Source organism: Ovis canadensis, chromosome 19, assembly GCF_042477335.2.
Source record: "Ovis canadensis isolate MfBH-ARS-UI-01 breed Bighorn chromosome 19, ARS-UI_OviCan_v2, whole genome shotgun sequence".
Lineage (NCBI taxonomy): Eukaryota > Metazoa > Chordata > Mammalia > Artiodactyla > Bovidae > Ovis > Ovis canadensis.
The window spans coordinates 37,795,294-37,853,937 of NC_091263.1; the positions used below are offsets into that span (position 1 = coordinate 37,795,294).

General features: G+C 42.5%; 1 protein-coding gene across 6 annotated transcripts; it reads left to right on the forward strand.

Annotated features, from left to right (window-relative positions):
* The first annotated feature begins 13,924 nt into the window (after window positions 1-13,924).
* On the forward strand, window positions 13,925-54,182 carry IL5RA (interleukin 5 receptor subunit alpha). 6 transcript variants are annotated; one of them, XM_069562554.1, is made up of 12 exons: window positions 13,925-14,208; window positions 15,488-15,631; window positions 19,583-19,667; window positions 21,527-21,672; window positions 22,638-22,776; window positions 26,655-26,808; window positions 26,883-27,070; window positions 29,519-29,664; window positions 33,354-33,492; window positions 46,494-46,590; window positions 47,923-48,007; window positions 52,391-54,182. In XM_069562554.1, exons 2-12 carry the CDS (start codon window positions 15,593-15,595, stop codon window positions 52,469-52,471), a joined length of 1,299 nt encoding a protein of 432 aa, XP_069418655.1. In that variant the 5' UTR covers window positions 13,925-14,208; window positions 15,488-15,592; the 3' UTR covers window positions 52,472-54,182. The 6 variants fall into 6 exon arrangements, with proteins under 6 accessions (XP_069418655.1, XP_069418658.1, XP_069418656.1 ...); XM_069562555.1 differs by having other exon boundaries at window positions 13,954-14,208; window positions 15,484-15,631; XM_069562556.1 differs by having other exon boundaries at window positions 14,144-14,241.
* Window positions 54,183-58,644: the final 4,462 nt, after the last annotated feature.

The following is a 58,644-nucleotide window of genomic DNA, read 5'->3' on the forward strand; positions in this document are numbered from 1 at the left end:
CAGCCGTAAAAAGGAATAAAACTGGGTCATTTGTAGAGACGTGATTGAACCGGGAGACTGTCATACAGAGTGAAATAAGTCAGAAAGAAGATGACAAATATCATATAGTAATGCAAATGAGTGGAATCTAGCATAACAGCATAGATAATCTTACTTGCAAAGCAGAGGGAGAGAGACAAGGACATCGAGAACAAATGTATGGACACCAAGGCAGGAGGGTACTGGGAATAACGGGAAGACTGGGATTGACAAATACACAGTACTGATACTATGTATAAAACAGGTAACTAATAAGAACCTTCTGTTTAGCTCAGGGAGCTTTACTCAATGCTCTGTGGTGACTTAAATGGAGCGGAAATTTTAAAAAAGAGGGGATATATGTATACATACAACTGATTCACTTTGTTATATAGCAGAAACTAACACAACATTATAAAGCAACTATACTCCAATACAAATTAATTTAAAACATTAAAAAGTTGTATTTGAGAAGGAAGCAAAACTGTTTTCAGGTCACATAGTAGTTCACACAGATATCTTAGGAACTGACAAAACTATTAGAACCAGTAAGTGAATCTGACAAGGTCTTAGGAGTCTAGGTTAATATATTACAATTATTTGCATTTTTATACAGAAGCACATAGTTATAGATTTGAATTTATATAATAATAAACAATAAATTCAAATATAATAGTAGCTAAAGTATATGCAAACAGACAATACAATGCAGAAATAAATGGAATGATGGAAGCTACATGGCTGGTAACCAAGCATATGCAAACGAATTGAACATCAGCAGACATTAGGAAAACGCAAAGCAAAACCACAATGAGATGTCATTACATACTCAGGGAACATTTTAATTAAAAAAGAAAAAACAGTAATATCAAGTGCAGGTGAGGATGCAGACCAGCTGGAACTCTCATACACTGCTGGTGAAAATACAAACTGATGCTGCCACTCTGGAAAACAACTTGATGGTTTCTGAGTTCTGTATATACCCACCATACAAGGAAATCCCATTCCTAGATATTTACTTGAGAGAAGTAAAAACTTACGTTCATACTTTTAAAAAAAATGTATTGAATTGTTATAGTAGCTTTACTGATAATCCTTCAGGTCTGGAAATAAGTCAACTTTACTTCAAAAATAAATGGATTCGTAAATGGTGGTCTGTCCATACAAAGAACTATTACTCAGCAATATAAAAGAATTAACTGCTGACCCAAACAATACATCCAAAACCCCAGTCAAGAAAGCCAGACTCAGGAGGCCATGTGCAGACTGATTCTACTTATGGGACTCCCTGGAGGGAGCAGTATAGTGACAGACACAGAAGACTCCAAATAGCCAAGACCATGTTGAAAAATAAAAACGGAACTGGAGCAATCACGCTGCATGACTTCAGACTGTACTACAGAACGGTATGGTACTGGCACAAAAGCAGAAATACAGATCAATGGAAAAGGGATATAAAGTCAAGAGATAAATCCACATATGTATGGTGACCTAATCTAAGACAAAGAAGGGAAGGATATACAATGGAGAAAAGATAATCTATTTAATAACTGGTGCTGGGAACACTGAACAGCTACATGTAAATTAATGAGATTAGAACACTCCCTAATACCACTACTCAAAACTGAACTCTAAATAGATTAAAGACCTAAACATAAGACCAGATACTATAAAACTTAGAGGAAAACAGGAAAAATACTCCTTGACATAAACAGCAGCAATATCTTTTTTGATCCACCTCCTAGAGTAATGAAAATAAAAACAAAAGTAAACAAATGAGACCTAATTAAACTTAAAAGCTTTCGCACAGCAAAGTAAACCATCAGGGGAAAAAAAAAAACCCCACATAAAACAAAAAGAAAACCCACAGAATGAGAGAAAATATTTGCAAATGAAACAGACAAGGGACTAGTCTCCAAGATATACAAACAATTCACACAGCTCAAGATCAAAGAACACCACCACCAACAAAATACAATCAAGCGGGTGGAAGATCTTAATAGATCTTTCTCCAAAAAAGACATACAGACAGCCAAGAGGCACAAGAAAGGGAGCTCAGTATCACTAACTACTAGAGAAATGCAAATGAGAAGTACTATGAGATGCCACCTCACACTGGTTAGAATGGCCACCATCAAAAACACCTGCAAACAATAAATGCTGGAGGGGATGCAGAGAAAAGGGAGCCCTCCTACACTGTCGGCGGGAATGTATTAATAAGTTGGTACAGCCACTATGGTGAATAGTATAGAGGTTCCTTAAAACACAAAAAACAGAATTACCATTTGATCCAGCAATCCCACTCCTGGGTATAAATCCAGAGAAAATCACAGTTCAGAAGGATACGTGCACCCCAATATTCACTGCAGCACTATTTACAACAGCCAAGACATGGAAGCAACCTAAACGTCCACGGATGGAGGGATGGATAATGAAGATGTGGTACGTATAGACAATGGAATACCACTCATCCATAAAAAGGAGTGAAATAATGCCAGATGCAGCACACAGATGGGCCTAGAGATTGTCATACTGAGTAAAGTAAGTCAGACACAGAGAGACAAATATCATACGACATCACTTACATGAGAAATGTAAAAAAAAACAATGGTACAAATGAACCTATTTACACAGCAGAAATTGAGTCACTGATGTAGATAACAAACTTAAGGTTACCAAGGGAAAAGGGGGCTGGGATAAACTGGGAAACTGGGATGAACATATATACACTATTGTATTTAGAATAGATAACTAATAGGAACCTACTTTATAGCATAGGGAACTCTACTCAATACTCTTTAATAATCTATTATGAGCAGAATCTTTAAAAGAGTGGATATATATATATATATATACAACTATATATATATATATATATACACAACTGATTCACTTCACTGTACAGTAAAAATGAAAAGAACACTGTAACTCAACTATACTTCAATTTTAAAAAATAAACAGAAAAACTAAAACAGGAGAGAAAACTATTGAGATAAAAAACAGGTCAGCTGTTGACTGGGGGTGGAGGGAGGGGTTTACTACAAAGGAGCATGAGAGAATTTGGGAGGCAGGTTACGGGACGGTTCTGTTTCTTGATGACGATGGCAATCGCATGCCCGTGTCTCCCTCAAAAGTCAGCACAGCACACTCAGAAGGGTAAACTTTGCTGCATGTACGTTATACCTTAATAAACTCAACCAAAATATTCTCTTCCTACAAATTAGCAAAAAAACAGCTAGACCGTGAAGTTTTTTAAGTATATATTTTAAAAGACTCTCAAGGAATGCTTATTCAATTATTAAAGCATTTACATGTAAAGGTAGAAGAAAGAACTTTGAGGCTATTAAACTAGAAGGGGAAGAACTTTATACATAAAACGGCCCTCCTCGGTATAGTGAAGATGACCACCGCCTTACAGAATTCCCTCCTCTTCCACACAGTATGTTTACTATTATCTCTTAATATAGCTGGTCCTAAGGGACGTCGAAGTCCACCTGCCGAGGAACTGGCATTTACCACAGTGCAATCCTGTGGGAAATTTTCTCTTTGTATAGTATATCGTGCAGCGTGTGTGCTCAGTCATGTCCTACTCTTTGCGACCCTATGGACTGCAGCCTGCCAGGCTCCTCTCTGCATGAGATTTCACAGCCAGAATACTGGAGTGGGTTGCCATTTCCTTCTCCAAGGGATCCTCCCGACCCAGGGATCAAACTCACATCTCCCATATTGCCTGCACTGCAGCCAGATTCTTTACCACTGAGCCACCAGAGAGGCCACAATATAACCGAAATCAAATATTATGAACAGAGACTATTGTTAGAGGAGAGCAGGTTTCTATCATATTTCTAAAAGCATCACATTCATGAGTAGGCAACATATTAAAAAGAAATGTTAAGAATATGAGATAAGAATCAATAAGTATCAGTACTTATCATATGTACCAACATTAGGTCTTAACAGTTATCAATTCTCATCTGAAAACTCACTAATGCTGGTTAGAATATAAGTTTTACTGTTGCTTACAGATTCCCTCAAAAGTAGACAGCTTCTATCTTTCTTCACAAGAAATCACATCTTTGATCCAGTTTATATATTTCAGTGCCAAAATCTGGCTCCCAAGGGTGTAGCTGTCTCTTCACTCATCTAAGTTATGATTGTGTTCTCTTCTGAAACTAGAGATTCATTTCTGCAAACTAGAGAAAGAAGCAATCACATATGTATAGCAGGTGATGGAATTCCAACTGAGTTATTTCAAATCCTGAAAGATGATGTTGTTAAAGTGCTGCACTCAATATGCCAGCAAATTTGGAGAACTCAGCAGTGGCCATAGGACTGGAAAAGGTCAGTATTCATTCCAATCCCAAAGAAAGGCAATGCCAAAGAATGTTCAAACTACTGCATAATTGCACACACTAGTTTGCATTCCGCTAGTAAATCTCACATGCTAGTAAAGTAATGCTCAAAATTCTCCAAGCCAGGCTTCCCCAATACATGAACCATGAATTTCCAGATGTTCAAGATGGTTTTAGAAAAGTCAGAGGAACTAGAGATCAAACTGCCAACATCCACTGGATCACAGAAAAAGCAAGAGAATTTGTTGGGAAAGGAGTATGTCAAGGCTGTATATTGTCACCCTGCTATTTAACTTATATGCAGAGTACATCATGAGAAATGCTGGGCTGGATGAAGCTCAAGCTGCAATCAAGATTGCAGGGAGAAATATCAATAACCTCAGATATGCAGATGACACCACACTTATGGCACAAAGTGAAGAGGAACTAAAGAGTCTCTTGATGACGGTAAAAGAGGAGAGTGAAAAAGCTGGCTTAAAACTCAACAGTCAAAAAACAAAGATCATGGCATCTGGTACCATCACTTCATGGCAAATAGATGGGGAAACAATGGCAACAGTGCCAGAATTTATTTTCTTGGGCTCCGAAATCACTGCAGATGGTGACTGCAGCAATGAAATTAAAAGACACCTGGCTCCTTGGAAGAAAAGCTATGATGAACCTAGACAGTGTATTAAAAAGCAGAGACATTACTTTGCTGACAAAGGCCCATATAGTCAAAGCTATGGTTTTTCCAGTAGTCATGTATGGATGTGAGAGTTGGACTATAAAGAAAGCTGAGCACCGAAGAATTGATGCTTTTGAACTGCAGTGTTGGAGAAGACTCTTGAGAGTCCCTTGGACAGCAAGGAGATCCAACCAGTCCACCTTAAAGGATACCAGTCCTGAATAGTCATTGGAAGGACTGATACTTAAGTTGAAGCTCCAACAGTTTGGCCACCTGATGCCAAAAGCTGACTCACTGGAGAAGATCCTGATGCTGGGAAAGGCTGAGGCAGGAAGAGAAGAGGATGACAGAGGAACAGATGGTTGGATGGCATCACCAACTCAATGGGCATGAGTTTGAGCAAGCTCTGGAGATGGTGAAGGACAGGGAAGCCTGACGTGCTGCAGTCCACGGGGTGGCAGAGTTGGACACAACTGAGCAACTGAACAACAATAAACAGCAGTTGTGAATGTAATACTATTTTCTTTCCTTCATTCGTCCATCCATCCAACCCAATGTTTGTTTAGTGTCTTCTATGAGCCAATGACATTTGTGAATACTCACAATAATAAGTTCATCTAACGATTTATATTGTGCTTAGACAGTGTCAGGCATTGTATTAATAAATCAACCTTTACAAACAGCCAGTGAGGACACTGAAGCACAGAGAGGTTAATTTGGCCAAGGTCACACAGGTGGTAAGTGGCACAAGCGGAAGGCAAACCCAGACATCTGACTTGGAAACTGCCCTTGTCTTCCAATAACCCTGGAGAAACAGACAGGGACCAGGTCCAGCACAAGGCTGGGCACTTCACAGGACGTTTGGGTTTCTTTTTAAAGATAATAAAAGAAATTAAGGGTTTTCTCCATTGGGCTTTTTATAGCCCCATTTGTGTTTCCACGTGGTGGGTCTTGCAGCAACATGGAGAATGGCAGGAAGGGCCTGATGCATAAATTTATTATCTCATGGTTCTAGAGGTCGGAAGTATAAAATGGGTGCACAGGGCTAAATTCCTTCTGGAGACACCTGGAATAATAATAATTCCAACTGCTAGCAGTGCCCTCCCTCCATCTTTACAGCACACCAGCATAATATAGTCTTTCCTCTCTCAGCCTCCTGCCACTGTACAAAAGCCCTGTGATGACACTGGGCCCCCTGGATATCCCAGGATCATTTTCCTATCAAAATACCCTCACCCTACTCTTATCTGCCATGTAAGGTGGTGCACTGATGGGCTCTGGGAGGTAGGCTTGGGACATCTTCAGGGGACCATGTATCAGCCTACTGCAAGCCCACATGTGTGCAAGCCCACATCTTCAGGGGACCATGTATCAGCCTACTGCAAGCCCACATGGGAAGACACAGGAAACCCAGGGATTATTACGTTAGGAAACAACTGACTGGTCAACATGTGACATTCGTTGCACGGACCTCAATGTTGAATATATTCCCCGCCCCCCTTTTTTCTTCCTTTTCTGGATTTTAGGCAGGTGGTTTGATTTCAAGTAAAAACACAAGGTTGAACGGAGGCAGAACTATTAAATGGCACCATGAGGCCCTTCAGATCACGGTTCTGTTATTTCCCCTGCCAGGACCTTTTAGCAAAAGCCTTCCTAAACAGATCACAGCTCCCAGGAGCATTTGCATTTTATATTAGAACAGAGAAGGGAGACTAAGAATTCACATAAAAATATGAATTTATAATGATAGCAGACTAGACCTCCTTGGGGAGATATCTGAAGCAATATTTAGACAAAGTCAGATAATGATGACAAAGTTTTAATATTCTGCTACTTTGGGGTGGTAGTGATTATCTTACCCAAACCTCTCCCTCATATTTTTACTTTTTTGTTTTTGAGTAATTTGTTTAAAAGAACACTTTCTGTTTCAAGTATGCGTTCTTTCTTTGAAACAACAAAAAGTACCTGTTTGAAGAAAAAGTCATTCACTCATTTTGTTCTCATAAAAGTTTAATAGAAGCCAGCTAAAGTTTAAGATCTCCCGGAGGACAAATAAAGATATTTCTCAGCAAATGTAGAATTGCGATTTTCATTGGTGCTGGGGGATTTTACACACAAACACAATTTTATTTTACATTTAAAAGAGGTGAGTAAATAGACAAATCAATTTTAGCTGTTCTGAAATTTCATACTGGGTCATTCATTTTAAAAGATGGGACTTTGGTAATAGTTAAAAGAACAGAGGCCCAAGGGTAAAGACTGAGAATGTGAAGTGAAAGTCAGTCGTGTCTGACTCTTTGCCACCCCATGGACTATACAGTCCATGGAATTCTCTAGGCCAGAATACTGGAGTGGGTAGCCTTTCCCTTCTCCAGGGGATGTTCCCAACCCAGGGATCAAACCCAGGTCTTCCGCATTGCAGGTGGATTCTTTACCAACTGAGCTATCAGTTCAGTTCAGTTGCTCAGTCGTGTCCAGCTCTTTGCAACCCCATAAATTGCAGCACGCCAGGCCTCCCTGTCCGTTACCAACTCCCGGAGTTCACTCAAACTCATGTCCATCGAGTTGGTGATGCCATCCAGCCATCTCATCCTCTGTCGTCCCCTTCTCCTCCTGTCCCCAATCCCTCCCAGCATCAGAGTCTTTTCCAATGAGTCAACTCTTCGCATGAGGTGGCCAAAGTACTGGAGTTTCAGCTTTAGCGTCATTCCTTCCAAAGAACTAAGCTATCAGGGAAGCCCGAAAGACTGAGAATAATCACCTTCAAAATTCCAACTTATCAATAGCCTCGGATGAGAACCAAGAGGGATCTAAACCAGGTTCCTTCTGATATTCTACACTGTATTTCTTATCTTCATAGGAATTCATCTGGAATTCCCTGCTGTAATAACACCAACCACCTCTTCTTCTTCCCTTAACACTGCTTACCCTAATGGATTCTGATAAAACCAAGCCAGATAAAATAAAGACCTGTCCTCGCATCTAGTTGTAGAAACACAGATGTAATACTCTACAAAAATAAAATTGGCACGTAAATGCAGCACTTAAACACACACTTAGAAGAGAGGAGAGTCAGAGACAGGTTTTCCCATAGGAGTTCAGACAACCTCAAATAATTAAAAGTTTCTCAAGGGGAATCTTCCCTTCGGACCTTCCCCGCCTGCCAACATTCAATAAAATATTTACCCCCAGTTAAGTATGTATTTTACTGTTTCTTTTAAGATAACTATCAATTATAAATTTCTGCCATCCTGGGAAAAATGGCTTTGGAAAACATTATAAAGAAGCTCTGCTAAGTAAGGTCTTTAAGCCTCAGTTTACTCACATATAAAATAAGTTTATGGGTTATTGTATGACAGTGTATATAAAGCAATTGACAGTCTTAAGCACAAAGGAGGTTCCGTCTAGGCTAAAATGGAACGCTGATTTACATTAACGAAGTAAGTTTAACTTTTAGTTAGTTTTTTTACACTCTAGTTAATTTCCTGTATCTGGCTTTGAGAGCAAAGAACTGGTCCCTGCAAAATCTTTTTGCACTATATACTTACACTTAATGATTGCGTTGTTTACTTTCAACTTATACTGTTATATGTCAATTATATCTCAGTAAAACTGGAAACAATAAATTAGTAAAATAAAACTGATCACTGAGTAAAGAAATGAAAAAGCTTAAGTTATTCAGACTCCTTGCTGAATAAACACATGCTTTTAATTTTAGCTATAGACAGTAAGGGGCTTCCCTGCTGGCTCAGCTGGTAAAGAATTTGCCTGCAATACGGGAAACCTGGGTTCAAACCCTGGGTTGGGAAGATCCTAAGTGGCAACCCACTCTAGTATTTTTGCCTGGAGAATCCTCACAGACAGAGGTGCCTGGCAGAGGTGCAGTTCGTGGGATCGTGAAGAGTCGGACACAACTGAGCAACTAAGCACAGCGGCATAGACTGTAAACTGACTGATCTTATACTGGGATTGTTCAATTAATACCTGGGATACTATTTAAATTGTTGGTTCATTTATTTTTTTTTAAATAGCAGCTTTACTGAGACATAATTCACATGTCATAAAATATACCTACTGCTTTTAGTATAGTCACTGAATTGGCAATCATCAATATAATCAATATTGGAACATTTCATCACGTTCATTACCTCAAAAGAACCCTCAAACAGCAGGAGAGAACAGTTACAGGGGAAAGTGGAAGCAGGTGGGAGGAACTGAGAGAGTGGGATTGACATTTATACACTGCTGAAACTATGGAGAAAATAGACAATTAATGAGAACATAGTGTATAGCTCAGGGAACCCTACGAAATTATCTATGGTGACATGCATGAATGGGAAGGCGATCCAAAAGGAGAGGATATGTATATACATATGACTGATTCATCTTGCTGCACGGTAGAAACTAACACAACAGTGTAATACAACTATACTCCAATCAAAAATAATGTTAAATAAAACAGAAAACTCAAACCCATTAGCAATCACTTACCATTTTGCCCAAATTCTCACCATCCAGCCCTAGGAAGCCACTAACCCACTTTCTATTCCCATAGATTTGCCTATTCTAAATGTTTAATATAAGTGGAACTATACAAAGTCAGTTTTGCGGACTGGTTTTTTTCACTTAGCTTTATGTTATCACGACTCATCCATGTTGTACCATGGCTAAGAACGTTATTCCTTTTTAAGGTTTCATAACATTCCATTCGGAGAAGGCAATGGCACCCCACTCCAGTGTTCTTGCTTGGAGAATCCCAGGGATGGGGGAGCCTGGTGGGCTGCTGTCTATGGGGTAGCACAAAGTCGGACACGACTGAAGCGACGCAGCAGCAGCAGCAGCAGCAGCAACATTCCATTCCAGAGATTCTCAATCCATTCATCCACTGATGGATATCTTCTGTTGTTTCACTTTTTGGCTGTGATGAATAATACTGCTATGAACAGTCATGTAGACACTTCTGTGTGTCTGTTTTCAGTTCTCTTGGGTATTTGCCAAAGACTGGAATTGCTGGGTCATACAGGAACTCTGTGTTTAACATTTTTGAGAAACCACTAGACTCTTTTTCAAAGTGATTGCACCATTTTACATTCCCACCGACAGTCTCTGAGGGTTCCAACTTCTCCACATCCTCACCAATACTACTGCCTTTCTTTTTCATTTTAGCCATCCCAGTGGGTGTGAAGAGGTATTTCACTGTGGTTTTCATTTGCGATAATGATGTCAGGCAGTCGTTCACGTGCATATTGGCTTTTGGTATCTGCTTTGATTTGGGTATGTGTACGTACATATATGTGTGTGTGTGTAGGTAAATATATGTATTACATATATATATATGTGTGTGTGTATGTTAGTTTCTGCTATACAGCAAAGTAAGCATATACATTACTTCTCAGATTCTTTTCCATTATAGGTTATTACAAGATACTGAATATAGTTCCCTGTGCTACATAGTAGGACCTTCCTATTTATCTCTTTATCCTAAACTCTTAATTTATCCCTCCTTCCCTTCCTCTTTGGTAGCCATAAGTTTGTTTTCTATGTCTTTAAGTTTATTTCTGTTTTGTAATTACGATCATTTGTATTTTTTTTTAGATTCCATACACAAGTGATATCATATGACATTGTCTTTCTCTGTCTGACATAGTATGTCATAGTATGTCATTAATTTAGTGCAATAATCTCTACATCCATCCATGTGGAGTTAATTTTTGTATATGCTGTGAGGTATAAGGGTTGAATACAATTCTTTTGCATATGTTTCTGCATTATTTATTGAACAGTGAATTTTTTTTTTTTCCTCCACTGAATTATCTTGCCTCCTGTGTCAAAAAATCAGTTGACCATAAATGTGAGGGCTTATTTCTGGACTCTCAATTCTATTCCATTGATCTCTATTTCTCTAAAAAAAAAAAAAAAACAAAACTATTCCATTTGTGTAATCTGTGTAAACATTTGCATAAATAGAAACATAAGAAGAAATTAAAGGACCTCCTTGGTGGTCCAGTGGCTAAGACTCCAAGCTCCCAATGCAGGAGGCCTGTGTTCGATCCCTGGTCAAGGAACTAGATCCTACATGTCAAAACTAAGAACTTGTATACCCCAAGTAAAGATCCCACTGGCTTCAACTAAAAGATTCTGCATGCCACAACTAAAGACTGAAGATTCCAAGTTGCACAGCAAAGATCCAGCACAGCCAAATAAATTAAACCGACAACAAATATTTTAGAAAAAGAAATGCAAAGGAAAGATCAGTCCCACTTCAGTAGAAGAAGCTACTGGTTCCAATTCTCACTCCTCTCTTGTGGTTATAAACGTGCACACCCTGGTCTTACCAAGGTGGGGGAGTGTTCTCTGGGTGTGGGCCGTTTGACTCAGGGCCTGGCCACGCAGTTTGGCCTGACTCTTGGGATGTCAGTGAGCGTGACACAGGCGGACACTTTAGGTGCTCGTGTCCAGTTCGTCTTACTTTCTTGCACTTTTGGGATCACATGAGAAGAATACACCTTGTGTATCCACTGGTTTCAAGTGAACAACAGATGCTTGGAATAAACCTGAACCCACTCCGTGATCTGGAATCCAGCCAAGTTTAGCCAGACCCTGGACAAAACTCCGAAGCTTGGGCAAGAAATAAATGGTCATCACTGTTTCCCACTATGGTGTTTATGGTTGGCTGCTCTACAGCAATAGCTAACTAAAACACCTACCACTTAGAGATAACCATGCCTCTCATTTTGGTCTTTTATAGAATATGAGATTATGAAAAAAAAAGTATGTATACATACATACACACACATATGTGTGTGTATATATATGTTTGCACTCCTGTTGTTTTAATTTAGCATTTTTCCATAGTACCCTGTGTTTAACAGTTCTTGATAAACACTCCTTTTATTATCAACCTATTTCAACCTTGCAAAAATTATAAATTTCTCTTAACCACTTCCACACTACTTTTACTATTTGAAGTCAAAGTATAATGCACTGTGTTTACCTCCCCTCTCTCATATGAATCTTGGTCTGTATTTCACATTTTCCACAGAACGGATTCCTACAGGCAAAATCTTTAGCAAGTGCCTTTAAGAAGGGTTCAAGGAAGAACCACATAATCCTAATTTCCATGGCATTACTATTCACATTTTCAACTATACTCTGGCTAAGCCTGGATTATTTTGCTTCTTAAGAAATGCAGGTCAAGAAGGAAGGGACATAGGCACATCTATGGCTGATTCATGTTGTTGTATGGCAGAAACCAACACAACACTGTAAAGCAATTATCCTCCAATTAAAACTAAACAGCAACAAATAAATAAATAAACACAGGCCAATTTTTGTTTCACTTTTTGAAAAACCATTTATGTGAATTCTTCCAAAGTGTTCCGTTATACTATCTTTGGACATTCTCAGTTTATTCTAAAGAAGACTGTTCTTGCCACAAAAAATACACTGTGCAAAGCTGTGCCTCTTATTTTCCTTGGGTTTATTTGGAAATAGGGCATGGGAACAAAATGCAAGCTTATTTCTTTGGGTTTTTAATATTGATAAAGTGTCATATACCTAGAAAGATGGTATCCAGGGTAAGAGCCAGGTCTGATGTTCTCTGTATCTGTAACAGCTTTTGGCATGTTGCATAGATGAATTTAATAAATATTTCTTGAATAAATGCATGTAAGAAACATAGAAAATGTTAAAACAGCCTTTCTGGCCAGAAATTATTGTCCTCACAATGGTTAGTAACTAGTTTTAAGGTTTCGAGGATGACAAACATGCTGCAACTAAAATTAGACGCAGGACTCTGAAAAGTAGGTCAGACAGCTGATACTGTAGCTAAACTTCTCTGGGTCCATCTTAGCAAATAAATGGATCTCTCTCAGTTCCCAGTTCAACTTTTCCTTTCCCCAGGGAAAATCATGTTTTTTCAGATCATCTAATAACAACTGATCTGGTTCTTTCTTGGCAACTGCTAAAATGATTACTTTGGGAGCCCCAGTGGCTGTCCTTGCAGAAGACATTCACTGACTTGCAGGAAGTCTCACTGGGGTGCCTGTCATTTTTCATCTTGTAAACTGAACCTCTCATCTCACCTGGCCATTGCCTCTCTCACATCAGTTATGTGGGAACCCGGGCCCCTCTGTTCCCACTTCTCAGGGGCTGCTTGTCACTCACCGCCATGGGCTAAGCCTGGAGATATCCTTTCAAAGGGAAAGACCTCCACTTGCCTCAGGCACTTAATAACGTTAAGTGGCATTTTCATCTATTCAAACCCTGGGAAACATATTTTTAACAGTCGGTTTTGCAAGCCACTCGCCTGGAAATTCCCTAGACAGAAATGGAACAAAGGACAGGAGAACCCAACTAGGTTTACTTAAATTGAAGGTACTGAGGAGAGACCAGCTAGGTACTGTACTGGGAACCGGAAGATCAGAGACAGCAGGTCTTGGGTGTGCACAGAAAAACACGGCCACTGTCCCCATGTGCAGGGAGGTCCAGACTTGCCAAGGCCAGCAACTCGTGACACCAGAAACTGCATCTCCCTCCTCTGCCCCGCCCCAGCACATACCCATCTATCTGAGGGCACAGGCCCTGCTAACACAGCAGAGAAGGGTTAAGGAACCTCTGAAAACTGAAAACTGCTGCTCAGCTTGTAGGGAGCGGTAGATTCCCCATTTTTCTGTTAAATCACGTGTCTGGTACTGTGTGACAATGGCACAAAAAATCCTCCAGCTGAACGAAGCACATGAAGAAAACAGACATTCTGGGAAGTGCCCAGGAAAAATTTATTCCCTTGCTACCCAGGAGCCAGTGTTCACTGAAACTCCTGAATAGAGCAAAGCATCTAGAAAGATAGTGAGAATGCAGATGAGACAGTTATCAGATAGTGGCTATCAGGAAAAGAGAGGGCCTTCACTCAGCAGCAGTCTAGTCCTCAGGAGTTTCGTTACAGGGTTAAGGCTCGTCCAGAACTACCTGCTCACAAATGCTCCTTGGTAGTCGCTTAGAGGAGCCCTGCTGCCCTCCCATCGTCAAGGGAACTGGCTGTGAGTTTGTAACCATTACAGCTGCGATGATGAAACAGTGAAGATCTGCCTCTAAGTCAAAAGTGTTCAGAGATAAGGTTCATTTTCAGTGCCCTGCAAGCAGCTTCTGATGGCCAGGCCACTGCACTTCTCTGTAAGTGGGGATCCAGAACTGATTCATCTCTGAGTGAGCAGATGCCTCTTTTTTCTCTCTAATACCACCCTGGGCTCCACCTCCTAATAATTTCATTACATGGCAGGGGTGGGGGCAGCTGGGGAATAGAAAAAGTGAGAAAATGACTTGTAAATATATGGCAAACTTTTACATGAAGAAATGGGGAAAACAAAACCCCGTAGAACTCTATTATTAGCAGGAATGGAACTAATAACGTTACTATAGACATGCTATCAGGCCAGTCACATCCACTCTGGGTGTAATATTCTATTCCTTTGTGTTGGGCTAAGTAACTGAGGTGTGTAGTCCGTGTGAAGGTGAGTCACACTGGACTAAAAGCTACGTTTTTTGCTGATTCTTGTTTAAGACGCTTGTTACCCGCTGTTGCAGATACTTCCGAGATTAAAATGAGAACACAGACTCTGCTAAGTTTTCTGGGGAAATATATGAGTTTAAAAAATAGGGTACAGGATAAAATAACTTGATGAGGAAGTCTGAATTAATAAGAAAGTTACAAATGCAGAAACAAAAGGAGGAGATGGCTGCCCTGGCTTTAACTGAAGGCATTCTGCTTTCTGTTTCTTTTGAGGGTTCTGGGATTTTGAAAAAAAAAAAATTGTTTGATTGTATATAAAATCTCCAAAAATTTGCTGAAATATCTCACCCGGTTTCAGGTTCATTATTTTATTAAATATTCACCCCAATCAGTGTAAACATGTTTCCATATATACAGAAGAAATGGATGGAATGAAAAAAAAAAGAGAGAAAGGAAGACGTGGAAAGAAAAATCAGGTTCTCTTAATACTCTATGAGCCTACAACTCATTAACACATGAAAAGTGACTTTTTATAGCCATATTGATTAATGTATTTGATACCCAATTTAATGAATCATCAGGTCAAAAATTGAATTACCCAGTACAATTTCTAATATTTCTTGTGAAAGGGTATGCCTTCTTTCACAGTTCCTGAAAAACATGTTAATGTATGTAGCTGTTTGTGAACTGTTTGCATTTCAAACATAATAAAGTTTGGGATATCAAATCACCTCATTTGTTTCCATTACTTGAAATGCTGCTTGGGGAAATTTTTAGGCAAGGTACCAAGAGTATCACATCTCCCCTAGACAGCCCAGGTTTGCTACGTGCTCCCTGCCTGCCGTGCTCTAGTCTAACTTGTCCCTCTGCTAGGTTTTTCCCTGCAGAGCTCGACTTGCTAAGGGCTGTGCATTAATTTGCCTTTATTTTGTGTGGAGCCAGGCATATGCAGCATCTGCCCGGGCCTGAAGCTGAGCTGGGTGTGCGGCTGCAGCCACGGGTACTGACAGCATGGAGGCGGCCCTGGCTGTTGGCTACTGAGCGTGGATGGTCATCAGAAACGAGAGGAGTGGCCAAAGGAGACAGGTATGCCTGGGATGGGGAAGTGTGGACGTGGGATGGCATGGCGCCAAGTGCAATTAGCTGAAAGACACTGAACCATTAGGAGATTTGGGCAGCAAACTCTTTCTGCCAGCATTTCCCAAATACTCAGGGTGGCAGCACCATTTCCACCTTGGCTAACAAGGCTTTATGACTGTGGCAACAGTTTGAATCGCTGAGTTGTATTTAAGGACTATTTCAGAAAATTAATCAGAAGTCCTGTAGTAAAGCAGAAAAAAGTTTGCATGCCTTATATATGCTCCTAATGACTCATACTTTTAGGACTATGCACAATTTTTCACTCCAGGGCAATGTAACGTACCTAACTAAACATGTCATTTGCATTTCACACCTTGGTTTATTTATTTATTCTTCATCTCCCAAGAGATACGTTTTATTGCTGATTACACTGTACAGGAAAAAAAAAAGGAAGTAAAAAGTAAACTCTACTTTTAAGGGTTTAACGGACCATGAATCCTCTCAGTTGCTTTTCAATTTCTGTGCACTGAAGTTGAGTTTTAATTAGTTGTCACCACAGCTGACTCAAAAAGTTTCTTTAAAAAGGGTAAATACAACTTTGGTTATAAAACAAACATCCTGGGCAGCAAAATAATCTGGAAAGAGAGTGGGGAAAACGTAAGTCTGAACTTCAGTAGAATTTGACCAATTCTCAGGAACACTGGGGAAATTCATCTATAATTGTCAGGACTTTACCCTGCTTTCTAGAAACTTCTGTACTGTGAGTGATGGTGCTCCTGTTTACTCCCAAATTTCAAAGAATATAACACCTACCAGACGCCAGATTCTCAGACAGCACTCGAGGAATTTTAGATCAACCCAATGAAATATGACAGGAACAGGTAGCCCGTGGTCTTTCTAAGAGACTGGGCATGCGTTTCTGATAATGGTATTAATAGGTAGGCAACCCATGTTTGCTTCATTCTGAATTTGAATCTACTTTAAAAATTTAATGGTTTTCTGCTGGATTTTAATTAGTATCCATGAGAAGAATGGATAACAAGTTATTCCAAACAAGTTATTTCTATAAATTTTAATGCAGTGAAACTACTGTACAACAAAATATTACCCAGCTGACATCTATGCAACAGTATATCACTGAATTAAAGAGATGACCCCAAAAGATTCAAGTTCGTTTTCCAGTAGGAGTGACTGCTCTGCCACGGACCAGAAATATTAAGAAGACATGAGCAAAGGCTGAAGGTGCTTTCAGGGAATGAGCAGGGCAAACAGAATTATAGAAAAATACAGGGTCACCTGCTGAACCTTCAGTAATACCGAGGCTTTTATTGAATTTATCTGGCTCACAAAAAAAAATGGTTATTCTTGGTAATATTTGGACTCCTAGTTGAGTATTTTGTGTTGTCTATAGGACAACTTCTTTTATTCAAAGTTATCATCCTTTTAAACACAGAATATCAAAGTAAAATGTGAAAAAAAAAAGTGCATGGTGGTTTTATGGCCAATAAATTGATCATCACAAATTTTTGGTCAAATTTGAAAAACAATTCTGTTTTCATCACCTATAAAATCAGAACACATAAAAAATTCTAGGGCAGACTGCTTGGTTATGTGATATATTCAATTATCTCCACATTGAGGCATGTGATAGTTTATCACTTCAATAATTTAATTGCAATTTATTATTTTTACAAGTACTGTTCTAACATACCACTTACTTTGCCAGTCAGTAAAACTCACTTGGGGAAAATCAATTTTGCACTTTTTTCTGACTGAGAATTCCTCCTAGTAATAATGATTAGTGAAAACTTAGAACACGTGTGATATAATTTCCGGAAATACTGAAATTTCAAAGACATTGCCTTCTAAACTTGAAGAGGAAGCTATTTTTGCTGTTGTCTGTTACGGATTTTTTTTCACTTTTTTCTTTTTTTTGGCCATACTGCATAGCACATGAGATCTTAATTTCCAGCCAGGGATCAAACCGATGCCCGCCCCTGCAGTGGAAGCACGGCATCTTAACCATTGTACCACAAGGGACGTCTCTAAGGAGTTCCTATCTTTGCTTCTTAGGCTTAGTTAATTACCAAGGCATGCCTTTAAATCCTTAACATTCTCACTTACTGAAACCTTTAAAAACTTTAGAACAGCTGTTTTTATCGTTCCTGTTGTTTTAAAAATTCTTTTTCTACATGGTGTAAAATCAGAGAAAGGAACAGGATGATTCTTATCAAAAGGGGCGTAACTCTGGACGCAAAGAGGAATGTTGTATGACATCTCTTATATGTGGAACTAAAAAGTAATGATACAAATGAACTTACAAAATAAAAAGCGACTCACAGACTTAACAGAACCAACTTATGGTTACAGGAGGATGGTGGGAAGGGTGGGGGAAAGAGACAGGGAGTTTGGGATGGACATGTACACACTGCTATACCCAAAATGGAAAACCAACAAGGACCTGCAGAGAGAACTCTGCTCAATGTTATGTGGTAGCTTGGATAGGAGGGGAGTTTGGGAGAGAATGGGCACATGTATACGTATGTCTGAGTCCCTTCACTGCGCACCGGAAACTATCACAACACTGGTAATCAGCTATATCTCAATACAAAATAAAACATTTTTTAAAAGTGGCATAACTCTGATTAGCAGTACTTGAGTTTATCTGAAAAAGAAATTAATTGATTTGTATGCTGTTAATGTCTTCCTGCTGTGACATTTTACTAATTTCATTAGTAAGTAGTAAAAGTGAAGAAAGTGTGGTTTTTGGTTCTTCCTGAATGCATCCATGTAGCCAACGCCTACCCTCTGTGGTTCTACCAGAATTATGTTTGAAAAATATCACATCACTTAAATAAAATTTTAAATTAAAAATTGTGTCACTTAAGTAAGTGCAGAATGTGCGTTTTACAGTTGGAGGGAGATCTGAGACTGGGTCTATGTTTTTTAGCCATCTTTTCACCATTGTAAATTGGATAACTACACACCCTCATCATCTGGTGTGGGGGAGGACAAAACTTAGCAGGCGGAATGTTATTTTTGTCAAGTTCATATGAAAAATGTCTTCCGAAATTTTCAAAGGAAACATTCAAGATGTCTAATCTACAATTCTCAACAAGAGATCTTTTCTTTCACATGTGAAAAAAAATTTTCCTGAAACAATCTAACCACTTTTCTCAGACAGCCACACTTGAGTTATGCTAATATGTCTACTTTAGATTTATTGTGTTTATTTTTTTTACTTAAACAGAAATATCAGTTTTATTTTCTTCAGGCCTATAACTATGTTTTCATTCCCTTTAATGGCCTATTTCTTCCTGGGTTCATCAAAAAATTCTGCCTCCCTGAAATCTGAAGTACTAAACACTTATTCCAGGTTTGTGATACAAAGCGTCTTCTTCCCACGTAAACGTTATTTTAGATTTAAGTTCCTTGTCATGCTGGACATGTCATGCTCATATGTAAATTCTTATTAGTGAAACTGGTAATGATATTTATATTAAATTTGATTAACTGTCTTCTACTGTGCAACCGTCTGCTGTGATCTCTCACGGAGTATCAACCTTCTTCTACTTTCTTTCCTCTCTTCTGGCTTCGCTTGGCTCCATGTGCCACCGTGGACGCCTTTCCTCACTTGCGTGTGTGTAAGAACTCTAGTATACCCTTTAGGACTCCATTCAGAAGTCTCTTTGCTCCTTACACACGTCTTTACTAGAGCAGTCTTGAAGCTGTAGTTGCAATGATTGATTTATACTTGATTCTGTCTCTCAGATTATGGATCCACGTTGGCAAGGCAAAATCCAAGATTTGTTCATATTTGTATTTCTAACACATAAAGTTCATAAATGTCTGTTAAATGGCCAAATGACTATACTTTTCTTTAGAAAGGAGCTACCAGCTTTTCTGAGAAATGGCAACAGGCGGCCATCTGGATTTTTGTCTTTCTGTTTTCCGCAGGATGTGCTCATCATGGCACCTGAACTACTGATTCTTTTGGGGGCGGCGGTAATACTGCAGGCAGACTTCCTTCCTGGTAAAAAATGTAAGCACCACCTATTAAATCCAATAATTCAAAAAATAAGTACATTACAAAAAAGCATAGTATTACTTTCTCCTAAATAAGACTCAATTAGGAAATCATGATTTTTTAAAAAAGGGATGGAACATTTATTCTTATCAGAATATCGGTTCTTGAAACATAACTATATTTTAAGAAAGCAAAGTTGGCTGAAGTGGATATTTTATGTTGCAGTGGGAAATCGTATTCCAAGTGTGGGTAAGCGGGCACTCAGAATAAAGCTGCAGCTGGTGGACATATCTGGACACCTTCCCAGACAAGCATATAGTTCAAAGTCCTCTCAAAGTTCTCAGAACCAAAGAATAAGAAGCTTCCACTATGTTTGGTTCAGGAACTTGTTATCAGTGGGTTTAAGGAAAAAAAAACAACCCATCACATGAGTCCCCCACTAGCACTAAGAGAACCTACTGCAATAATGACTATGTTCTCGTATCTGCACTGTCCGCTGATACTTGACTATCGAGCACTGGGTATATGGCTCATGTAACTAAGACAGTGAACTCTGATTTTATTTAAATAGCCACATGTGGCCAGTGGCCACCATAATGGTCGGTGAAGTACAGACAGAGCCCCAGAAGTCTGTATGCAGCAGGTGTGGAGGCAGAGTCGTGGAAAGCTATTCAATCTTAAATGTCAGTGGAAATGTGCTGACGAGTAAATTCATCAAAGGTTTCATAATTGTACAATACTATAAGCGAAAGGGGTAAACTCACTCAGTCATGTCCGACTTTTTGCGACCCCATGGACTGCAGCTGACCAGGTTCCTCTGTCCATGGGATTTTCCACACAAGATAGGAAACCCATACAGGAGCGGGTTGCCATTGCCTTCTCCAGGGGATCTTCCAGATCCAGGGATTGAACCCGGGTCTTCTGCACAGCCAGAGAAGGCAATGGCAAGCCACTCCAGTGTTCTTGCCTGGAGAATCCCAGGGACGGGGGAGCCTGGTGGGCTGCCGTCTATGGGGTCGCACAGAGTCAGACACGACTGAAGCAACTTAGCAGCAGTAGCAGCTGCTGAACTGCAGGCAGACTCTCTACCATCTGAGACACCAGGGAAGCCCAACTTTAGCAAAAATTTTAAAAGCTGTATAAATGTATGCTCAAGAAAAAAAGACAATAAATGTATTACATGTTAATGCCACTCAGTGATAAAACTGTGGCTGTATTTTCTTCTTTTTTTTTTTTTTTGTCATCTGTGCTTCCCAAGATTTCTAAGAACAGGCATTGATTTTGTAATTTAAACGAAAGCTTTGATTTTGAAGACACTGTTATAGAGTGGTTCATGAGGGTGGAAAAAACATTTTCTTTTTATAAATGCTGAGTAATTTTGCTTACAAGTTTTTTGACCTTGAATCATAGTAAGAAACAAATCTTTACATCCTGAACCAGTATACAAATATGTGACTATACTTATGGAACAGAAATAAGTTGTTCATGAAATAGGACTCCTTATGTTTGACGCACCTGATATTTTCTATTCAATTTTATTAGATGTCATTAAACACATTGCTACCTACAAAGTGACATATTATTTTAGTCCATTAATAGATAATGACTCTTTGAAAATTATTATACTGAATAATAATGTAGTAGAATATTCATATTTCAATAAAACACCTGTAGGTGTTATAGGTAAATACCTGGGCAAAGTAAAAAAAGATAATGAGCTAAAAACAGTTCTAAAGAACCTTTTCCTAAGATTATTTCAGTGTTATACATTCTGATAGCATAATAAAATACTATACTACACAATAAAACATTTAATGGTTTAAAAATGTTCCATATAATTAAACACTGCGTGGCTTTTTTCTTTTGATCAACAGTTTTACTTCTACCACCAGTCAATTTCACCATTAAAGCTGTCAATTTAGCTCAAGTTCTTTTACGTTGGGAACCAAATCCTGATCAAGAACAAAGCAATGTCCAGCTAGGATATCATGTGAAAATAAATGCTCCACAAGAAGAGGAGGTAAGTGTTTATTCTGACAGCAATGCTTACCTAGACTGAATTTTCCTTATTAAAGGAAATTTTAACTAAAAAGAGAGAAAACCACTACAGAGCTTTCTGTTATACTCCTAGGAGGGCAATGCCTCCGCTGAAATGGCTGAGAACTAGTGCCACACCAGCACTAAAACAGTGGCTCGGAACATTTTAACTGTGGGACCAATGCTTCCACTTAACAACAAAGTTTAGTAACTTCTGAGTTACAATGGTTTAGATATTGATTTTATGTTGCCTCTAAAATATTCAAAAGAACAGAAGAGAATAACCAAGCAAAAGAGGAGAGGGGCCATTGTACCTAATGGAAAAGGTCAAATTCGAATCCCAGTTCAGCCACTTCCTGCCTTTACTACCTTCCATCAGTCACTTAAGATCCCAGAGCCCTAAATTCACTGCAGGGATAGATTAAAGCACCAGGTACCGAGCTGATGTGCAATAAATCAAACGAAGGGAGAAGCAATACTATGTCAGTCAATATGGAATTCTAGAGAATTCTCCATCAAAAATTTACCTCTGGGGAGGAGATTGGAGCCAGAGATGGTGGCCACAGGAAACTGGAGTCTGAACTGTAGCATTGTTTGCTTTTATAAGAAGCAGTTATTCAGGTATCCTTGAATAGTTATTTTCTATATTTCATTATGTATTTTTAAAACATGTACCAATCTAGAACTAGGCAATTTGTTTATTCATTTTTAAAACCACTTTACTTTTGGTAAAAAGCTGCACCTATTTAATGTGTACAACTTGATTGATGAGTTTAGGGATAAGAACATAACCTTGAAACGCTGGGTTTGATTTTTTCTAGCAGAATGATTGCATTGCGTTGTGTTCACATGCCATTTAAAAAGTGGAAGCAAACTCCTATTTGATTAAATAGTTCTCTGAAGGTCATTTCCCCTTTACATATCATAACTTGTGGGTTTTATTTTTAGTATGAAACCAGGAACACTGAGAGAAGCCTCATAACCATCCTTCACAAAGGCTTTTCAGCAAGTGTGCAGACAGTGCCGTGGAGCGACCACTCCCTACAAGCCAGCAGCTGGGTTTCTGCAGAACTTAAGGCCCCACCAGGTAAGGCAGGTCTCTGAGAGCCTGGTTTTAAATTCCAGACTTTTGTAAACACGGGGAAGTCAGGAGAGGAACACGCCTCGCTTTTATCTTGAAGTTGGTCACTCATCCCTACAGTATTCTTTTACCTCATCCAGGTCCTCTCCGAGACCCAGATCTCCGAGACTGAGATCACTGGTTAGTGTGCGTAACCCAGTCAATCCCATCCAGCAGCTCCCTGCAAACACTGAGAATTCTTCTCCCTCCCCGGCTCAGAAGACAGGGAGTCGTAAACAAAAGCTGAGCTCTCTCATAATTGGGTTCTAGGACATCTTTCCACTCGCTCCCCACATGAACCCTCTGCTCTTCTCAGATGACTTCCAACCATGACCCCTCCACACCAGCCCAGTCCTGCCTCTGAGCCCTCACTGCCCTGAGCTCACCTCTTCGGCCTGATTTTCTGAATTCTTCCTATCCTTCAAAGCCCAAATCAAATCGTACCTGCTCTGGGAAGCCTCCTTTTTTCCATCTGATGCACAGAGCGTTGCTGTTCCTTTCAGAACTCATTCAGGGATGCTGTGCTACTCACCTGGCACAACACACTGCTTCCTCCTTTATCTCTCACAGTAAATAGATGCTAACCCTGCCCTCCTGGGCTGTATCGCCCCGGGCGCAGGGTGGAGTCTCCCGCTTCCCTGCACCAGCATACAAGCAGCACGTGCTTCAGGCTTCAGACACAGTGTTCCCTGTTACACTAGTGGATGCTTACAATTCTATGACCTCTCAAACGAAACTGAAGAAAACTGTGCTGACAGTCCACAGAAGCCATGAGACTGGATAGCCCGAGTGCCACAAGCAAAGAGATTAACACCTATGATGTCGAGATGGTCCTTCTGTGGAAAGCTGGGGTTTCTAATACTTAGAACCAGTGACACTTATGATTCAAACCTTGAAAACAAACAGACACACACACACACAGAACAGAGAAAGAAAAAAGGAGAACAGGCCACCAAGTCTTGAGACGTGTGTGTGCCCGCATAACAACAATGGCCTGGGCCAGTCTGGCTGTGGCTAACAGCCAAACTATCCTCTCATCACATCACTGATGAAAAGGCCACGCCTCCCGCATCACGTGTGTGACCGAGTGCAGCATCATGACCTTCCCATTCACTCGGCAGAACATGATGTCTGGACCGCGCAGCGGCCAGTTCACAGTAGGCTTGATGTCACAGACAGAGACAGAATCTAAGGTAGACAGAAGACCACAAACACAAGTCGTCTGCTGTACACGGAAGCACGTGTCCACCTCCCTGCAGTGAGTAACTGGAGTGTGCCTATAACAAGCCTTTCAGAATCACACTTCTGCAACCTCGACTGCTCTGAGCACCCTGATGTGGGGTGACAATAGCGAAAAAGTCATTATTTCTGCCTTGAATCAGACTGAATTCACACCACATCATTCCTTGGAAGGAAACTGGGAGAGAAGCAGACCTCAGAAACTCTAAACTAACTTGGCATAGCTTATCTGGTCATTTAGTGCCAGAGGAGTATACACACACACACACACATACACATACATATATATCTGTGTATATATATGAAAATGTGTGCATACGTGTGTGTATGTGTGTGCATATGTATACATATATAAAGGCTTCCCAGGGGCTCAGTGGTAAAGAATCTGCCTGCCAATGCAGGAGCCACAGGAGACTCGGATTTGATCACTGGGTCTGGAAGATTCCCTTGGGGAAGGCATGGCAATCCACTCCAGTATTCTTGCCCGACAAATTCCATGGACAGAGGAGTCTGGCAGGCTACAGTCCATGGGGGTCACAAAGAGTCAGACATGATTGAGCAACCAAGCATGCACGCACCCGTGTGCATGTGTATATGCACACATATCATATATATATACACACACATATTCACACACACACACACACATATATCCTTGCATACATATACACTGCTGTATCGCAGAAACACACTATTGTACGGCAAAGAGAATCAGCCACACATATACATATAGCCCCAAAATAAATTCAAAGTGGATTAAAGACCTAAATGTAAAGTCAGACACTAAAAAGTTCTTAGACCAGAACACAGGCAGAACACTCTTTGACATAAACTGCAGCAAGGTCTTTTTTGACCCATCTCCTAGAGTAATGAAAATAAAAACAAAAGTAAACAAATGGGATCCAGTGAAACTTCAAAGCTTTTGCACAGCAAAGGAAACTGTAAACAAGTCAAAAAGACAATCCTCAGAACGGGGAGAATATCTGCCCACACAGCAAGTGACAGGGATTAATCTCCAAAATATACAAACAGCTCATGAGGCTCAATTTCAAAAAGACAAACAACCCAATAAAAAAATGAGCAGAAGACATCAATAGAAATTTCTCCAAAGACCTACAGATGGCCAACAAACATATGAAAAGATGCTCAACATCACTAATTTATTAAGAGAAATGCAAATCAAAACTACAATGAGGTATCATCTCACACTGGCCATAACAGTCATCATCAAAAAATATATACATAAATGCTGGAGAGAATATGGAAAAAAGGGAACCCTCCTACTCTACTGGTGGGAATATAAATTAATACAACCACTATGGAGAACAGTATGGAGGTTCCTCAAAAACACTAAAAATAGAGTTACCATATGACCCAGCAATTCTATTTCTGAACATAAACTTGGAAAAAACCATATTTCAAAAAGATACATGAAACCCAATGTTCACTGCAACACTATTTACAATAGCCAGGGCATGGATGCCACCTAAATGTCCATCAATAGAGAAACGGATAAAGAAGTTGTGATACATATATATAATGGAATATTACTCAGCCATAAAAGGAGCCAAACTGTGCCATCTGCAGTGATGTGGATGGACCTACTGTCAGAGTGAAATAAGTCAGAAGAGAAAAACAAGTATCACATATTAAGAAGGAAATGGCAATTCATTTCAGTATTCTTGCCTGGAGAATTCCATGGACAAAGGATCGTGGAGGGCTAAAGTCCATGGGGTTGCAAAGAGTTGGACAAAACTGAGCGACTAAGCACCGCACATGTGGAATCTACAAAGATGGTACGATGAACTTACCTGCAAAGCAGAACAGAGACACAGATGCTGAGAACAAACATACCGAAGGGGAAGAGGGAGTAGGGTGAATCGGGAGGCTGGGATTGACATATGTCCGCCACTTCGTATAAAACAGACAACTAATGAGAACAGAGTCTATAGCCCAGGGAGCTCTACTCAGTGCTCTACGGTGACCTACAGTAGACTTTAACACTCTCGGCTGAGTCTCTAAAGAGGCAGTGTTCTTTTGTGATGTTGCCAAAACTACTTTCCTTTTGGGCGGCAATCTCTGTTACTCATGAAGCATTTGGATACTACCTAATGAATCCCTTCATTCTCTGATGCAAAGTGGCGTTGGAGACCTTCCTCAATTAGCTCTCTCAGTCATACCTAGTTATTGACAATGGAGCATCAGAACCCTGAGGCTGCTGTATACCAAGCTCTCAATGACAATCTATCACACTGCTCTTGAACTCTGATATCTATCACATATAAACCCTCCCTGCAAAGAAGCTGCAAAACTTTTGAAGTCAGAAAGTAGGGCTTAGTCATTTTAGTTCATCCTCCAGAAAGCTGACCTTTTGCAAACAGCTTTCTATAACTGTGTGGTGACAATTACTTTTTGATGTCCCCAATCCCTATGGGTTTAAAAGAAACTATCAAAAACTATTGTGGCAATGCTTTGTTCTTAAAGCAGAATTTTTTTTTGTTGGAAGAGAATTAACTTACAATGTTGTGTTACTTTCCACTGTATAGCAAAATGTGAAACAATTCATGTATATCTGCTATTTTTTTTCTAATTTTTTGACCACCTAGGGTCTCCTGGAACTGAGATTGTGAATTTAACTTGCACCACAAACACGAAGGCAGATAATTACACACACTTCCGACCATACCAAGTTTCTCTTCACTGCACCTGGCTTGTTGGCAAGGATGCCCCTGATGATACACAGTATTTCCTCTACTATAGGTTAGTACCGATTTTCACTTATGCGGATGGGTTGTTTCCTCCAGCCTTAAAAACTTATGAGTGTTCCAATATAGGTATCGCTCTTGGATTGAAGAATGTCAGGAATACAGCAAAGATGCCCTGCAGAGAAATGTTGCCTGTTGGTTTCCCAGGACTTTCATCAACAGCAAAGGGCGAGATTCCCTTGCAGTGTATGTTAACGGCTCGAGCAAGGAAGCTGCGATCAAGCCTTTCGATCAGCTCTTTGCCCTTCATGCCATTGGTAAGACAGGCTTGACACAAAACCAGAATAATTGAATTGCAGAATCTCAGCACTGGGAGGGCTTATAAATATCACCTAGTTTGGCTACTTATCTAATACTGAATGACCACATGGCTCCTGCTTAAAAACCACAGGGTCAAGGTTTCTCAGCCTCGGCAGTACTCATATTATCTGGCCAAACAAGTCTCTGGGGCTGTCCTGTGCTTTACAAGGTATTCAGGAGCAGCCCTGGTCTCCAACAGCTAGACGCCAATAGCACTCCACCCCATTCTCAAGGTGTGACAATAAAAATGTCCCCAGACTTTTTTTTAACCTCAATATCTAATGATCTTTACTGTTTTTAGTTTTATTGGGGTAAGAGAGGTAAGAGGTAACATGAGATTTATCCTCCAAATCTTTGGTGCACAATACAGTATTGGTGACTATAGGGACAATGTTGAACAGCAGATCTCTAAAACTTAGTCCTTTTTTTTTTTTTTACTTTTGATTTTATATTGGAATATAGCCAATTAACAATGCTGTGATAATTTCAGGGCACGACAGTGACTCAGCCATTCGTATACCTCTATCTGTTCCCCAAACTCCTCCCCACGCAGGCAGCCACATAACACTGAGCAGAGTCTGTGTGCTATACAGTAGGTCCTTGTTGGTCCTAGTAATTCCCCAGACATTTCTAAATGTCCCCTAGGGGATAAAATCTCCCCTGGTTGAGAACCCACGGAAAGTGAGCTCCCTGCTGAAAGAAGCCCAGACCACCACTCAGCAGCTCTGGCTGGGCTTGTGAAATGTCTGCCCACAGATCCTGTGACGGGCTGGCATCACCCCCAAACAAGTCTGATTCCTTCCCCACCAGAAGGTCCCTCAGCTACCCAAAGGCAGCCAGGTGTCTCATCCTGAGCTCTCTCTGTCCCCAGCTTCTCGTGCATGCCTCTCACAGTCCTCTGCCCTCTGGACTCTCCCCTCTGGGCGTTCTTGAGTTAGTAGGTCTCCCTCACCATGTGATTCTCTGACTGAAGTGTATGAGCTAAGCTTTCGCTTGTTCAGTTTGCAAAACTGAAGACCTTCTCCCTCATCCTAAATACATGTATTAATGAAACTCATCGGGAGCCCTTCACATAGCATTTCTGGTGCTTCGTGTTCAAGGTTTCCATGATGGCGTGGTTAATAGTGTGGACTGTGGGGCCAGGCTGCCTGGCCACAGACGCTGGCTCCCCTACTCACTCGCTGAGTGACCTTAGACAGGCTGGCCATTTCTCTGTGCCTCAGGCTTTTCACCTGAAATATGGGGGGAAATCAGTTCTTCCTACAAGGTCTGTGTGACAATTAAGTACATTAATTAAGTGCTTAGAACGGTGCCTGGCCCAAGTATGCAATAAATATGCAAAATGTTATTATTTAAAGGATGTGGTTTGTGACATATGTATCTGTTTCTACTTTTCTATCATCCATATGTGTATTGAGTGGAGTATAACTTTGTTTAAACAATCAGAGTACTTGCTAAAGAGGTTATACAATTCTCTTCAATAGCATATTTTAGGTCATATTAAATGACTGAAAAATGTCACTTTCATGAAAACAGGTAATAAAAAATACTGAGAGAGACCTATGAAACAATAATGTTAATATGAAAATGGACACAGCCTGGGACAGACTACGGGCATTTATTTTCTTGTAGGATTTTCATTTTATTGAGACCAATTCCTCATATTACTACAAGAAATGAATGTTCTCTTGGTGAAAAACGTTTTGGCTTAGGGGATGGCAGGCTCTGGAGAGAGTGGGCCCCATTTTTAGCTTGTCCCTATGATTCAGAAATTGTGAGATCCAAGTCACATAACTTAAGACAAGTTCACTCAATTAGAAATAATTTCCACCCCTACCAAGTGACCATAAAATGATTAATCAAGTGAGATTTCAGGGTAAAGAACTATGGAGTTATAAGCAAAGACAGATTTAGCCCAACCCGTTCTTTTTCTGTAAGAAAAAACAAAATCCACACAACAAACGAAAACAAGATACACAAACCAAAATGAAATAAAAACTGAGGCCCAGAAAGAGGAAGTGATCAGCCCAGCCACACCTGTTCCATAGCACAGGGCTTAGCTGGGTTTCTAGGACACCGTCTCTCCAGGAACGGGTTTACCTTCAGGTTGGCCCAACTTGGCAAGTAAAAATGGATGGTGGGGTGGGCCTTAACAAGCTGAAGGAAAGGGCATTCAACCATTCGAGACTGCTTAAGTAGGAATTTTTGAGGTTTACTGAAGAGATCGCTCCTGTAGCTGTAAGACGGGAGTCAGATGCGAGCTGCCAGAGTTCTGCGGCTTGCAGATTTGTTGGTTAAATGCTGGAGGAAAATACTTGAGACCACGTAGCTTAGAAATACCTTGAGAAATGTGGGCGGACTGCACTTATCAACCATGCTCACCAAGCCCTTGTTCTCTAACACAGATCGAGTAAATCCTCCAGCGAACGTCACGGCAGAGCTCAAAGGAACCTGTCTCTCTATCCACTGGGAAAAACCAGTTTCTGCTTTTCCAAGCCACTGCTTTGATTATGAGGTGAAAATTTACAATGCAAAGAAAGGATATTTTCAGGTAATAATTCCAATCATTCCATTATTTGATGACAGATTTCTTAAAAAAAAATAATAATTCTTGTCCATTTGACAGCTCTGGTTATAGCCTGGAACTAACAAAGTCCAACTATCCCAGTTTGTAAAAATAAATCAACCCTTACTGGTTTTTCTGTCTTGAAAGGACCTATTTTGGGTTGAAAATAATGTGAAGGATCAGATAAAAGTTCATTAGCACTGTTGGGGAAATGGTGCAGCTGCTATGGAAAACAGTACGGGGATTTCTCAAAAATTAAAAATAGAATTATCATATGACCCACCAATTCTACTTCTGGGTACATATCCAAAAGAATTGAAAGCAGGGTCTCAGAGACGTTTGAGTAAACATGTTCACAGCAGCATCATTCACAACAGATAAAAGCAGGAGATGGGGTGCACAGTGTGAATGTACTTTTCCCGCTGAACCACACACTCAAAAATGGTTAAGACGGTAACTTTTTGCTATGTGTGTTTTACCACAACTTAAAAAAAAAAATACCACTTCATTAGTCCTAATGGACAAAAAAGTCACGGGGAAAGGAGCTAAATTAAAGCCAATATTTATTAAGCATCAACTGTAAGTTAAGCTTTGTTAATACTTGGTTTAATTGCTCAGTCGTATCTGACTTTTGTGACCCCATGGACTGTAGCCCACCAGGCTCCTCTGTCCATGGAATTTTCCAGGCAAGAATACTGGAGTGGGGGGCTATTGCCTTCTCCAGGGGATCTTCCTGACCCAGGGATGGAAAATCAGGTCTCCTGCATTGCAGGCAGATTCCTTATCAACTGAGCCAGGGTAGGCCCTTGTTATACTTACAGTTTCTCTATTATACAATTATACAATGGTCATTCCCATCTTACAGGAAAGTGAGGCACAGAGAGATTAAGTAAGTTGCCCAACGTCACAAAGCAAAGTAAAAAATTGGAGAAGTCAGGATTCAAACTCCTGCCTTGCAAACTCAGTTTGGTTTAACAAAGATGTTTACAAGCTGTCTTCTTAGTGAGCGATGGACAAATAGGTGCCATTTCTGCTCTCAAGGGGCCTGGTCTGCAGGATGCACTCACCCAGTCTCAGAGCTTCCTGACCAAGAGGCTGGGTGGATACAAAGCAGGGAGTCAACAAAGCAAGCTGCCAGGGCCTCCACCCAGGGGAGAGGCATTGAACAGAATCTTGGATGAGTAGAAACCTGCCTAGCGGGAGAAGCAGAGAAGGACCTTTTTTAGCCAGCATGCCCAAGTAAATATGGCAAAAAGCTGGCTTTCTTTCTAAAATGTCTAATCCACCATATACTGGTATGATTTGCTAGAAAAATCAAGTATAGCCAAAGACAAACCCAGTAATCCTGAGCTTGGATGCCATGGCAATGTCAACTTGCTATGAAAGCTCCCAAATTGTCTCCATTTGTATATTTCCTCCTTGAGGACCACAATAAACAGCCCTCACTCACGCCAGTCCTCCAATACACTTGGAGTGGCCAGGGCCCTAGGCAGAAGGAGTAACCAAGGCTTGAGAGAACATGGTTACTTCAGCCAAGCTGCAGTAATTCAGGCAGCTGGACATAAGACCAACACTGGAATCATAATTCTAGCTCTCTCATTAGGACTTCTCCCAGAATGCCTCCAAGATTTTGCTTGGAAAAAGTAGTTTCTCTTTTTAAAACCATGGCCATTAGCAATGGAAGACACTGGGGTGTTTTACTCCATAGAGAAATGTGAACACATCTGGACAAATGCAGAATTATTTTGGTAGCAGCATAAAAGCTGGGTATGGATAGAGGGAACATGTGGAGATAGAAATAGCAGTCTCATGGCTACTGCAATGGTCCAAGCAAAAACTGATGAGAAAAATGGCAGCGTTTTTGGAGTAGTGACAAGGAAGGGAGAAATATATCCAGGAGTGTAACATGGAGGCCCCAGGGACATAAACTTGATTTGGGGCAGAGGGAATTAGCTGCATGGCGAAGACACTGACCGGGAGAGAGAATATAGAAGGCTTTGTGAGAAACAGCCTCAACTCAACACTACAGAATGTTAGTCTGTGTTACCTATGACAAACTGGAATTTACTGAGTGTATATTATTAAGTTGAAATACCCCAAATGGTTGTTTTTGCAGATCAAGAATGGATTGCTGAATATTAGCAGTTTTAATGTGATTCAACCCAAAATATGCTTAAGCTTGGCTTTTACAAAGTTCAGTTCAGTTCAGTCACTCAGTCATGTCCGACTCTTTGCGACCCCATGAATCGCAGCACACCAGGCCTCCCTGTCCATCACCAACTCCCGGAGTTCACTCAAACTCACGTCCATCAAGTCGGTGATGCCATCCAACCATCTCATCCTCTTTCGTCCCCTTTACCTCCTGCCCTCAATCCCTCCCAGCATCAGGGTCTTTTCCAATGAGTCAACTCTTCACATGAGGTGGCCAAAGTACTGGAGTTTCAGCTTTAGCATCATTCCTTCCAAAGAACACCCAGGGCTGATCTCATTTAGAATGGACTGGTTGGATCTCCTTGCAGTCCAAGGGACTCTCAAGAACCTTCTCCAATACCACAGTTCAAAAGCATCAATTCTTCGGCGCTCAGCCTTCTTCACAGTCCAACTCTCACATCCATACATGACTAGTGGAAAAACCATAGCCTTGACTAGATGGACCTTTGTTGGCAAAGTAATGTTTCTGCTTTTCAATATGCTATCTAGGTTGGTCATAACTTTTTTTCCAAGGAGTAAGTGTCTTTTAATTTCATGGCTGCAGTCACCATCTAGGGCTTCTTTATTTGATAATTCATTGGTTTGATGGTATTATTCCTATTTTACAAATGAGAAAACTAAGGCTCAGAGAGGTCAAGCAACTAGCCCTGCATTTAGTTAGAGGTTAGAGCTAGGATTCAAGCCCCCTTTTCCTAGATTCAAGGGCCCTGCTTTTTTCTACCTCCTTATGCACCCTCCACCCCTCACTTCTCCCTAGCCCCGGCCAGGAGTGACACATTGAAACAGGGATCAGCAAGCTTTTACAGTGAAATGTCACAGAGGAGATATTTTAGGCTTTGTAGACTGTTCTGTTTTTGCCAAAATTACTCAGCCCTGCCACAGATAACAAGCAAATAGGCATAACTCCATTCCAGTAAAACTGTTTGTGGATACTGAAATTTCAATTTCATGTAATTTTCATGTGTCACAGAATACTTTTTGTATTTTTCAATTGTTGAGAAATATATAAGTCAGTCTTAGTTTGCAGTTTCCATAAAAACAGGCAGCAGGCCAGATGTGTCATAGACTGCACTTTGCTGGCACCTGTTGAGTATGATGGAAGCCACGGCCTGTTGTTAGGTGATTACAGAATATCTTGGGACAAGATGATGGGAGTTACGCATCCTGCTACTGGCCACTCTAGTCTTTCACTCTGGAAATATCAGTTGGACCCAGATGGATCACTGAGATCTTACAATTGACTATTTTATTTATTTTGGTTGCTACTAGCTTTCCATCGAAGGATGACTGCCAATACATCCATACTGAAGTGATCTAGAAGACACTAACTGATGTGTGTCTTATTGATTTTAAACGGGTTGCTGAACACTGAGTCACTTGCATATGACCTTCCAGTCTAGTCACTGGCATCATTTAAATAGCATGTTCTGAAGAGTCTTATCATGTTATTTTTTTCCATTTAGACAGAAAAAATGACAACCAATACACTCATCACCATCATTGATGATGTTTCTAAGTATTACATTCAAGTGAGAGCAGCGGTGAGCTCTGTGTGCAGAGCGACGGGGCTCTGGAGTGAGTGGAGTCAACCTATTTACGTGGGTGAGTACATCTTGTTTATTTTAAAGCAAGTGGCCTTACTCGTGGTTGTAACAGATCCTCCTGGAAAGTGGACATGTTCACTTCTGAGTCTTGAAATGCTTTCTTTGTCTCTACTATGCCTTATCCTGTCAGTTGGCTTGCTGCCTTTCTGACCAGAGGTGGATTTACCATAAGAACGGTGAAGTGTAAACATTCAAGCTTCTCAAGAGCACAAGCTCTTCCAAAGTCTGGTGCCTAGTTATGTTTTTCAGATTACCTAATTCCACTTCTATCCAATTTTTCCAAAATATGTTTTTTTAATTTTGATATAAATTCATATGCAGCTGCAAAGAAACATGCAGAAAGAACTCATGTAGACTTCATTTGGTTTCTTTCAGGAGGAACCTCTTAAAAACCTGCACTGCAATATGCTACCCCAAAAAAGTGGCAAGCAATCAACCCATCCATCTTCCTCAGATCTAACTGACTCTATATGTACTCCTGTGTGTGTGTATTTAGCTCTATGCAGTTTTATTCCATGCATAGGTCCATGTATGTATTACCACAAGGGTTCCTCTTTGTGCCCTCTTATATGCACATGCATCTCTCTCTCCTCCTTCATTCCCAACCCGTCAACTACTAATCTGGTCTCCATTTCTGTAATGTTTCCATGCCTAATTTGGAATTCTTATTTTTGTTTCATTTCATAAAGAAGATTTCAAAACTGAATAAGGTCAGGGTCCACAAAATCTGGATTCAGACCCAGCCCTTCAGCAAAAACAGACCTCAGTTCAGTTCAGTTGCTCAGCCGTGTCCAACTCTTTGTGACCCCATGGACTGCAGCATGCCAGGCCTCGCTGTCCATCAACAACTCCTGGAGCTTACTCAAACTCATGTCCATTGAGCTGGTGATGCCATCCAACCATCTCATCCTCTGTCATCCACTTCTCTTCCTGCCTTCAATCTTTCCCAGCATCAGGGTCTTTTCCAATGAGTCAGTTCTTCACATCAGGTGGCCAGACTATTGGAGTTTCAGCTTCAGTATCAGTCCTTCTAATGAATATGCAGGACTGATTTCCTTTAGGATGGACAGGCTGGATCTCCTTGCAGTCCAAGGGACTCTCAAGAGTCTTCTCAAACACCACAGTTAAGAAGCACCAATTCTTCAGCGCTTAGCTTTCTTTATAGTCCAACTCTCATATCCATACCTGACTATTGGAAAAACCTTAGCCTTAACCTTAACCTTTGTTGGCAAAGTAATGTCCCTGCTTTTGCATATGCTGTCTAGGTTGGTCATAACTTTCCTTCCAAGGAGCAAGTGTCTTTTAATTTCACGGCTACAGTCACCATCTGCAGTGATTTTGGAGCCCCCCAAAATAAAGGCTGACACTGTTTCCCCATCTATTTGTCATGAACTGATGGGACAAGATGCCATGATCTTAGTTTTCTCAACGTTGAGTTTTAAGCCAAGTTTTTCACTCTCCTCTTTCACTTTCATCAAGAGGCTCTTTAGTTCTTCTTCACTTTCTGCCATAAGTGCAGTGTCATGCGTATCTGAGGTTATTGATGTTTCTCCCGGCAATCTTGATTCCAGCTTGTGCTTCATCCAGCCCGCCATTTTGCATGATGTATTCTGCATATAAATAAATAGCAGGTGATAATATACAGCCTTGATGTATTCCTTTCCTGATTTGGAACCAGTCTGTTGTTCCATGTCTAGGATTGGGCACCGCCTGGGTTCCTATATTGGTTCTGCAGATGCTTTTGTTTATGATTACATTGACTAGCTTACTAGGCAAATAAGGTGATCATTGTATCTGTCTGTGGGATCGGAGAAGGGTGATGATGGTGGCTCTGAATGAAGGGGCAGATTTCCATTCGTCCTCTATGTCAGATGGTAATCCTGTAAGTTGGAGAGGTGGTCTTACACCATGAAGCTAGAACGCGCATTCCCTGTGTTTGCTGTCACCTGTGTGTCTTGGCCATGTACGGGGGCATTGTATGAGAGAAGAGGACAGTTAATAAAAACAACTACTGTTTCTCAAAACTCTAGAGTCTTCCAGAGCAAGCTCAGGTTTCATACTAGCCTTGGCACATGCTAACTACTTGTTCAGCCTAGAAGAGGTCACTTCTCTCTGTCCATCCTCAGGCTCCCAGAACTAAGGAGACAATACCCATTTCTCCTGCCTCACAGGTTATTGTGAAACAGAAACAACAACGTCAGTAGGTAAGATTTATTGTTGACTATCTGCTCCCCTCCAAGCACTGAGCCAAAGGCTTTACACGCACCCTTTCACCAATCCTATCCACAAAACTGTTTTGTACATGAGAAAAAAAAGTTTTGAACATTTAGACAGTTTGCTTAATTCTGCATGACCAGTAAGTGGCAGAGACGGAATTCAAACCCAGGCTGACTGACTCCAACACCTGAGCTCTCAGCCCTGCAGCACCATGGCTGGGATGCTACAAGCTAAAACCCTGAACAAATTAAAGACTCATTTAAGAGGTCCTGGTAGCAACTTTGTGGTTACAGCTGGTCAAGAGACCCTGGTAGCTAACCGTGTGGTTGTGGCTTGTCAAGCATGTGCATGTCATGTATCTCATCCTATGAGGCAGCTGATGACAGGTACCAAGGAGAGATTTCTTTCTTTCAGCACATGCTATGATTTCCCATTTAGAAATAAGACACTTAGGCTACCGAGTATCTCTGGAGGACATTCCTGGGCAGTGCCCACTGGCCCATGTGGATGTTAGGCCAGATCAAAGACACAGCAGGGAGATTTCCAAGGAAGGCTGGGGAAGACAAACAAAGACCCGAGGGATGGAACATGGTTTTGAGTCTGCAAGGCCTTGGTGAGCTGCTGAGTTTCCCAAGGGGAAAGGCGCCCCTGAAGTTGTGCCACAGGATCAGCACAGCCTTGTAGCTCTGGCCCCATATGACCCTACTGGGACTCAGAGGAGCAGCAAGAGCCTTCCTGGGAGAGGGAAGCGAAAGGAAAAGAGGAACTGAGAAAATAGGCCAGACACTCCTACTTCATGGTTCGGCCAAGGCCAGGCTTTCCCCCTCCCCCAACACCCTCCTTCCCAGGTTGGGGCCCCCAACCTCTTCCTTAAGTATCTCTGGGTCTCCATTTCCCTCAAATAAGGGAGGTAGACTTAATAATATCTAACACAGAGGTGGTATTGTCTCCTCCCCAAGAGGGGACCCAACAGAAGAAACACAAACCCATCTCAGGGAATTTTCAACAAGGTTATGAATTTCATCAAATGCCCATAGCGGAAGCTTAATTTTGATTACCTGCATTTGGTGGAATTTTGTCTTAATGTTTTGTTATTCCCCAAAGGTACAAAAATCACTGGCCCCAAAGTACTGATATTTCCAGGTGTCTTGCCAACATTACTGCTCACACAGTTTTAGAAATTTTTATTTTTTCTCAGTGCTGTTGGAGGACCTCAAACTAACTTGGAGACCATGGTGGGTACCTTGGCTGTGGAGCTAGTTCTAAAGTTTTAGTGTTTGTGTTCTGAATTCTCATCAGTGTTGACTGTGAAGAGTTTAGAACTTAAGAGGAAGAAAGCGAGAGAAGAATCAGGAGATCTAGGTTTTCATCGTGGCTGTGGCAGCGTCTAGCTCTCTGATTGAAGCTAGAGATGCAGAGATAACATTTCATGAGCCAAGTAAGCAGAGACTGTAAGGAGAGACAGACTACTTTAGTCCTCCGAAGGGCCATCTGTTGTCACCCCTGCAGGGGACAGAGTGGCTGCCCCTAACCTAGGCAGTCACCCCTAACCTCCCCAGGTCTCAGCTTCCTCCCTGTAACAGGTGAATTTCCTCCTTTGTGAGTTCTTTCCAATCTGTCTTTCACTTTCTGTTCCCCTACCCCCCGCCGTGACAGCCCCCTACCAAAGTGCTGAGAGAGATCCTGACCTAGAATGAGAGTTTATTTCAAGCTTGTTTTTAATTTATTATTCACTCTGCACTTTAGAGCTGGCACCCCATTATTATTTTCTAAACAACAGCTTCCCGGTTTGGAACTGGGCTCATTATCCTTTGCCCTCAGGTATGCCTCCCCGCCATCATCACGGCAAATCTTATTCATTTACTGCCACCCTGGTCATGAAGATGCACTGATTAATATTACCACTAACCTTATAAATCCATCCTTTCTGGAATTTACTCCCCTGCTCAGTTTAGGATCATTAGTGAATTTAATCAATGCAGGCTCTCCATCGCCATCAAGATGATTAATAAACTAATAGGAAGCCCAGGCTCCTCTGGGACATTTCACACGGCTCTTCCTTACCCCGTGAGGATGCAGCAATAATTATGCTCTGCTTGCAGCCCACCAGGCAGTATTCTCGCTCCATTCATTTCCTCCAACATTCTTCCTCCTCTCCTACCTTGTCTCATAAATCGCACTCTGGAGCCCTCCCCTTCCATTTTCACGCCAAGACCCAACTCAAGTACCACCTCTCTATTATTAAGTCCACCTCCCTTATTTGAGGGAAATGGAGACCCAGAGATATTTAATAATTCAGTAGTTATCAAACAGCCAAGAAGTGGCTATTAATGGATAATTTTCTCAAACAGGTGATATGAGTCAATTAGTAAATTGCAATAAATTCGATTGACTAGTTAACCCACGAGAGCCCAAGGATCTTGATCAAGAGAGGGACACCAGATGAATACATTTTGATTGAGGAAAAGGGAGGATGGAGCAGTCAGGACTGCTGTCCAGCTCAGTTGGCAAGGTCACCGCACAGTTGGGAGGCATAGGGCACAGTGGTCAGGGGTCCGCCAGTCTCCGGGCACTCTTGGTCTGCCTTGAAACTCTGTCCTCCCATGCTGGGATTTCCAGGGTATGGAATACTTTTTATTTATTCCTCAGATGGAAGAAGTAGTTTCATTTTATCTGCCCTTGTTATCAGCTGCCCTTCCTCAACTGGCTTCTCTGCCTTATCTAAAGAGCTAACTTCCCACTTTTCACACTTCTTTCTCCTTTTGTAACTTTCTTAACTTCCGGATTGTTCTGTTCCTTTATTATCTCTGCCATCTTCTGTTTAACAAAACCCTGTGTCTCCTGAGGGGTTCGTGGTCTGAGTGAGGCTTTTCCTTTTCTAAAGTCCATCATCTTCTCCCTCCCTTCCCAGAAGCTCAGATGTCATGCATGAAACAAGCGATAATGGAAACAGTCTCCTACAGTAATGCCTTCACCATGGAAAAGCGTCACGTGCATCCACCCAGCCGTGTCACTGGTCAGGCTCAGTGGATCTGAGTCTTGCACACCAGTGATCGGTCTTTCCCACAGTCACAGGCGTTGCCTCTCAAACGAACAACTGGGCCCTTGATGAAATCAGTATCTAAAAGCCAGGATCTATCAGACGAAGGTACCAAGTACCAATTAAAATGTAGTTAAAAATAAAAACAGCGCTTTAGGCCTGAGATGAGTAGCACTTAGACCCAGCGGAGTAGGGGAAAGTTCGCTGCACTTAGATGGCTCAGCTGTGAGGTCAAGGTAAACACGGATGGCAGCTGTCTTTCGGAGCACCTTCTACAATAAGACCTATTACTCATAGGACTGTAAGGACTTCATGAAAATAGCTGGAAGCAGAAAATCAGGGAGGGAAGTAAGATTTGGTGGGGGCAGGGGCGGGGAATGGAAGCAAGGCTCTTACAGGGAAACTGTAGTGCCTTTTTCCTTGGACCTGACACTCATGGGCTGTGCATGAGTGAGGAAACTGGCACAGCAGCCCCAGGGCACAGGAAGTCCCCTCCCAGGCCCTCCAATCCACCTCCTTCACTTTACACTTTGCTGGCTCCACTCTCAGCACTCAGAAAAGAAAAAAAGTCTGGCACAGTCTATTTGTCAGAGTCTTTCTTTCAATCCTCACACTGTGCTGGAACAGGGAGCGAACCAGACAGGAGAAAGGTGAAGGGGAGACACTTGTAGAGGGCTCAGGTTCACTCTCCACCGGAAATGAATTCTGCAAATTCCAAAGCTTTCTGAAGAAATGGTGGGCTTCTGGGTCAACAGTGACAAAAACTGATAGAAGAATACAAAGCTGACCCAATAACACGAAAAACCCACCCTCAGTATTCCCTGAAGGGGATATAACTTGCGGCAATTTCAGGTTTTCTTTACAAATGCGGGACTTGGGGTTGGTAAATGTGGTGGCTGATTTGGGCCACTGCCTCCTTTCACCCAGGCTCCTGTGGTTTTCAGGCTGACAGCCCCACTGCTTACTTGTTCCCAGTGGGGGAACAGGACAGTTCAGCCCTGTGGCCTCAAGGAGGGCCAGCAGGGAGCTTTCTCATTGTCCGCAGATGTCAGGAGCAGGGAGTTCCCCCTTAGCTTTCAAGTCCAGCCCCCACCAGCTGGACTTGCCCCCCGAGCTTTCTGTGCATGACCTCTGTCTCATGATGTGCCCGCCAGCTGTTAGAAGAAAGGTGGGGCCCTGCTGTTGGGGCAGGCACTGTGCCTGGCACGTTCACTTATTTTATCTTATGTAGCTTCACAAACACGGGATTTTCCTGATTTAGAGGTGAGAAAAGAGATGCAGAGGGGTTAAGGAATTGGCCCAAGTGAGAGCCAGGAAGTGATGGACTAGCACCTGGAATGCAGCCCCAGGACTGGGCCCGTTCCCTGCTTTTTTTGTGATGCTGGTCACAGTGCAAGCACAGAAGGCGGGCGGGGGGTGGCACGGGGGCTAGCGGTAGTAAAAGGGTCACCCTGTCAGCTCGTGAGCTGGTCAGCCTCCATGCAGACCAAGCAATGGGGACATTTTCACTGACCTCTCCAGGCTCCTCTAGTCTAAATACCTCCTGTGAGCTGTCCATGGTGTTCATTTTCACACAGACCTTCCAGAGGGTGAGAGCCATCATGCCTGATGCCCTCTCCTACTCTCCAGTATCCTGAATATTCAGTGTTTTCTTTCCCTTCAGGCCTGAGCTTATGATTCAATCTTTTGAGGATTCTGACAGGACTTGATTTTTAGTCTGGCTTTGACGATTTAGGGAAATTATCTTGGTGCCTTACTGCTGAACACGATGTATTCACTCATAATCACAGTTATAAGAACTAAGATTTACTGAACACCTACTGTGAACTAGCACTGTGATGATCACTTTACAGGAATCAACTCAGTCAGTTCTTATCCCTATTGAGCAAAGCAGGTGATGGATCCTCCCCCCTGCTCAGGGACACCTCTCCTCACAAGTGGGAAAACCCAGATGAAGGTGCTTCACTTACGTTTCTTAAGTCTCTGTGAGGACAGCTCTCAGTTGCTTTAGCAGGTGGACAGGGCAAGCCCAGAAAACCCCTTACGGGGAAGAAAGTTCCGGGTTGCCTGGGGCCCTATAAGACACACAGCCCTTGGTGCTGTGTGGAAAAGTCTGCAAAGAAGAAGATGGCAAGGAAGAGTTTCCCACTCAGCTTCACCAAGTCCTGCTGGAGACCAACAATCTGGCAGCAATCCCTCTAGGGAATCCTGAGTGCATACAAGTATACACATTCACACACGCGCGCATTTGCACCCCCCCCCCCAAAAGCATGTCCTTTCCATATTTTGGGTCACTGAGCCCCATTTCCCCAGATGAACATAGTACAAGTTTTCTGCATTTTTCTCTGGGTCCTGCACTATCTACAGTCTGTCCACCAAGGCTAGGTGGGTTCCCTCTTTTTGTCTCCCTAAACCAGGTGAAGCTCAAAATCCACTTGACAGCTGTCTCGGAAAGCTCATCCACCTGAAAGGCATGCTTATGACTTCTGCTTGCATTGTGAGTCTGTGACCCCTCTTAGGGGCCCCTTCACAAATGATGCCAGTCTGCCCCTCCAATGAGGGGCAAGCAAAGGAGGCTTCGTACACTAACAAATCTGCATCCTCTCGGTTATCCAGCCCTGTCCATGTCCTGAGAACTCCTCTCAGTGCCTTTTGGCTTAACAGACAACGAATATGGCTGCTTCACTGGAAGAGCCCCATCAATCTACTCATTAGTCTTTTCCCTTGGAACCTATGGTTGAGACTGAAATCAGATTCAAGATCAGTATGGGCTCCCTGAAAGTCATGCTCATACGAAGAGCTTAAGGGTGGAACAGGCCTCCAAATCAAACTGACTGTCTAAGAGTTATCAGTCTGAACCATAAAGATCATATAATTTAAGAACAAGTGGGGCTACAGCACCAGCAGGGGGAAGATTTGACAAAGCTCTGAGAGCAGCCAGAGGCAGAGCTGGGACGTGGGGGTCTAGGGTCTGGGTCTCTTCAACCACCATCCTACCTATCCCCCACTCTCCCTTTCCCACCATTCACTCCCAGATCATACAACACGTGCAGAGATTTCCTTAGCTCCCTAATTCTCAAGGCTGAATGGGTGAGATGTCAGAAACTAAAGATGCCAAGGTCACCAGAAACCAGGCAGCCTGAGCTCCCAAACGCTCCAAGTTGCCGATACTGGGAGAACATCCTGGAATAAGGCGCAGAGCCTAAACTGCTTCTCCTCCTGAGCAGGACAGGCTTTGCGACTTCCTCTCTGTAAAGCTCACCTGTGCATAACCAAACAGTGCTCACCAATATCTTGAAAAGAAACATCTGTGGCTTCCGTTTCAATGGCAGAAAAGTCATTCTTGAGTCAGAGAAAAGATTCAAGTTACCTGGAAATACTTGTTCCTCAGAGAATTTCCAATGTCAGAGACCCCAAATTCAAATGAATGATGTACTGAGGAGCCTCTGAACTTTTACAGAAGTAAAATTCTTCATTTTGACCCGAAGGATATATACTGTGAGTGGGGACTCTTCCCCTACTCAACTTTCACCGAAGTCACAGTAGGTGCTGTCTTTAATTCATTTAGTCACATAACTGATTCTCAACTCATTTTTGCATGAAAAAATCATGTAACATTAGATAATCCCCAGGCAGTTTTCATTTGGTAGGAATATGTGAACACTTTTTCCTGCACTAAATTTATCTGCCAGTTTAGGTTTTCTTTGAAGAAAAGCCGACCTCAGCTCTGCTGTCTGGGTTAGTTCTGTCCTCAGGCGATGGTAAAGGATTGGTTCTAAAACAAAGCTGGGACACTGCAGAAGCCAGGAGGGGAGAAATGACTCAAGTGCCACCTCTTCCAGGCAGGAACCATGACTGCTTCTCACCCTGCAAGCATCACCAACTTTTATATCGAAAGAAATAAAATCAGTTGTCTCTCTAAATTTTGCTAATTCATAGAGCACCTTCACTTATTAATGCAAGTACTGAAGTGAACAGCAAGACAGTAGTTTAACTGAAAAGATTTGTGTAACCACATTCACAAGTAAACGGCACTCTTATCAGGACCTGACACACTGCTTGCAGTGAGTTGCACAATTGAGACACCAATGGGACCCAGTGTGCCACGCTGATAATATTTACAACACTGCTCATTCTTCCTGCAGGACTCAAGTTTCACCTGTCTAACCCATTGAAAACAGGAAGAAGTCTGTTCCTGACGTAACCCTTGCTAAATTTAGATCCCATGTGGACTAGTGTGGAATTTCTGAATGTGCTTGTCCGGGGACTTGGGTAAGGGCTCACTGTGTGGAACGGTGAGCTTCAGAAATGGGGCAGTGAGGCAGGCAGGGTCCCTTATTCATGAAATCAGAGTGGGAAATAAAGTGAGACACTATTTGATTCGATGGTATTCTAGTTCATCCCAGTTGCTCTTTATAGTAGCCATGTGCAGTAAAAACTAGGTTTAACAGGACACTTGGTGACAACCCAGAGAACTGAATACTAATCCTAGAATAACTGAGTCTCTGTGGTACTTGGAAAACAAAAGGTTTGTCTTTCTGAGCCTCTGTTTTTCATCATTTTACAAACCATGGCTACTGCCGGTGTGTAAAGTAGCTTAATCACATGAAACTTCTTTTTACATGCCACGGTCAGAGTGAATCACTTAAAGTGATTCGGCCCCGACTAAAGCCTGGGGAACCGCAGGAGTAGTGGCATGCAAGGCAGCCTCCTTCTCCTGGAGACACAGCCTGAAAACGCAGCCACCTCCGGGAACTGAGCAGCAGTGCAGCAGGGCTGCCCTGCAGGGAAGTGGTATCCGGCGACGAAGAGGACGCTGACAGTGCTGCACAGCGGGGAGCTGTTTAGGATGTGTTCTGCGAAGCGCCTGCCCTTGCAGTGTATTCTGGGTCTGGGGGACAGGGTCCCTGCACTCTGGTTAAGAGCACAGCCACTCAGCAAGTCCTGGCTCCTCCACTGGCTCCCCGACTCTGCCCGTCTCTGCTGCAGCTCCTCCATCCATCAGATGTGGACAGCAGCGCCCACCCTGGAGCGCTGCTTTGAGAAATCAACTGAGATTACACAGGAAGCTCTTTGCAGAGTGTCCGGTACCTAAAAAGTGAATGTAAAAATGTGTATAGAAAATAACCTGTTGGTGACTGCCGGTTACTGCTGACTTCTCTCTTCTGTTCTCTTCTACTACTTTCACCAATGAAAATATACTAAAATTAATTATGTGAGAGATCAGGATACACAAAATGATGGTGCCCTGGACTGACTCAGTGTACCAGAAAATGTGCTTGCTTGAGAGCATATTTAAGGGTCCTACTTCAACGCCCTTGTTTTTACAAATGAGGAAGCTGAGATCCGGAATGGCCACCTTCACAAGACTAGGCAAAGGCACAGACAAAAGCATGCCTCTCATAATTCTGGCCGCATGTGATGCACTGGTGTAAGCTGAGCCACAGACAAAAGCATGCCTCTCGCACTTATGGCTGGGTGTGAGGCACTGATGTAAACAGAACCAGTGAGGAAAGGAGGTGGGGGTCTACAGTGATTGAGGAGAATCAAAGTAACTTCCAAGGACTCCAGTTTGGGAACTTGGAAGAGTGAAGACCAAAACGGAGGGGTCGTGAGGGAAGCTGCTTTGATGCGAAGAAGGGTGTGAGTTTAGTTTTGAATGTTGTCAGCTTTGAGGCTCATGCCAGTGGGTTCTACCTATGGGCAATCTCAGATCCAGACCAAGAGATGGGCAGGAATAAAGATGCACGAGAAGCAGCCACGGAATTAAAAGACGAAGCTGAGCTCAACAAACTTTTCAAAGTTCAAAGAATAGATCACAGTGGAAAAACACCAAGAGATCAAGGTTGAGCTGAGAGGGCCAGCTGAATTAAGAAGGAGGGAAGGAAATTATATTGAAGGAGAGGAAGATTTGGGTGGAGGATTCAGTGGCTTGGTTTCCAGGTGGGCATAACCATCAAGTCTGAAATTCAGAGGAAGGTCAGGGAAGATAAAGTTGCAAAAAGAAACCAACCATCCTTTGGCTTCAACCAGGAGGAAGTCATCCAGGATTTTAAAAAGTGGTTTCTGAGATGAGAAAATGAAGCTGCCTCAATTTCTTATTCAACAAATGAGTCTAGGAAATAAAGTAAGACGGTATTTGATGATCACTGAGAGAGATGGCAGAGCAAAGTAATGGCTTATTCAAGATAAATGCTTCTATGAATATTTGAAAGCAGAAGGGGAAAGATGAAGGAGAGATTAAAGCTTTTGGGAGGTAGAGGATCAACCCCAAGTAAGAGTTCTCAGGAGGCAAAAAAAAAAAAAAAAATAGTGCAAGAGATCAAGGGAACACTGGAATCACGAGCATTAAATCCTCAAGACATCTCTTCATCCTGACACCTTGAAAGATTTGAGTTTTATGTATTTGGGGTTTTTTCCCAAGTCTTAAGATATTTACAGGGACTTGAAAATTGCACTTGACATTTACTCCTGATTTTATAAAAGCAACTGTTAATGGCAAACTGAGGATTAGGACCTCCTGGTGAGGTGTGTCTGTCTCACCCCTGTATTTAGAGCTGCTGTCACTTAATTACCTGTGTCTTTATTTACTTAGCGAGTTCCTCCCTCAACTGCAGGAAGAGAAGTCTCAAATGGGTTCTTTTAACCCTGTCTCCCGGCAAGGTGTATAGAGTCCAATACGCAATAGGAGCTCAATAAATATTGACTAGATGGGTGCAAAAAGGAATAAACAAACACAGAAAGGCCAGTATATTCGAGAGATAACTCGATATTTTCATCTTCTCTAAAAATGAATTAGGAAGTTTAGTAAGCAGATTATTCTCTAAACACCATTGGGTTTTTCTTGAATGCATTTCCAGTACCTTAAATGAAAACACACACACACACACCCCAAAGCTATCATTAAAGCCCATAGAAAGATCTACCCCCTGAATGTAGATTAGAAGGAAATTTAACTTGAGTCGGATGGCATTTACACTTTCTGTACTGAATCAGGGCAGTTAGCATCTACGTCCCTATCTGTGAAATGGACATGATTCCAACACCTGCTTTGAGGACAATGTAGATTGTAAATTGTAAGACTATAAATGCTGGGAAAGATTGAGGGCTAGAGGGTGGCAGAGGATAAGACGGTTAGATAACACCACTGACTCAATGGACATGAATATGAGCAAACTCTGGGAGATAGTGGAGGTCAGGGAAGTGTGATGTGATGCAGTCCATGGGATCACAGACAGCTGGACACAACTTGGCAACTAAACAACAAGATTGTAAAGTACTTTCAACAGAGTTTGATACCTTTGTTGTTACCCACAAGTATTATTCCATACTGTACTTCCTCTAAAAGTCCAACTTTGTATGATACTTTGATCGCAATGCAATTAGGTTACTGATTAGGCTTACATTTTTACAGTTTTTTCATCTAAAATCCTTATGACTCACCCAAGGCACTAAATGCCAAGATCCGGGTGGAATATTACCTAGAATATATCCCATAAATACCTGTTCAGTGATTAAATAATGTTTTAAGATTAAAACTGGTCTCATTGCCATTGTTTCATTTCACTCTCATATCAGCTCTGTGAGATGCCTGCTACCTTTTACAGATAAGAAACCTAAGACTCGGGAAAGTTAAGCATCACGCAGCACCTGCAACTCAGAGCCAAGCCTCTTGACGCCCTACTGTAGTCATTCCTCTTACCTACTGCTAATTCGAGTTCTGATTTTTCTTTTTTCATTAGGGAAGGATGATCAGAAGCCCTGGACAGAGTGGTTCCTTATTGCAGTTATGATGACCATCTGCTTCATCTTGTTAATTTTCTCACTCATCTGCAGAATGTAGGTATTCTTTTTACTTAGGGTGCTTTCACTGGGATCTGAATACTGAATTACATTCTTGCCAGGCATCCACTGGATGGAGGGCTCTTGTTATCAGGTGGAGTCTACAGTATTTCTGGGTCTTCCTGGACAGCCTTTCCAAGATGAGTGTGGACTAAGGAAAAAACTGGGAAACAGGTGATTTACAGAAAATGGACAGAGCTCAGTATAGCCTCAGTCGCTGCATGTCCCCTTCTTGACTTTGCCGACAGTCTGCTAATTTCTGTGGCGGTTTCACATTTGTGTTCTTTTGCTTCCATGCCTGTCTTCCACTCAGTCCTTGGGTGCTTCTGTTGAGTCCCCAGGGCGCGTCTGTTACATCTCAGGGAAAGGAAGGCAGCCCACTGGATGCTGACGCCACCACAGTGCCTCCTGTGTTATGACCCCCAGTCACAAGGCGTCGGGTCCTAGCCTGGCCCTTCCGTTATCTGGTCCCAGAGCTGCCGATTGTTCCCAGATTCTGGAGACCTTGCAGATGTGGCAACCAACCCTAGAGCCTGCCAAAGCCCCCATAGGAGCTTCTCAACCCTCTGGCGTCCAGGAAGGTCAAGTGCCACTTAGGAGGCTGCAGAACATATTCTATCTCAGCTTTTTCATAGTTTAGAAAATGACTTTTAGGGGACTTCCCTGGAGGCCCAGTGGTTAAGACTTTGCCTTCCAGTGCAGGGGGTGTGGGTCTGATTCCTGATGAGTGAGCTAAGACCCCACACGCCTCATAGTCAGAAAACGAAAACTTCTTTTTTTAAAGAAGCAATATTTTAACAAGTTAAAGACTTAAAAAAACGGTCCATGTCAAAAAAAAAAAAAAAACCCCAACCAAACAAACCTTAATAAAGAAAATGACTCATCTTAAACAGCTTCACTATTTTAAATGTTATATAAGATGGCATCTATACCAGGGGGTGGTGGTGGCGGCGGCAGTTCAGAAAAGAGAAAAAAAGTAGACCGAGAGCCGATACATAGGAGGAAGGGCGCATCAGCATCACAGGTGACCTGGAAGCCCACACATGTGATGCCCCTCACTGTCAGAAATCAGGGCTGACAACACGTACCAACATGAAGCAGTTGTCATTTTCTCATTCTTGGATCATAAGTCACGTCAAAGCCTTGCAGTACCCCTACATTCTTCAACTATTATTACCAAGTAGGTACTTGGAGGTCCTCGTCGATGAAGATTTTGAATTTACAAATTGGCAGGTTTGGGGATTAACCAGGTCACTGTTTAGAGCAGCTACTAAAGCACAAGAAAGGCAGCTTTTGCTCATCTGTCTCCCTCCTTTACTCTGTTTTCAGATGCCACTTATGGACCAAGTTGTTTCCACCTGTTCCAGTGCCAAAAAGTAATATTAACGATTTCTTTGTAATCATCAACAATGAGGTAATACTGAAGGTTCTCTAATGTCATATCCGCCCAGGGACCAATGGGTCCTGTCACTGAGCCACTCGTTTTCCATGTTACAAGAAAGGGCTTTTACCCAGGAGGCCGGATGTCTTCATACTGCTTTAGTCACTCTGCTCTTTGGCTGATTGTTTTAATACATGTTCCTTACAATCTCTGAATATTGCAAAGGTCCTACTCAATTATGAGGGTCCTCACCAGTCAGAAAACATGAATTTTTATTTTCTATCAGCCATCTTTTAACTGACCTTGGGCAATTCCTTCAACCCCATGAGATCTGACTTCCTTTTCTGTACAGTAACAGGCATAGATGCGTCCAATGACCTGTTTAACTCTGACATTTTAAGAATTCATGTTTCTGCCCCTGACTACCCCTAAGTTTTTCAGAGGAATTTTCCCTAGCTTCTAAATATAAAGAACCATAGAGCAGGCAAATGACTTCCCCAAATATGTTTTTGTAGGTGCCATTTATGCACTCAGAGCACTTAGGTGTAACCACTCACTCACTTATCGACATGTGTTCAATTGTTCTAGCATCAAGTGGGAAAAGTGAATTGCCTTGGTGTCTTTGCTGACAATAAGCTGCCCGTGCATATGTGTGTCTATATTTCGATTACTGTCTCTCTCTGTATGCCAATACAACACTGTCTTGAAACTGAAGCTTTATTGTAAATCTGGAGACCAGGTAGTTTAAAACTTCCAAACATGACTGTTCAAAGTTGTTTTGGTTATTCCAAGTCCTTTTTATTTTCATATGGCATGGCAACACACGCCAGTATTCTTGCCTGGAGAATCCAATGGACAAAGGAGCCTGGCAGGCTACAATCCATGGGGTCACACAGAGTCAGACACAAATGAAGTGACTTAGCACAAGCTTCAGAGACAGTTAATCAATTTCAACAAAAAAGGCTGCTGGGATCCTGATCAGGTGATTTGAGAGAGAAGGAACATCTTACCAGTAATGAGTCTTTCAATCTGTAAACACAACATCTCACCTTATTTATTTAGATTTTAACTTCTGTCACCAAGGTCTTGCGCTGCTAAGTGTATTGATGTTCAGTTGCTTGTCAAATCTGTCCTTAAACTGAATGGATATTTACATTAGGGGCCAGGGGACATTGTATAAAGAGCAAGATAGTACATATTTAAGGGCCAAATGTTTATCACGCAGTCACCATACTGTGAGAGCAACCACAGACAATATACAAATAGCTCTGGACAATAAAACTGTATTTACAAAAGCAGGCAATGAGCCAGACTCAGTCCATGGGCTGCAGACTGCAGACCCTCATCAAGGAGTTTTCTTAACAAATTTAGTTTTTTCTTTGATAAAGTGACTCATGGTTGGATAAGTCAACTGGTGACTAGCTGTAGGGGATGAGTTGATCAGACACTCACCAAAACGGCTCACTGCAGGGAGCAGTGATCTTTAGAGTTAGCAGTCTGGGTGTCTGGGGTGACTGAGCCTATGATAGTTACTGACCCAGCGAAGCAGAGGATGAAGGCTGGCCCAAGACCCACGCCTGCGCTCAGCTCCACCCCTGTGGTCTCCTTTAACAGAGCACCCTCTGGCTTGCTCTTGATAACCCACAGCTTTTCTGGAAGGTGAGTGTGGCCCCCTGGGAAAGTTGTTTTGCTTCATGTGAATTTGTGCTGTGGATCCCTTCTGACTGGCACACTCATGCCTGGAAAGCACCTGTGGTTTAAGCAGCAGACTCAAGTCATTTGTCCTGGGCTCTTAATGGCACATATTACTGCTGGTATCTCGTTTCCCTTCAGGACCCCCAAAATTTCCTTGCATATTCTGAGGCTGGTAAAAGAAACAGGCTTAACAGTTTACTGTGAAAGTTTGCACTTTGTTGTTAATTAAAATCAAGTCATGTATGCAAAAGGAACAATTCCAGGTAGACAGGTTGATTTCAGAAGAAGCAGAGGATTCATGGCAGAGCCCATCACTGCCAGGCTGCTCCTCTGGACAACACGCTCTCCTCTCACATTTGGGGTGGTGGTGAGTATGAGCGAGAGAGCGAGTGTATGTGTACGCACATGTCACTAAGTCGTATCCGACTCTTTGTGACCCCACGGACTGCAGCCCACCGGGCTCCTCTGTCCATTTTCCAGGCAAGAATACTGGAGTGGGTGGCCATTCCCTCCTCCACACTGCAGTGGGCCAGATGAAAAGCAGATCTGTGAGTGGGCGTGGGGAGGGGGGGCAGGCTGAGGGGTTGGGGAGAAGCAGGGAGAGCTGGGAGAATGAAGCCTGCCTTCTGCTGTCAGTTCGACCGCCCACACCCTCCCCCTGGGGGACAGGTGACTCAGGACAGAGCGGACCAGGGCTGGGCCCCAGGTAGCAGCGTCCCAGCCTCGCCCTCCCAAAGCACAGCCTGCCCAGTCCACTTTGGGGGCCTCTACTACAATGACGAGGAGGGGGCCCTTTAGAGCTATTGACAAACCACCAGGAAGCCTTCCGCTGATGGGAAAGGAAACCCTCTGGTTTTCATCACTGCTGGCTCCTCTGAACTTGATGCTGGTACCCAGAGTCCTGGGATTCAGAGGGTGGCTACCATCCCAGAGAGGCCATTACACACATTTTTGCTTGTCCAGACCTGAGTCAGAAATTAGTTTTTTTACACTCAAGAGACTCAGGGAAGGAGAAGGAGGGAGCAAGGAAGGGGATGAGCTGGCTGAACAATAAAAAAGGTTCACTTAAAAAAACAAACAAACAAACAACACTCTTATTCTAAGCATTTCACTTGTTAAAGACTGGTTCCCAGCCATTCTCTGTTTCAACACTGGCAACTGGAGAGAGTTCCTTCCAAGATTAAGTAGATCACAAACCACTCAAAGCACATAAGGCAGAGCGCACGGCTGCTTGGTTCATCACTGCATATTCAACGCGTCACATGGTGTCCAGAGCAGAGCCGTGCTAAATCGTTTCAGTTGTGTTCAACTCTTTGCAACCCTATGGACCACAGCCCACCAGGCTCCTGTGCCAGTGCAGAGTAGGTATTAAAAACATGCTGAATGCCTTCTACACTGTTGGTGGCACTTGCAGGCTGGTACAGACACTGTCAGAAGAAGTATGGAGGCTCCTTAGAAAACTAAACATAGCATTACCACATGATCTAGCAATCTCACTCCTGGGCATGTATCCAGACAAAATTCTTAATCCAAAATGATGCATGCACCCCTATGTTCATAGCAGCATGACTTACAATAGCCAAGACTTGGGGGCAACCTAAATGCCCGTCGACAGATGATTGGATAAAGAAGATGTAGAGCATACATACAATGGAATATTATCCAGCCATAAGGCAGAGTGAAATAATGCCATCTGCAGCCACATGGATGAACAGGGATTAACACACTACGTGAAGTAAGAAACAGAGAAATCTCAAATGATGTTACTCACCCATGGAGTCTAGACTATGGCACATACAAACCTATTTACAAGACAGAAACAGTCTCATATACATAGAGAAAAGACTTTAGGGAGAGGAAGGAGATGAGGGAGGTGGATGGGCTGGGAGACTGGTGTCGGTAGATACAGACGGTTACATTTAGAATGGATAAACAAGGCCCTAACATATAGCACAGGGTACTGTATTCAATATCCTGTGATAAGCATAATGGAAAACAATATAAAAAACAACATATATATTTTATAACTGAATCACTTTGCTGTGAGGCAGAAATTAGCACTACACTGTAAATCAAATATACGTCAATTAAAAATATGAAAAGAAATACACTGAATGAGTAAAGAAGGTGGAGCAATATGATCTCTTACAGGAAGTTTATTTTTGGTCACAAATTTTATAATTAATATTAGCATTATTTATAATAGCCAAAATAGGACACAATACCCCAATTTAGGGGAAGACTATAGTGAACTTTGGATAGTGTACGATGAAGCTATTCAAAATGACACAGCCAAAAAACATCCAATCATGCTTCAGCATCTGCAGGGGGAATGGCTCCAGGAGATCCCGAGGGTACCGATGTCCGCAGGTGCTAGAGCCCCTTATAGAAAAGAGTCAAACCCGCGGGTACAGAGGGCTGGCCGTAAGTAACTTAAAATATGAAATGATGCTGCACAAAAAGCAGTCAACTTATAAAGCTCTTCAAGTAACTGTAACGATAACTCAACAGCTAGAGAAAAGGGCTGAAGAGACAGTGGACTGTGCTTGGGAGGTAAGTTTATGGGTGTTTTTTGGTCTTCTTCCTACTTCATTTCCATATTTTCTTCAGTGAACATTTACTATTTTTAAGAGCTAAATGACTTGAAACCAATTGTAAAGAAATTCAAAGAATGGAAAAGTTCTCTAAAAAACATCTAAGGAAGGATTCTTTGTTTTGCAGAAAACTGGTTCCACTGAAACTGAAGTCATAAGCTATGTGGAGGAGGCTGGATTTGAGACCCTGGAAGACTCTGTGTTTTGACTGTCCCTGGAACATTCTCAAAATCAGCTCATGCTCACCAGCCTCAGTGATGACAATGGGAAAGGCTGTTTCCTGGCTGTGAGTTTACAGGACACTCAATTTAGCTCTAAGGTGATGCAGCCAGACAAATCCCTGACAAGCGTGGACGCCTCGCCACAATCTCCTAACACACACTGGGTGACTGACTCATCCATCCTGCCAGGTCTCATCTCTGCACGGGCAGCTACCTCTCACCCTCCAGTCACCTGATCTGCATTACTCACCTCACACATTTTTGTGCCAGAGAGACCGTTATTGAGGCTAACGTCAGTTGTTTTTACTCTGGTAGTTAGCCACCGATAGTAATAATCAACTAAAATCTCAGGAAGGAAGCATTTTGTACCATTCTGGAATGAACAGTGAACTTGCATTCAAGACTGTCTTTCCTACGGCAAGTGGGAGCCACGGTGCTTTTATTCTGAGTTCAGGAATACTTTTTCAAGTAATGTGTGGGTGTGGGGGTGTGTGGTGGAGGGAGATGGAGAGAGGGGAGAGAGGAGGGAGGGAGAGAGGTACAATCAAGTTAGCATCACTGCAGACAAACTAATTTCAAACCATAAGGAGCTAGTGAATCAGTCTATACCCAATGAGGGGAAAGAATTTTGTTTGAAGATTATCTTCTCGAAGGCAGCCTTGATATTTCAGGAATACCCTGAGAAAGGCACTGGGTAGAATTGTGTTGGAAGAGGATCACTCTATCAAGAATGACTTTTCTGAAGAGATGTCTACTTGCAAAGACTTCAGGGCAACTTGCTGGGCATCTGTTCAGGAAGGGCTGGATCAACCCCAGCGTCAGAGGTTTGGAATGGGTCCTACACAGTACTCATCAAACATCCCAATCTAGACAGGAATCCCTCTGACACCCTCATGTGCTGCTGATGGTTTAGTCACTCAGCTGTGTCCGACTCCTTGCTATCCTATGGACTGTAGACTGCCAGGCTCCTCTGTTCATGGGATTTTCCAGGCAAGAATACTGGAGTGGGTTGTCATTTCCTTCTCCAGGGGATCTTCCCAGGTCTCCTGCATTGCAGGCAGATTCTTTACTGGTGAGACACCATGGAAGCTTGACATCTTCCTGTATTGTTTGCAACTAGATTCTGGGCAGCTGGAAATTGAAGGGACCCAAACAGCGCTGACTGTACAGGGCCCTGGAACAGGAAGCTTAGGACTGGGAAAGGTCACAGTGCTCAGAACGGCCTCTGCCAGGGCCCACTCTTTACATGCTTGTCATACTTGATTTAGCCAGTCAGTTCGATCCAAGAATGGGTAAGGTTGACTACCGAATCCTTCCAAGGGCTGCTTTCCTGATGAACGTCCACTGCACCTAGCAGGAACTGGGTCCAGGACAACAGGCACAGGGATCTGGCAGCTGTCAGTGACTGCGTTAGGGAACAAATGTGCCCCACTCCCCATTCAGATGTCAAAACTCTGCACCCTACTGTGATGGCATTTGGAGGCAGGGCTTTGGGGGAAGATGAGGCTGGAATGCTCAGGAACGGGATTAGTGCTCTACAAGGGGACCCCAAAGAATTTCTCCCCCATGTGATGATATGAGAAGTTGGCATTCTGCAGCCAGGAAGAAGACTCTCACCAGAACCCCAGCACGCTGACACAATGATCTGGGACTTCCAGTCTCCAAAACTGTGATAAATAAATTTCTGTTGTTTATAAACCCCCTAGACTGTATGCTTTGTTAAGGCAGACAGGGTTTAGGAGCTGCACCAGATGCTATGCACACATCTCTCTAACCCTGAGAAGCCCATGTGGTCAGTATTATTGCTTCCGTTCTACAGATACAATCACTGAGGCTCAGAGAGCATGTTAGATAGGAAATAGCAGATTTGATAGAGCGCCTGAAGAACTATGGACGGAGTTCCATGACAATGTACAGCAGGCAGTGATCAAGACCATCCTCAAGAAAAAGAAATGCAAAAAACCAAAATGGCTGTCTGAGGAGGCCTAACAAATAGCTGGGAAAGGAAGAGAAACTAAAGGCAAAGGAGAAAAGGAAAGATACACCCATTTGAATGCAGAGTTCCAAAGAATAGCAAGGAGAGATAAGAAAGCCTTCCTCAGTGATCAGTGCAAAGAAATAGAGGAAAACAATAAAATTGGAAGGCCTAGCGATCTCTTCAAGAAAATTAGAGATACCAAGGGAACATTTCATGCAAAGATGGGCACAATAAAGGACAGAATAATGGCACAGATGGGCACAATAAAGGACAGAAATGGTATGGACCTAACAGAAGCAGAAGATAATAGGAAGAGGTGGCGGGAATATACAGAAGAACTGTACAAAAAAGATCTTCACGACCCAGATAACAATGATGGTGTGATCACTCACCTAGAGCCAGACATCCTGGAATGTGAAGCCAACTGGGCCTTAGGAAGCATCACTACGAACAAGGCTAGTGGAGGTGATGGAATTCCCATTGAGCTATTTCAAATCCTGAATGATGATGTTGTGAAACTGCTGCAGTCAATATGTTAGCAAATTTGGAAAACTCAGCAGTGGCCACAGGACTGGAAAAGGTCAGTTTTCATTCCAATTCCAAAGAAAGGCAATGCCAAAGAATGTTCAAACTACTGCACAACTGCACTCATCTCACATGCTAGCACGTAATGCTCAAAATTCTCCAAGCCAGGCTTCAACAGTATGTGAACTGTGAACTTCCAGATATTCAAGGTAGATTTAGAAAAGGCAGAGGAACCAGAGACCAAATTGCCAACATTCATTGTATCATTGAAATAGCAATAGTTGCAGAAAACATCCACTTCTGCTTTAGTGACTATGCCGAAGCCTTTGATTGTGTGGATCACAACGAACTGTGGAAAATTCTTAAAGAGACAGGAATAACACACCACCTTACCTGCCTCCTGAGAAATATGTATGCAGGTCAAGAAACAACAGTTAGAACTGGACATGGAACAACAGACTGGTTCCAAATCAGGAAAGGAGTACGTCAAAGCTGTATATTGTCACCCTGCTTATTTAACTTATATGCAGAGTACATCATGAGAAATGCCAGGCTGGATGAAGCACAAGCTGGAATCAAGATTGCCAGGAGAAATATCAATAACCTCAGATATGCAGACAAAACCACCCTTATGGCAGAAAATGAAGAAGAACTAAAGAACATCTTGATGAAAGTGAAAGAGGAGAGTGAAAAAGCAGGCTTGAAACTCAACATTCAGGAAACTAAGATCATGGCATCTGGTCCTATCACTTCAGGGCCAACAGATGGGGAAACAATGGAAACAGTGAGAGACTTTATTTTTCTGGGCTCCAAAATCACTGCAGATGGTGACTGCAGTCATGAAATTAAAAGATGCTTGCTTCTTGGAAGAAAAGCTATGACCAACCTAGACAGCATACTAAAAAGCAAAGACATTACTTTTCCAATAAAGGTCCGTCTAGTCAAAGCTATGGTTTTTCTAGTATTCATGTATGGATGCAAGAGTTGAACTATAAAGAAAGCTGAGCACCAAAGAATTGATGCTTTTGAACTGTGTTGTTGAAGACTCTTGAGAGTCCCTTGGACTGCAAGGAGATCCAACCAGTCCATCCTAAAGGAAATCAGTCCTGAATGTTCATTGGAAGGACTGATGTTGAAGCTGAAACTTCAATACTTTGGCCACCTGATGTGAAGAACTGACTCATCTGAAAAGACCCTGCTACTGGGAAAGATTGACAGCAGGAGGAGAAGGGGACGAAGGAGGATGAGATGGCTGGATGGCATCACTGACCCGATGGATGTGAGTTTGAGTAGGCTCCAGGAATTCGTGATGGACAGGGAACCCTGGCATGCTGCAGTCTTGGGGTTGCAAAGAGTCAGACATGACTGAGCGACTGAACTGAACCGAAGGTTGAACACAAGCCCAGGTGAACCCAATAAGGTAGAGGGGATGGTCAGGGAAACAAGCTGAAGCCTGGATGGGATCAAGAGGGCATTACCCTTGGAGAAGCTGCAAAGATGGGCAAAATATTTGATCATTCTGATTGATCTAGAACCTCTGTGAATGGTGTCAGGAACCTGTACTATTCTTATGTTCAGTTCAATCGCTGAGTCGTGTCTGACCCTTTGCAACCCCATGAATCACAACACGCCAGGCCTCCCTGTCCATCACCAACTCCCGGAGTTCAGTCAGACTCATGTCCGAGTCAGTGAAATGAAAACCAACAGGCAGGGTGTGGGGGAACCAAAACTACCTCCTTTTCAACTGATTTCTTGATGTCTAATCTCTTTCAAGGAGGGGTGTGTGTGTGTGTGTGTGTGTGTGTGTGTGTGTGTGCGCACGCGCGCACACGCACGTGCATGCACGCTGGAAACCTAGGACTGTGAAAACTGTCTCTGCCTAAGAGGCTAGATGAGAAGAAAGCCACCCCAAGAGTGGCTAGTCCTCTGTTTGGAGAGATGCCAGCCTCAGACCTGCCTCCCTTCACCTCGGCAACAGCACTATCCGGGTACTGAGCCTGTATCACCATCTGATATCGGGGTATGAGTGTCTGGGGTAGCAGAGAGTAGACCATGTGTCTCTGCAGTGAGTTAGATCCTAGTGGGTTTGACCCTTCCTCCTCCAGCGCGTGGAACTCACACTCAGGCTTTGGGGACCTGTACCCCTCTTCCCTCCGCCAAGCCTTCAAAGGCAGATTTGGGTTGATCCTGTGTCCCGGGCTGCATTCTGGGTCTTAGCCCCTCTTTTAGAGTGATTGACAGTGGTCCCTAAGCTTTTTGGCACAAGAGACTGGTTTTGTGGAAAAACAATTTTTCCAGATTGGGGCGGGGGATGGGGAGGGATGGTTTTAGGATGATTCAAGCACATAACATTTATTGTGCACTTTATTTTTATTATTATTACATCAGCACCACCCTAGATCATTAGGCATTAGATCCCAGAGGCTGCAAACCCCTGCTCTAGGATGTACCATCCAGGATGATGGGGCTCATATGAAATGTATTTTTTTATCTGCAGCATCTGGGACAGTCCCTGACTCTTAGAAGGGTAAGTGTTTACTGGATCCTCTTAAGCCCTCTTGCCACCCTGGCACAGATCCTTGCAGATAGCTGGAACTAAATACTATTTGGCAGAGATCATCAAGGCCTAAAATAAAAGCATGGAGAAGAGACAGGTGTCTAATATGAACCTGATTGGAAATAACCAGGAGACCCGTGTGTGCCTGGCCACCTGGCTGATGTTGCCTGGGTCTCTCTCTGCTGACGATGTGGCTATGTTGTAATGTGTAAGTTGCCATAGAAAGGACTTGGGTTTTGAGTAGTGTGTTCTGTTTTCACTACCATGTCACAGCAAATCAGTGTGAGCACGTCACAGTAAACACCCTCATCAGCAGGTGGATTAGCCATGGGCACTCATCTCTTTTCGTCAATTGCCAGGAGGGTGGACAGCTACCTTCCTCCCAAGAGCCTTTACAGTCACAGGCTCAGAACAAATAGTGGTTCTGCACGACAGCCTTTCCAATAAGGATTTCAGCCCATCTCTTCAGTATTTGGGATGCATTGGGGAGACTGGAGGGGGAAGGGCAGTTTGCCAGCAGCTCGGCAACCTGGGCCTTATTGAAATGCCTCAAGGCCTGATGCTATTGATGCAGCTTGGGGAGGAATTCAGTGTGGGCAGAAAACATCCTGATTAAAAATCCAAACGTTTTCACAGGGAGGCCTGTATGTGTCAGGACCATCTGTTGGTGGAATTAATAAACCTTAGGTGCTAATTTGTTAAGGAAAAAGTAGGTATGTGGAAGTGAGAACAGAGAACTGAAAACAGTCTTTGATGGCACAAGTGAAGGTGGAAAATCTGATTAGAATAGGACTATGTCAGCCCAAGGGTCTCCACCTGTGCAGGTATTCCTGCTTTTACTGACAACAAACCAAGTTCCAGAGTTCAAACTTTTCGCAAACCATTCCCTTTTAAAGAGTGACCCTTGTTTCTCCCACCAGTATCCCTCTTTTTAAGGCAACAGATGTGAATGTAAATGAGGTTCAGAACGGGAAACCTTTAACTTAATTGTTAGTGAATTGTCCGTCTGCAAACTGAATATGAGCACATCTCATTTCCACCCCCAAATCTTGGCATTCTGTGTTCTCACTCTTGTCTGCATCATCTCTGAGCTAGGACCA

Excerpts from the sequence above, each read along its gene's own strand:
- IL5RA (XM_069562554.1), top strand. The coding sequence starts at position 15,593 with ATGGTCATCAGAAACGAGAGGAGTGGCCAAAGGAGACAG. Across the intron at positions 33,493-46,493 it reads GAGTCAACCTATTTACGTGG|GGAAGGATGATCAGAAGCCC; the intron begins GTGAGTACATCT and ends TTTTTTCATTAG. Across the intron at positions 48,008-52,390 it reads TTGTAATCATCAACAATGAG|AAAACTGGTTCCACTGAAAC; the intron begins GTAATACTGAAG and ends TTTGTTTTGCAG.